Source organism: Poecile atricapillus, chromosome 3 (assembly GCF_030490865.1).
Source record: "Poecile atricapillus isolate bPoeAtr1 chromosome 3, bPoeAtr1.hap1, whole genome shotgun sequence".
NCBI lineage: Eukaryota > Metazoa > Chordata > Aves > Passeriformes > Paridae > Poecile > Poecile atricapillus.
In genome coordinates this window covers 47,962,341-48,023,787 of record NC_081251.1, presented here as the reverse complement: position 1 = coordinate 48,023,787, position 61,447 = coordinate 47,962,341, and the positions used below count along the sequence as shown (strand labels likewise).

The window sequence follows — 61,447 nt, the reverse complement described above, 5'->3', positions numbered from 1 at the left end:
AGAATCCAGGATGCCCTAGTTATCTTTAGGGTGTTTGTGCATACATGTGCTTAACAAACTAATTTTACAGTTGTCTGTCTTTATAAAATTACATTTTTATCAGCTACAAGGACCCAGACGCCTGTGAGGTGCCTCTAGGAGTGAAAGCAACCTAATCCTGGGAACAAAGATCAAAGCTGTGTTCAGGCATGTATGGGTTTTGTTGTGTGACATAGGTTATACAAATGCCTTGCTATCAAATAGAGAAGTACATGTGGCAATAACCGACGGTTTTAGGTACTTTTAGAGACTCCAGCAAATCAACAAAGCTTGGTCAAGACTTGGGTGAGTGGAAGCCTATAAATATAGTCCTTTTGTGTCAGCTGAAGAAACAGTAAACTTTAGTGTAACTGATGAGTATCCCCACACTCAGCTTATCAGGCCTTACAAGTGTGAACACCTGTATAAATGCAAATACAAGCAAGCTGGCTAAGTATAAATGCTATCATGTTTCTCCTTATTAAGTTTGTACCTAGACTGAGGCAAGGAGAGAAAACGGCTGATAGATCTCGAAGAGAAATTACTCAGATTTTAAATCCTTCATGCGCGGCATGCCTTGATTTTTAGGGGAGAACTGCTATGTGTTACTGTGAAGCATACTTTGAACTTCCTCTAGGACACGGATACTGAGGTGCAACACTTTTGCCACTAGGGCAGAGTACTAACAGACAGGAGTACTCAAAACAATACAGAAAGCGGTTTTGTTGTGGAAGAGTAGACTCTTTCACTTGGGGAGGGGACAAGACGCGACGCCCCAGCCGGCCCAGCATCCGCAGCCGCCCCGTAGAGGAAAGAGGTTCGGGCCCGAGCGCGGTTAGGGAGGAGGCACCGCGCGGCCCCGGCCGGTGCTGAGGGGCTTGGCCGCGGTCCTGGCGCCGAGCAGGGCCCGGGCCCGCTGCGGTCCCGAGCGCGGGGATCCTCATTCCCACTCCCGCCGCAGCCGCTGTGGGAGACGGGGCATCCACTCCGCGCATGCGCTAAACGGCTCCACTGAGGGGCGGGGATACAGCCCAGATGCCCGCGGCGGATCCTACCACTGAGCGCCATGGGGGTGGAACAGAAAAGAGCTTTCTCCAAGAATTCGCTTATGGAGAATCCCTGTTGGCTGTTTCCGTGACTTGTGTGTGTAACCGAGGAAAGATAGCACGGAGAAGCAGACGGAAGCCCATGTCCGCTCGCGTGCGTCCTCTCCTTTTCCTTCTTTCCCTGTTCTCCCTCCGTCGGCGGCGAATTGGGCGCGTCCCGTTAGCTGCCCCTCCCGCTGCCGAGGGTCCGGCCCGCTCCCGCTGCTGGCGGTCCCGGCGTCGCGAGTTCCCGCTCTCCCGCCCCCTCCTTCCCAACCTCCGAGCCGGCTCCGCGCTCTCCTCGGCCTCCCGCTCCCTGCCCACGGCCCCGGCGCAGCAGCCCTATGGCGTACAGTCAGGGCGGCGGCAAGAAGAAAGTCTGCTACTATTACGACGGTGAGCAGGGCCGGCGCGGGAGCGCGCGTGCAAGAGCGGGGGGGCGCCCCTCTAATGGCCGCCCGCGGCGGGCTGTGTCCCCGGCCCCCGCCGGCACGGCCGCCCCTGCCCCACGGGACGAGCCTCCCCCGGCCCGGCCCGGCCCCATGGCGGGCGGGGGTCCCCGCTGCCTCCACCTGCGCCGCCGCGCCCCCCTCCCGCCGTCGGCTCCGCTGAGCCCCGCGGGCCGGCGGGCTTGGGGCGGCGGGGCCGGGGGGCGGGGGTGGTGGAGTCGGGCGAGGTGCGGGTCGAGGAGCTGCCTGGTCTGCCGGGCCCGGTGGTAGGTGCTGTGTCTATTGTTTCCCCCCTAAATACTCACCACCCGAACCCACCACCACCACCCCCACCAAAAAAAAAAAAAAAAAAAAAAAAAAAGAAAAAAAAAATGAAGAAAAGTTGAGACACTCCCCTCCATCCGCTGAGCGGGGAGGCGTTGGAGTCGCTGCCGTGTCTGGCTCCTCCCCTGCAAAGAAAGTCCAGGCCATGTGTAGCTCCGGCACCTGGTGATTGTTGAGCTGAGGCCTTTCCCTACCTCGGGCTTTCGTACCGAGGTCTGGGCTACGGAGGGACAGGGGGACTCTGCCCCCTCCTCTCCCATTCCCCAAACCGAGCACGGATCAGAGCAGAGATCTGGCTCCCACGAGCCTCCCTTCCTGCAAAACGCGGAAAGTTGTGTGCGTGGGTGTTTAATAATAGTGAAATTTGAGTTGCATGTAGGCCCTCTGAGTTTGCACACTTGTGTAGTGGGGACACAGGGGCTTGAGATCTGCGTTGTCAGTCATGGAGAAAAAGTACTTGGTGTGAGGTATTTTCAGCAACTTGTTTGCAGTTTCCTCTGGCCACATCAGCAAGAACTTTTAGTTTTCTTCTTGAGCTTATTTAGCCCTTTTTGTACTGGGAGGTGAGCTCGATGGACAGATTAAGAGATTTGATTAAATTGCCTCCTACTGTAACAATCTTATACAGTTGCATCTGAGGCTGGTCTTGGTAGTAGCCAGGAAACAGAGGTTGAGGATGTTCAGCCGTAGTGCTTTGGTGTTTTCACCAATTTGGAAGTGAAGATGAGTGGCTGAGCCCACTCAAGATATCAAAAGGTGTGTTGTTGTAACAAGCCTGCCATTCTTTGGAAATGGCAGATCTTGTGGGGACTGTCTTGGCTTTTCTTTTTAACCACACTAAAGGAGACAAAGTGATGGTTGCCGCCCCCTTCTCTTTGTTGCTAGCACTGGTTCTTTGTTCAGCCTAAAGGGGAAAGGAGGCCCCTGTTAGGGATACTTTTGGTGAGGCTAGGATCTTACTTTTCCTAGGGAAGAGGAATCACTTTTTGCCTTGTTGAAAGAAAGGCAGCAGTGATAGTTTAGAAGCTTTCTCTGAAAATATTTACCTTTTTTTTTTTTTTTTAATCAGTTTGTTTTTTTTCTTTTGCTGTTTTTTCCTTTGATAAAGTCAGGTAGCTGTAGTTTACTAGATGTTGATATATTGGTTTTTTGTGATTACTGGATTTTGGTACTTGATGCTAGTATTAGATTTCTTTAACTATAGCCAAAAAAAGCTATACTTGTGAAGAGAGGGGAGAAACTGGAAGAGGAACAAGTTTGGAGGTGGCAGGATAATGGCGACTGAGAGCAGTTGTAGCTTGCATGTAGACTAGGATAAATGTAGTTAATAATGTAGAGAAAATAGTATCTGTTGTGCCTTAAAATAAATGTTTTATATGTAACAGAAGCAGTTTTGGAATATTTTTGACGTCTCATTTATTTGTATTGCCAAATCCAACAGTTATTTTATGTTTCTTTTGGAAATAAGGTTATTAGAAATTTTAGAGTTAATCCCTAAAATAAATATCCTGATGCTACTGTGTGGTTCATCTGGCAATTATGAATATTCTGAATACTGTTGCACCAGCAAAACCATTGAGTCACAGTGGAGGAAGTGTTTGAAGCCTTAGATAACCCCAAACAAAAAAATACTGAGGTAGTGGTATATTTCTTAAAGGAATGTCACATCTAAAGTAAATTACCTCTTTTTTGGGTCATAATTAGCTCTCCACACATACTCTCACTCTGTTTCTTGAAAGTTACAGGCTAAAAAGTCTTGAAAAGTTCTAGAAGCATATACACTTACCGTCTGATATGCAATAAACTTCTCATGCAATAAACTTCCCCATGTTTTTTGTGAAACTTGGTGTGATTGTCATTTAAGGCTGTTTTTTTAAATTAGACTGTCACTTTCTCAGAAAGTATTGCTGTTAAGGTTTGGTTTGTTGGTTGTTTTTTTTTAAATCAATAGTTTTAATAGCCTTCATTACTGTACTTGGAACCAATAACCTTTGAGTAGACAAAGCTTGATTTCATTACCTTGAGTTTGCTTGTAACAGAAAGTCAATCACATTCAGTTTGCAGAATCTTCACTGCTTGTGATCATGCTCAGGTCAGGAATTTTGCTTAAATTTAAACCAATATACTGTGGGAAAAACTAACTAGAATACGAATTAAATTACTTTAATGGTCTTACTTAAAATATTTTTTATAAATGCTTCTAGCCTTGATACATGTGTGGTTAGCTTAGCAAACTGTGCTTCTCACACTGCTTAGAACCATGCTAGATGTGGAAGGCTATCATAGCTTTTGTTTTATTCTCTTACCTTGTATCTTCAGGTTGTTGTCATGGTTTTGCAACAATCTGGCTGAGGTAGTTTAGCTCTTCCAAGGTGTTGTACAGTTGCCCACAGCAGTGAGAACAGGCCCCAGATGGTCTTTCCAGCTCTATGCTCCTGCGCAGACAAGCACAGTTCTAGAGAATCGTGCAGCAACCAGTGTGGTTACAGTGAGTTTGTGTGTTTATTCCATGCCAGTGCACTGGTAGTATCATTTAGGTTGGTTCTTGTGCATAGTGTAGTGTGGGTGTTCAAAAGGCTCTACCTTCATGAAAAATTTGAGAGATCTGCATCAGTGTGGTTGGTTCCACCCATAAAGGCGAGACTAAACCTGTTTTAGTAGGGCAGTGTGTAACTACAGTTAGGCATTGTTTGAGTAGTATGTCTAGTTAAAGCTTACATCTGCAGATAAAATGAACTTAATCTGAAGTGTTTTCTGGAAATTCATCAGTACTTTGTGCAGTCCCTTCCAAACGTGGTGATGGTGTCCAGCGTCTTCTCAGGGCTCAAAAGTCAGATCTTTGCTACTCTTCTGCTATCTGCTTAATTTTAAAATCAGAACAAAATGCCCAATCCTTCAGAAACTAGTGCAGTAATTTTAGGCCTGTTTGAGTAGCTGTTTATTGGACTCATCTCAGGCACTGATGATCTTTTCTTTTACATTCAGCTTTACATGAGTTCACCCCTTGGTACTGCTGAAGTGAATTCAATGTAACTGCTGCTCTTAAAATATGTTTTTTTCTATGTGGTTTCCATTGTAGCAATTAGGTTTCTTCGAGTAGTGCACTTCTGAAATACCTCATAATTTCATAGTAACTATACCTAAAATAAGCATAGCAGTTTATCTGTTAAACAGATACCAGTTATCAGTTTATCTATGAAAAGTTATAATGTAATGTGACATACAAGTTACAAAGTATTAAAAATCAAGTGTAGATGTTGTCTCATGTCTCTGCTCAGTCGCTTAAGACTGCTTTGTAGTGAGTAAATTTAATGTTGTTATTTTTCTATATGTCATAGTAACTGGAGAAACTAATACATTTTTGGAGATACAGCTTTTGTTAGTTGTGTGGTTTTGGACAGAATTAAAATTCCTTTAGGGCATGTAGCCTCTTGTATTTTTCTGTGTGTCAGAATATTTTCTGTAGGCCTTGCTAAAGACTTAGATAGAGAAGTGGGTGTCAAAAACTTATGCTCATCAAAGGAATCATGGGTTTATTTTTATTTGATAGTTCTCATCATTTTGGCATGTAACTTGCATGAATTGAGAAGAAAATTTATCTATATAGGTATTTGAGCCCAGAACATTACAGTGTATGTAACATTTGTCAGGTAGGTCTTCTGTATCACATCTCTATCACACAGTGAACAGTGTGGGGCAGTAAACTCTTATAGTGTTAAATGGGCACTTGGTTTGTCTCTTTTTAATTAAGGACTCCACTTTTCAGAGATTATATATTGCTACTTCTCAATGGGAGCCATTTAGCTGGCATTTTTACTGGTATAAAACAGTTAATTTCAGTTTTTGAAGCCTTGCTGTGAAAGATTAATAGATTTGCAAACTTCTTACACATACTACTTTGCATTTTTTCCCTCCTCTTCCTCATTCAGTTACATTCTTTCTTTTTTGTGCTTTCCATGTGTTCCCACACTGGTAAGTGATATACTGTACTCATAACTCTTCTGTATGATTTTTACTGCTATATTATATATTAGTAAGAACTTACCATTGTATTAGTAAGCATAAAGCTAAGCACTCATACTATCTGCAATAATAATCTTATGAGCTTGGCCTCACCATACCCATTCCTCATATATACACGTGTTTTAGTCAGAGTTAGTCTGGCAGAGGTGTTTGTGCAGAGTTTTTTAGCACCGTCAGTGAGTGAGGTGTCCCATCCTCACACATACTTGCTCTTGGTACATCTTGCTTTTCTTCCCAAAGTGCTCTAGTAAGGCTGTGACATATGAAAAAGAGATAGATACATTTCAGGATCAGTGCATGAAGTGTTTGTACCAGGAGGTACACCACCTTCTTCACTAGGTAAAGGAGGAGGGACTTGACAACTGTACCTTTATCACAATGTGATGTCTCTGTGATGGGTCCCCCTCATGATGTTGACTGAAAATCAAGGTGCTAATGAAGAAAGAGGATCTTTCTTTATTTCCTTCATTGCCCCTGCCTTCATAGGCATCACTAATCTCTTGAAACTTGCTGGGCTTTTTTGTCCATATGCTTCAAGAATTTTTTTTATGAGGCTAATGCCTCATACTTTTTTTTTTTGTTATGATACTAAGATCTGAAAAGTATAAATGGTATTGTATTGCCTGTTGCTCAAGTGTATTATATTAATATTTATTGTTAGTCACTACTAGTGGCCTCTAATACAGAAGGATCAGTATTCTGCCAGATACTTACCTGCAGATCTTCTAGTTGACAAACTCCCATTAAATCTACCAATGTGCCAATTATTTTAAAATTCTTTTTTGTGGTAAAAAAAATAAAAATAAAAGCTAAAAAGTGTTTGATTTATTTATATAACTGTATGTTGCAGTGTATCGTATATAAAATATTCATAAGTTAAAATTTTCTTGGTTGATTCGTTATGGTATATTGAAGAATGTGTTGCAAGTGTATTTAGGAAATTTATTAATTTCATTTTTTCTCTATTTCATATGGGAAAAATAATAGATCTTACATCATACATAAGATATAAAATTATTCTTAATTGTGTGCTTCCCCATCCATCAGCATTCTGAATAAAATGTCAACAATGACTGTAGAAGCTGAAGTGCTTAGAATTGAAATGACCTCTTAAAAACCCCCATTTTTTTAAGCCACAAATGCATTTGTAAGGAAGTTTTCTCAATAATATTACGTTTTTTATGATCATTATTTTCTTAAAAATCTCAAAATTTAAAGCTCCTACTAGCTTGAAGATTTTTTTTTAAATCTGGGACTTAACAGTAACTTCAAAACATAAAATAGAGCTAGTAAATGGTTGGTTTTCGTCTTCTAGGCATTAGTTTCAAAGAGCTGTGATAAATTTCTCCTACACATCAAATATACAAGGTATTCTTTTGAAAAGTGCTTGAAAATGTTTTTGCTGGAAGGAAGGAGTTTATTTATACTCTTAATACTTCTGCTCTTGACCTACATGTGACCAAACCTGTAGGCTTTCAATAAGTAACTGACAAAAAGTGCTATTCTTCCGCTTTAAGTATCCGAGTTAGAAGGTCCCAACTCTTCAAATTTCTTAACTTAATGTTAAAATTTGGTATTTCTGTTGTTATGGTGGCTAAGAGCTAGGTATTGAAGGGTAGTTTTTCTTAACATCTTGTTATGTTACATTAGATTGTATCAGTTTTCCTAAGTGTACTTACTCTCCTTGTCTCTTTGAAAACTGAAAGCTTGAAGGATTTTAGAATGCTTTGAAACTTTTAATCTTACTGTAATACTTGTTTTTCTTGGTGGTTGGTGATGCTACTGCAAGCTGACATTTACCCTTCCTCCTCCATGAAGCTCAAGTTGAAGAGGTGAAACTAAAGCTGTTTTGTAGTGGTGCTGCATCTTACCTCTGACTGATAAAATTTACAAAATAGTATGACATTGTGAAAATAGTGTTTCTTTTGTTCCCAGTGGACAAGGCAGAGCATGTTGAAGGATGTGAAAGAAAAGTAAAAAGTTCAAGAAGGTAAAGTTCAGTAATCCTGTCGGGAAATTGGGTCAAAAAGAAAAGAGGTGCTGTTGTGAAGAGGTGTTTTAGAAATCTCCAGCTGAAAGCCATTGGTGACTGGACATAACGTCTAGGCCTGTTTATGTTTCCAGAGACAATTCTGTTTAAAGTGATTCATGTGTTGAGAATGTCAGTGCTCAAAGCAGGGTTGTTCTAACAATACCTGAGCTCAGAGGAAAACTACTAGCCCATGATAGCAGCTATTCCTTACTTGGTAATGAGTGTCAAATTTGTTATCTTAATTGTGTGCCTAGTTGGTCTCCAATGTAACAGAGGCTAATCTGGATTATAAGGTTCTTGTTAAACTACTGTGGATCTCCAGCAGCAGGTGTCTGGGGAACGTTTGTGCAGTGTGGTTGCCACAGTGGATCTGGACCTAACTTCTGGGTGTAACAGGGCTAGTAGTTAAGGATAGGCTGAGGATGGTATCATAAAATCAGCTTATGCAAAATAGTAGGTTTTATTACAGCCTCTGTTGTGATACTATGTGGTAATGTCATCAGTGTCTCCTCTTCTACTTCCCATTTCAGAACACTCTTGTTTCCCATTTTATTGTTTGGTTCTGGCCCACTGTTGGGCCAGAACTTTACTCTTGATTTGAAACCATATCTTATCTTTGCTCTCCCACTACTGCCTGCTTGTAGTCAAAGTGCTAGATTTGGCTTCTTTGGTTTTTTTTTTCACTCTGTTTCTGACATACAACAGTTTGTTTCCCTCGTGTTCTTTTTGAAGTAGACAGTATTCCCATTGTGGGGTTTGTTTGTTTTCTGGAATCATACCTGTTTACTTATCTTCTCAGAATAATTAAGTGGCAATGAAACTTGTTTTGTAATATGAATAGCTATTCTTTTGTGTATTATTTGCAGGTGATATTGGAAACTATTACTATGGACAAGGACATCCAATGAAACCTCACAGGATCCGAATGACTCACAACTTGCTGCTAAACTATGGCTTATACAGAAAAATGGAAATTTATGTAAGTATAGGCAATATGCTGTCCACTGAAGCATTTTAAGTTATTTTTAAAGGGCTTCAAGTACCATCACACAAATAGATGTGGAAGTGAAAATAGAAAATACTTAGTGTATTCAGAACTCTTCTACTTAGGAGTTAAGCAGTTATATATCACAACAGAGTAGCCCTTGGTTTATGTAAAACATCGCTACTATCATTTTCCTTTCACTATTTTCCCTTCAAAGTTGGTGTGATTTCTTTCAGGTTGTCTGTTTTAGCACACTGTTAGCTGATTTTGCAGAGCGCTCTGATTTATTTCTTTAACTGTTCTTGTTATCAGCGACCCCACAAAGCAACTGCTGAGGAAATGACCAAGTACCATAGTGACGAATACATCAAATTTCTCCGATCAATAAGGCCTGACAATATGTCTGAGTACAGCAAGCAAATGCAGAGATGTAAGTGCCAACGTCAGGCTAAGTCTATGTGTACATGCTTTTATGGTTAGCATTGTTTGAAGCTCAGTATTCACCAGTAGAGAGGTTAGAGAAACACTGTAACAAGAGTAGCCTGTGCCTGCTACTCTTTTTTTTTTTTACTGCTTTTTTTTCCCTGAAAAGCAGTCATCTTGACAAAAATGTTTTTAAGCATATGTAAGGATTTTTGCCTCTCCTTTCACATGGTGTATTCTAGATGTGAAATACTGCTGCTAATACTAAGGCTTGATGCACAGATTGTGAACTGTTTGTGAAAGAGCCTTGGAATGTTGCTTAAAAAAATGGCTTTTAGAATAATATAGAAGTAAAAATCAATGTGTGAAAATGTGTAAGTCAAGAAAAGAACTTGCTCATTCCTCTTGGAGGGAGATAGTAATAATTGTACATAATTCACTGTTCACCCTTTCTATTATTAATTTATTCCTTTAATTATAAGAATAAGCTTAAATTACTGTAAGGAATAGAGTTTGACAGCTATTATATCAATTTTAAAGGCAGTATTGTAACCACTTTATGATGCCTTATTGTCAGCAAATTATTTTTCTAAGTAATTGTACATTTTTTACATGATCTGTGTTAATCCTCATTTCTTCAAAAATCTAAAAATCTAAAATCTCTAAGTTTGATCAAACTTCTTCAAATGAGGAGTCAAATCTTCCAATAGAAACCAAAAAGAATTAAAAAAGAAAAGAAGATTAGTTTAGAGTTATACTATTAGGACTCTGCATTGTTTTCAGTGTTTAAATTAGCCTGACAAATGAGATGGGGGATAAGTAATTAAAATGGTGAATGAACTGTGCATCTGTGTTATCTATGTGTATATTGATGCTGTTGGAATGGTATTTTTAAAAAATACTGCATTTCTTCTACAGTTAATGTTGGAGAAGATTGTCCTGTATTTGATGGCCTGTTTGAGTTTTGTCAGCTGTCAACTGGAGGCTCTGTTGGTAAGTATACGTTGTTTGCCAACTATTTACTAAGTTGATGTCAGCAGCTTAAAATTTTGACTGTGCATTTGAAAATGAAATAAATATAAGGGGATTTTTATATATTTAAAACATAATCATATCAGTTACAGACTGTAAAATATGAGGTGTATCAAGTATCTCAGTATTGATAACAGATCTGTTCTAAATGAACTTATTTTAAAAATAAAATACGATTTCATGTAGCAAATTTAAAGGCAATCCAAAATTTCTAACTCCATTTGCTTTCATTTTTTGTGTCTTTTTACAGCTGGGGCAGTAAAATTGAACAGACAACAAACAGACATGGCTGTCAATTGGGCTGGGGGACTTCACCATGCCAAGAAATCGGAGGCATCTGGTTTCTGTTATGTCAATGATATTGTGCTTGCCATCCTTGAGTTACTGAAGTAAGTTTGTGATATGCACAAGTTAAAATTATAGAAAGTGTTAAATTCAGCTATTTAAATGTTTGAAGATATGGATTGTAGTTATTATATGAGTAAGTTTTCATAGCCCATGTTGAACTTACAGAATTTCAGTTAAGAAAGCTCCAAGCTCTGCCTGGTTTGGCTTCAGCAAGATATTCAAAACAGAATACAGATAAACTGAAAAGATAACTAACAGGAGATAAATCCAAGCAACAATACACCCTGTAAAACACCATATGGTGTCATTGCAGATGGTGGGGAAGGACTAGAGTAGCAGTTCAGAAAGTCACAAGCTTACTTGCTTTCTGTAAGTATTTCTGTAAAGTCTCCCTTTGCTACACGTGGGGATGGAATAGTGGGCTAGATGCATCACTGCCCTGACCCCTTAGGGCAGTCATTGTACTCAATCTTACACCCATTTGGTTTCACAGTATGTCTTCTTGTTTCCTGTCATTTGATTTGTTACTGAATCAAACAGGAATATTCAGGGAAGATCATGCACTGAGCTTCCTTGGATTATTATGTGAATATGTCTGGTTTTAATAAATAATGAAATAACAGCTATGCTCCTGTGACTGCAAAATAAGAAATGAGGAGTAATGAAAAGTGATCATATCCTTGACTTCAAACAGTAATGCTTCACTAAATTTTCAAGTTCTGAGTGTTGCTTTTGCTGCTTCAGAGGACTGTATCCCTACTAATAACACATAAATCCCATTTATTAGAAAAAATATTTTAGATATTTGACTCTTGTGAGTGGGACAGCTGATTTTGCTGGTGAGGAATGATGGAAGTAGTGGTAATCTGGAAATCCAGAGATGGAAGATGTTTCTAAGGACACTAAGTATAGTTAATATTAACACATTAAGACATTCATTTTAATATGCAGCATATATTCAAGAGCTGTCTCTACTGTCTACAAGATAGGATTATCTGTGGTCCAGTCTTGAATTTCTTAGTTTAATGTGTATGTGAAGGAAGTAATCATGTTAATAATTATGGGTTATGTAACCATGGGAAGCTGTCCCTGAAATTATGGGTGCTCACACTCTCAGTACTGTGCAATGCATGATGAAAGCGCATCTTCTGATGACAGACTTTGCTCTTTACTGGAAAACATAAAATTTAAGGGATACTTACTGTTTCTAGTGCTCTAAGGCTTCAAATAAATCACTGGTTTCTTTAGCCATCTCAAACTGTCCTAAAATTTGCAGAAATTAAGAAAATAATAAACAGTAGTGTAATAAATTTATGCGAATATAAAGTACAATACACTTGAATGTAAGAATGTGCCTTTACAAGCTGGAGAGGTGAAGAAGAAAAGTCAAGAAAAATAAGTATTTATTTTTGTGAGCTTATGGAATACAGATTGTGTTGGTAATTACTGAGAAGGCAGAAAGTAAGGCCTTGGGGTTAATGAAAGGGTTGGATTCAGCAGATGTGAACAAGAAAGTGATGTCAGCAGGAGCCTGAGGTATAGCTTCTACAGAGACAGTTTGGGCTAAATTCTAAATAAATTCCTTATTTTGATGAAGACAAACTTACTAATGTTATTCAAACTGTACTGAGAATTCTAAAACAATATGGTCACATCAAGCAAAAACATCACAGTGATCATAATCTTGGATTTTTGTGTCTGGTTGGGGTTTTTTTGTTAGTGTTTTTCTTGTTTGCTCTCAGTATATTATGATATAACAGATTATGATGATTTCTTATATGTTCTTTCTAGATATCACCAAAGAGTGTTGTATATTGATATCGATATCCATCATGGTGACGGTGTTGAAGAAGCATTTTATACCACAGATCGTGTCATGACAGTATCATTCCATAAGTATGGTGAATATTTTCCAGGCACAGGGGACCTTAGGGTAAGGTTGAACATCAAATTTCATTAGGTGATAAATTCCCTCCTCCTTGTAGATACATTTTTACACTTGGCTACAATGACTATGTCCAATAACCATATACAACAGTAAGTTTTCAGAAAAAATATTAGCTTAGAGTGATAGATTAGTTGAGGAATCTTAGGAAAAATAATACAGGATAGTAGGGAACTAAAATATTCTACTACTCTAAAATTAACTTTTATTACTAATGAAATTAACACCTTCGCTGCCATGGCCTGTGTCACTTCACTTCTGGATAAATAAGCTGAAATCTTTTTTCAAATATAATTAGTTTAATTCATACATATTTTGGAGATGTCTCTAAGAAGACAGTATGGTATATTTATGATTATCCGTATATTTCAATTCTGCAGTTACAGTGAAAAGTAGCTGGTTGTAGATCACCCTTTAACAGTCACAAAGCTTAAGTTACAGTTTGAATTTACTATGTTCTATTTGCCTAGTGATACACTGGACTCATTTTTGGAATATTTCTTATGCCATGAAGTGTGTTTCGAGTTCTCATGATGCTCACTGCCTAAGAACTTTAGCATGCCTCATACGGAATTATGTACTGAGCGTTACAGCTAGCCTGAGGGAGGGATCATTTGCCCTTGAAGAATTATCATCAAAGCTGTTGTAGAATCTCTGAAAAAGCTGAGAATGAAAACTCATTTTCCTGGCCCTTCATATTAATTTTAAGTTAGTCATTCTTCATGCCAGACTCTTGTCTGTTAGGAGAGGAACTTGTTCCACTTCACAGCCTGAAAGAGTATTACAAGTATTAAGATTAATGTAGTCCTAGCTTCAAATTCATAAATTAAACCTCTCTTATCAGAGATACTTCTGGGATTCCTCTGGTGCTAACAACTTTGCACATCAGTTTGTGCATACAGTTAAAAATTTTTTAAAAAATTGTAAACACTTCTAACAACTTGGCCTACAAAAATGGTGTGCTGGGAAAGAAATCACTGTTTTCCCAATGTATTTAAACTGATTAATGAGATACAAATATGAAAATGTGTTTCCCAGCCTGTTGGTGATACCCAGAAGGCACAGGAGTGAATGAAAGTTGAGTAGTGGGATGCAAAGCATTCAGTTCGCTGTGGTTGTTGGAGCTGAATATTATTATGGTTGTTAGATTCTGTTAAACTGTGTTCTAAATTGATTTAGGAAGAAATCAGATTACTTTTAACTGTGTCGTTTAACTTGACTGGCCACAAGGTGGTAGTGGTGCTTCAAACATTGAGCTCAGACCAGTATGTTTATCTTGACAAGCTGTTGCTGCTGAATTTGGCTAGAATTTTTTTTTTTTTTTTTTTTTTTTTTAAGGGTTAGCTATCTTGGCTTTTTAGAAGCAGCACTTCCCATTGACAGAGAAGTTTGTGGACTCTTCACCACACCCAGAACAAAGAATTAAAAGATAGCATAGTTGAAATAAACAGAAGAATATTTTATGTGTTTTGGGATTTATTTTTTTATCAGTGTCAGTGAAAAACAGTATCTCAGGCATGGCAACTTTTTTTCTGAGCTGCTAGTTAGAATTTTGAAATGAGCATTGTCTGCCTGCAGGCTTTAGCAGGTTTTATTGCAATTACTGCATCCCCTTAGGGACTTGTCCTATCTCCAGAGATTGCAAAGCTAATTGAACTGAAGGCAGAACTAATTCTCTGAAAAGTCAGTGTTCCTTTTGGATGCCACTATTGTGTTGCTTCCTTCTACCTAACTTGATCTGCCATTGATGGGTATTTTTATCAACTTTACCAGCCAAATCTCTTTGGTTTTTCTGATGGGCTGTATTACAACTTGTTTCTGTAATTCTTTAGTTAGTAGATCTAGTTTGCTGATCGGGTTACATTTATTTGATGTAGGAACAAATCATGTGTCAAATGATGTGATTGCAGCTCCATCAGTGTGGATGAATATGAGGTTTTTCTAGTTCAGTCTAAACTTACAGTGTCCTCAGTAAGTTATATGACCTTCTGCATATCTTAGATGATAGCACAAATTTTGCCATTTATACACAAAAGTAGATCATTTGAGACCATAATTCTCCATAGTGGCCCGGGTTCTGTGGGGCTGTGTGTTCTGTTGGAGAATAGGAGGCTACCAGAATGCTATATTGTTTCGTTAGGTTTTTAAACTAATGCAAGTATCAGTTACAGCAAAGGTCCATTGAGCAGCTCAAACAATTACTCTGGTTAGATGGAAATTGTGTGAGCATTTGACTTTACTGTGTTTTAGGATATAATCAATTTAATCTTTTTTTTTTTTCTTTTTTTTTTTTTTTTTATCTGTAAAGCAAGACAAGGAGAGACATGACCTCATGAAGCAATATAGATTAGGTGTTGACCTGCTGTAAAGGAGCTTTGTGAGAAGGACATAGGGCTCCTGGTGGACAAGTTAACCATGAGCCATCTGTGTCTTTGTGGCCAAGAAGGCCAATAGTATCCTGGGGTGCATTAGGAATAGCATTGCCAGCAGGTTTAGGGAAGTGATCCTGCCCCTCTGCTCAGCCCTGGTAAAGCCAAATCTGGTGTGCTGTGTCTAGTTCTGGGCTCCTCAGTATAAGAGAGACATGGAGTTCCTGGAGTGAGTCCCGTGGATATGATGAGGGAACTAGAGCATCTCTCTGAGGAGGAAAGGTTAAAGAAGTTGTCCCTGTTTATTCTGAAGAAAATACATTGAGAATGGACCCCGTTAATACTTACAAATATCTCAAGAGTGGGTGTCGAAGGAATGGGATCTGATGAATAAGGGGCTATGGACACAAACTGAAACACAAGAAGTTCCATTTGTATGTGAGGAAAAACTACTTTGAGGGTGACAAGAGCACTTGAGTAGTCCAGCAAGGTTGTCAAGTCTCCTCTTCATATACTGAATGCCCACCTGAATGTGATCCTGTGCAATCTGCTTTATCAGGGTGTTGGACTGGATGATCTCCAGAGATTGCTTTTTCCAGTACTGACCATTCCATGATTCTCTGATCCCCTCAGGAAATTCAGCATGTGAAAGTCTAGATGATTCACTCTGGGAAATTCTGGGTAACTTGTACTTCAAATCGGCCAGATTTGAAGTACAAGTTCAAATACGAGTTCAGCAGGAGTCTTCAATATCACTTGTTTTGCAATAGTATGAAATGTTAATAATGTGTTGTGGGCAAAAAAAGTAAACCGTTAACATTGTGTCTGTGCTTCACTGGGCCACTTGTCCCCCTCCTCATCTCTGTCCATTCCCCTCACACCCCTAGTGTGCATTCCCTGCTAAGGAGGCTTTGTTCAGGAATAGGAAAAAGTCAATAACTTTGAATAGGTAGCATTGAGAAGTTTAGTATTTGTGTTGCTGCGTTATGCTATACATGACTTGTGTTTTTTCTATGATATTTCTGCAGAGCTGCTGTTTGGTAATAGTTTACAGCCAGACTGAACAGGCTAATTCTCACTATCTGCTCCACTTAACTGTTCTGCATTGCTTTCTGTCTGTGTTGGTGATGAAATAAATGGAAGAAATGGGAATGTGTGTCAAGCAGAGATCTTTAGCTTTTAAGGTGTTCTTCAAAATAGGAATGGTTGGATTCAGGGTGTATTCACTTTTTTTTTTTGGCAGCAAACCTTTTCTCTTAATAGATAGGTTGTCAAGGAGGGCTGATAAGACAGACTACTACATGGAACTGAGAATAATTTGCAAGTTTGTTCTTTTTTTTGTTGTTGTTCATTTAAGAAGTTTCGGTTTCTTCAAGAGCACCTATAAGTGGCCCCTGCTGGACTTTTCTTCTTTCCCTTTTGCTACTTCCTCATCCTATGTTTAGGGCAATAATGTGGTTTTAAAAACCTCTTCAAGTCTAAATCTTCTCTGAAACACTGAAAACATGCATATCATCTTGCTCTTCTTGGTTTTCATACTTTTGTTTGCTTAGCTATTATTGCCAGACTAAATTGATTGGCTGTGATTTGTCCTTTTGTCTTAAATCTTTGAATTAAAAAATTGAGTGTACTGATTGCTATTTTAATCTTGATGTCTAACTCCTACACTCCAAAATGATCTTATGGGAGAACCGGAGTCAGCTAAACTCTGCCTCTTATCCCTCACAGATATTTATAATGATACAGAATAGCTCAGCAAACTTGTGTAGATTTTTTTCTTTTTCATTATACCATTCTATGTGTTTTTGTGTTTGTATTAAAGCATTTGTCACTTTGGCTTGTAGGACATTGGTGCTGGAAAAGGCAAATACTATGCTGTCAACTTTCCAATGAGGGATGGTATAGATGATGAATCATATGGACAGATATTCAAACCAGTGAGTGCTTTATTTTTTGTTTTTAAGCTCTCTGAAAACTACTACACTTGTATTTTCATTATGTCAATTAATGACTCACTGTTTTATATTGATTATAGATTATATCTAAAGTAATGGAGATGTACCAGCCCAGTGCTGTGGTATTGCAGTGTGGAGCAGATTCACTGTCTGGGGACAGACTGGGATGCTTTAATCTTACTGTTAAAGGTAAACAGAAAAGTATCTCTTCGTTGTCTGTAGCATTTTACTTATTAGAAACCTCTGTCCTTCATACTGTTTTTCAAGACCACTTGCATGATGAGGACTGGAGTCACAAAGATTTTGTTCATTACTATGATTAATCAATCACCTCTTTCTTTGCTATACAGGGATGGCCAAAAGAAACCCAGAAGTTGCCTCTTTCTTTCTGTCCATCTAAAAAAGTTAAGCTTGGTTTTCCATGTGCTTCCTAGCCACTCAAGTGATTCCCTCTCTTCTATGCATAGGCTTTCTGTGGCTTTAAAACAGTGTCCTGAAATGACAGGACAACAGGCATCTGCAGCACCTACACTGATGGGCAAATAAGCCTAGTTAGTAGTCAGCTTAGTAGGACTACAGATGCTAAACATCAAGCACCTTGTTGAGTGTAAAATAGGTATTACTGAAATGAGAATACTCACTGCATTGTTAAATTTATAGTGGTGTTTGTTATACTGAGCCATATGTTAACAATCATTTTAATTAACTATCATAGAATTAATTTATTTTAGTATTACTTAAGTTGCTACCTGCAATTGTGATTCTCTAAATTGGGATGTTAATTTATCAAGTAGCATAACTGTTACTGTTATTTTATTATATATTTTTAAATTATATTAAATGTATAGCAGACTTTTCCTAAGCCTTCAGTCCAGCCTGTTTAAATCATGGGTTTTCTTGGTTTTGTGGGTTATTTTTTTATGCGACAATTAGAGTTTTATAGGCAACAAAACGCAGAATAGTATCTGTTGGGTCTGCAGTGTTTCAGGGTTCTTTTCTTGATTTGCACCAGGTGGCAAAGCTACTTCAGTTGCCCATACAGCTCAGATTTTTTTCCATCTTACATATCTTGGAAACCAAGAGAGCTGCTGCCTCCTACAGATGCCTTTCAGTATGCTGTATCTCCCTGGAGTGTGTACTGTCTTGGCACCAGTTCACTCTGTAAGCAAGAATTAGCAACCTCTAATACAGGTTCAAATTTAGAAGTAGAAAGGACCGAGTACTGATTTTGTTTTCCCTTCTTCCCCCATTGCATTTGACTGAAAAATTGTCCCTAAATTTGTCACTGTGTATGACGTCAGTTATGAAAAGGCAAAACACTTATTGTAAAATCAATTCAGAACAACAGCCATAGACCATCATGCAAAGTCTCTGAAGACTGGGGTGGATGATGTTCATTGTGTTTTGTACATTTCTAATCTGTAGGTCTTGACTTCTTGTGACATCGTGCTTAGCTCTAGGGGGAGACAGTTCTGTTTGAATCAATTCAGTTCTTACTTGTTGAATGTGACTGCATAGGTCTGATTAAATAGTTTGCTATACACTTTTCTGTTTAATAGGTATTTTGCATATATTGTCAACTCTCTTTTTTGTTTTACAGGTCATGCTAAATGTGTGGAAGTTGTAAAGACTTTTAACTTGCCATTGCTGATGTTAGGAGGAGGAGGCTACACAATTCGTAATGTGGCTCGGTGCTGGACATATGAAACTGCTGTTGCCTTAGATTGTGAAATTCCTAATGGTAAGTATTAATATTCAAATTAATATTTTGTTAAAAAATAATCATAGGAGATTTTAAGTAAATAGCAGATATTTGTATAGCTAGCTGTAATGCCTAAGTTCAGAATAAACTAGGTAGAAAATTATTGGTAGGCTTTAGCCAATAATTTTTCAGTATCTTATGCACTAAATAAACCTAAGTTTTTAGGGCTTTTTTTTTATGCCTCAGCAAAAGGTTTAAATGACTGAATTACTTTTTGAAACTTCAGTTGAAAATGTTGAAAATTCAACATGTAAAAAATAATTATTTCTAATATGGATATCACCATTATGGAAGAATATATACTGTATTCTGATTGTACTGGTATCAACCTCTAAGTTGTACAACACAGACATAGTGTACATAAGAAATTATTGATTGTGCAAGTATCCACTTCACATAGCAAAAATACTGTGTCTTCATTTTATCTGACAAAAATAGCTGTGAAAGTATATTGACTTCCACTCTTCCATTTCAACCAATTTTGGGTATACAAGCTATCTTAAAGTTTAAAACCACAGAAAACAATAGTAGACTGCTTTAGAATAGTTGAATACTGAAGTAATTTCTCTGAGGAAGATCCCTAAAGATCCTGGACTCCTTTTACTTCTGACCAAATGTGCTCCTGGACAGGCTTTTGGAATGCCATTTATATAAAATTGCTGTTTGAACTGATTTGTTGCAAATGAGACAGTGGCAGTGTTTGAATGTTGAACTGCAGCTTTTGCTGATAAGCTTTTGCTATTCATGTGTCTCTTTGTGGATTCAGTGTTTCCATCTGACTTCAGCAGAATGCTGCTGTAAGTGAGAAAAGACTATTTGGAATGAGCCTTTCAAGATATTTTTATGTCAAAATAAATTCTTTGTCAGCCAAAGCTTTTGAAGACACAGTAGCAGTTCCTTATCTTGGGACTTTTTTTATCTACTAGCATCCCCCTTTCAATGGGTTATATATACACATGCATATATATATGCACATGTATATATATATATATATATATTTAATTTTTTGGATTTTTTTAACATTCCTCTCTACTTTTTGGGTCCCTGTCATCTTTAATCTGTTCTGAGAAATAACAGTGCATTTCTAAATGTTGCAGTACAACTTAGTAGCAACTTAATCTTCCTGTCTGCTTTCTATCCATCTAACAAAGGTCACTCATCCTGAAATAATCATGAATGAAGAACAAAGGGCACAGTTAAAAATGGATTTAAGTGTCTTATTTCTTAAAGGTTCTATGGATTTTTTTTTAAATATTTCTCTTTTTAGAAAGATACAGTCATATTCAATATAAAATCTGCAAAATACAACAATGTAAAATAGCTGTTGTCCTGGCTATGTAATCTTCATCAACTTCATTTTGGTGGTTCAGTGTTCAAGTCAGAGGACCATTTCCTGTGAAAATGCAAGAAGTGGGGTAAGGAGGGAAACAGGCTGACTGAACCTAGTGTCCAGCACTGAGCAAGGATCTTGAACTAGCTGTGATCTTCAGCCTAGTAACAAGTATTAAAACTTGTCCTGAAGGAATATTTTGAATGGCTCACTTAAACCTTTCAAACTGGACTAACTTTGAAAACTCCTACAAGAAACTGACAGTTGATCTTCTCTTTCCTGCAGAAGTACAAATTGTTCAAATTTGTTACTGAGTTCTTCAGTGTGTAATTTCAGTAGATCTTTATCTTTGTATTTTGTCAGTGAATTTACGTTCATTTATTGAATAATTAAGAGGAAAATCACTGAGGAATCCAGATAAGTATTGCTTGTTTGAATGCTTAGGGTTTGATGGTTCTCTAAGCAAAATCCTGTCAAATCTACTGTTGTATTTGAAATGTTTAAAATATTTTTTGGGTAACAAGGTTGTCATGGTGTTTGGTTATAGAGTTGCCATACAATGACTACTTTGAGTATTTTGGACCAGACTTCAAGCTTCACATTAGTCCTTCAAATATGACTAATCAGAATACACCAGAATATATGGAGAAGATCAAGTAAGTAGTGATTACCTTATCTATCAAATAGGTCTTGTGGATCATGTTTCTCCAGAGCTTTAATTGTGAGGCAGTTTTGAAAATTCAATACCTTTCTCTGTTCTCTAAAAATAAGTACTAGAATAGATTTGATGTTTTTTGTTTCTGTCAGGGGTGTTTTGGAAGTCTCTTCCTCCAACAGAATGCATGCTTATGAAATCTTATGAACTATAAATACGAAGTTTTATGACCCAGCTTGGATTTTTTCCTTTTTCCAGCTTCTGAAAAGATAACTGTTTTACTTGGATTCCCATTCTAATTTTGTAGAAAGTTTTTCCTGCCAGGAAAGAAGCTGGTGTGCCATGATGACTAGGATTTTTAATTCTCAACTCCATGTCTAAACATGGACTGAGATTATTATTCTTCGTAGCTGTTGGCTGCAAAAATGAAAAGTCATATGTGAGCTCGAGCATCCAAAACTCTGGAAAGACAGTGATACGTGTGCAGGCAATTGAGTGGCTGTGATTTGACAAATCCACAACGTTTGAGCAGTGCTCATTGACCAGCTATGGTGGTTGTGTGGTTTTAGGCTATGCCACTTTTGATACTTAGTTTATTCCTCCTCACATCTTGACATTTTCATTGGAAACAAGTATTTTACTTCAGGTGTGAAGTAATGCATACCTACAATCATTTCTGTGCTGAACTGGAAGGAGGCAATTGGTTAGCCTGAAGTACTCTTGGTTTGTCCTTGTTCTGGGTTTAAAAGAGTAAATTGCCACCCCTGCCCTGAGTTCTAACAGGCTGCTAATGGTACAAATTATTTTGGTTACTAAAAATACCTGAATAAAGGGGTGAAATTGCATGTATAAGTTTACCAATACTGCTGTAACCTTTAAAACTGTCAAATCGCAAAGTTCTCCAAAGCTGTTAAAATACTAATTTTTAAGTGATTGGTATATAAACTCTGATGGGAGTTCATAGCACAACTATATCAATCACAGTCAAGTTGAAAGGTGCTTATAATGTGTGATGGGAGAAAAAGCCCACTTACTTTTTGTTAATCTAATTGTACAAAAATTCTCAGCAGTAATGTAGTTCTCCAGCTGATGATCTGCCAGGCTGCTTGCTGTATGTGTTACAGAGTTTATAAGCTGCAAAACTTACTGCTGCAACCCCAGGCAGAGATTGCTGTCTTGTCAATAGAAACATGCAATCTCACATGCTTATACTAGCACCCACAAGATCAATGACCCATCATTTTGGAGATTCCTCCCTCAGTTTCATTGTGTGCTTTCACAGACACCTGGCTTTAGGGAGTTCCCATGCATGGCAAAACTACTTTGCTCCAGGTCATGTGATTTAAAGATTTAAACTCTAAAGATTCGAAAAAAAGCACCAGTTGCCCTGTAGCCCTTCAAATTGTGCAGAAGGATGCTAAGATAATGGTTGCAAATGCTGATATTTGATGCTTTGCAAGCCTTCCTTTCTACTTGCAATTTGGAAAGATAGTTTTGAGTCCCAAAAGAAGACCAGTATCCTTTTCCTGGATATGGTGCTTTAGAGTATATCATCTATCACATCAGATTGCTTAGACAGGACAGAACTTGTCTCTGTTCTTCTTGAAGCAGCCAATAAGGAAACATATCCAGATGAATTAATTTTGTCATTGCTGATCACAGTTGGGAACTCTTCATGCTTTTAAGTGTCTGACTCTCTTTCTAAGAAACTAGAGAATAGTGTATTATCCAACTTAATACTCTAGCTTATTATAAATAGAGTAGTACTGACATCAGTTTAACCCACGCGGGCAGTACTTGTGCTGACCCTGTGGGGAATTAACAATTAAAGTTGATTGAAATAAGTATTTATAAAGTACAAAGAAAATGATTTTCAAGTACACTGTGGATACTAATGATCTCATAAGGATGGAAAACTTCCTGAACTTGGCATGCTAATTTTTTAATTGAAAAATGAAACTGACTCTAAAGCAAAGCCAGATTAACTTTCAATGCAGAAATTCTGAATTTTATAGAAATCCAAGGAAATGCTGCTTCTGTGTAGTAAAAATTTTTTTGTCTGTTACTTGCAGGCAACGCTTATTTGAGAACTTGCGCATGTTACCTCACGCACCTGGTGTACAGATGCAGGCCATTCCTGAAGATGCTGTTCATGAAGACAGTGGAGATGAGGATGGAGAAGATCCAGACAAACGCATTTCTAGTAAGAAATATCTTTTCATGATAGAACATGTCCAATTCTTTTGTATTGATTTTCTCAGAACCTAACTTGTAGTAATGTGCAGTATTGGAAGACTGGCACTTTTGTTTCCTGAATAGAAGATTTTTCCTCTGGTCTGCTACTTTCAATGTTTTTAAGGTGGCATCCATGTGCTTTTTGAACCTCTTAAAGGATCTAATGAAGTGCTGGAAGAGCCCTGTGTTTTTGCATCTTATGGAACAGCCTGGCTGTTTCTAATCTATAATAGATACTTCAGAAGACTCAATGAATTTTAACTAAAGAAACAGTACTTTACTTTTTTATGTTTAACAAAGAACAGAAGCTATGTTTCCCTTTGAGGTAATGTGAGATACAGTGTTTAAGGGGAAAAAAATGCCTTTTATTTGCTTTGTTGTGAGACAGAGATTTTCCATATTTGCGACACTATCCTTGACTTTATTACCACAACCTGTCCATGAACTTTGAGTTGTTCTTGAGCTATAGGCAAGAGTTTTCTGCTACCTTTAGTCTTATTTGATGGTGATTAGAATAATTCTGTAACGTCTTATTAGTGCACTGTACATTTTCTGAACTGTTGAAATAATTTTTTTTTTCCTCCTGTGATTTAGTTTTCAGTATTTGAAGTTTTATTTGATACATGGGTGTTTCTGCAAAGCTATTTTTCGGAAGCTATTGTGTAAGTCCCAGAGTATCTTAAAAACATAAGTGGCTTTGACTGTAATTAAGTTTATCAGCATTAAATGATTGTAGTATATTACTACTCATTCTTATTTTGATAGTTCTTTTTTATTTGGACTGCTGTAGTTGGACTTTTTGATTAATTAATATCATAAATCTGAACCCTAGTTCGAGCCTCTGATAAGCGCATAGCCTGTGATGAAGAATTTTCAGATTCTGAAGATGAAGGGGAAGGTGGACGACGAAATGTTGCAGATCATAAGAAAGGAGCAAAGAAAGCCAGAATAGAAGAAGACAAAAAGGAGACTGAGGACAAAAAAGCAGGTAGGACTGCATTGTGATTTCATCCTGTGTTTCAGAACTGGCAGTGTCAGTCTGGCAGGAGACAGGTATTTTATCCGTTAACAGTTAATTAACTGTTGTGATGATCATTTTAAAATCATCTCTTTTAAATTAATCAATTTCAAAATACAGCTATTCAGACTAGTACAATATTTTGAGGCAAGGGTTATTGTTTCTTCTTCTTCAAGCTTGAAGTCTTAGAGCCAGGGATTTGTATGACATAATGAAAATAGAGATGAAAAAATATACGTTGGGCAAAACATTTGTTCCTGTTTGCTTTTCTGGGGTAAGCCAACTAGTTTTCTCTGAAATAGAAACCAGATAGGGTTCTGGGGACAGTGTAATTCCAAGGTCTTTTGATTTTTCTAAGAACTGGATACATCTTGAGCTCAGGGGAGAACTCCAGGTCTCATTACTGCATGTCATCATTATGGCCAGTCAAGAGGGACCTTGCCTTGAGACATTCTGAATCACTTGGCATTGTGCCCAGACCTCTCCTTTGGATGGATGCATTTAACACTGTACTTTAATATGTAACTGGTGACTTCTTTTAAAAGTCAGTTTCCTCTGGCTAGAAGTATATATAAAAATATAAACTTGGTCATGCTCTTTACTTCTTAAGTATTTTAAGGCTTTCTTGCATCTTTTGGTATATTTAAAATTTGGTCATTTTTCAGATGTTAAGGAAGAGGATAAAGCCAAGGACAGCAGTGGTGAAAAGACAGACGCCAAAGGGTAAACACTAATTAATTAATAATGCAATTTTTTGGAGGGTGTTTGTTAAGTCAGTACTGTATAATATTTTTCAGTTCTGTGTAGATCACTTTCAGTTCCTCATAATACTGAATATTTTAGAATCATGACTAGTAATTCAGAATTGCATTTCTAGATCAGTTAATAAAAAAACAAAGCAACTTAACACCTTTTTTTGCTTTTGTACAGAGCAAAATCAGAACAGCTCAGCAACCCTTGAACAAAAAGATAGCCTCTCATCAGTTGCAGAACATAATACTAGTCTGAGAATACCTAAAAGGAGAAAAGTTTTCGTATGGAGAGAGACTGCTGATTTCATTTTGTACTATTTGGCATGGACTGTATTTATTTTCAAAAGGCTTTGTTCTGTTTTTTGGCAAGTTGTATTGTGAGTTTTCTAATTATGAGGCAGAAATTCCTTTCTTCACCATGCTTTATGTAATAGTATTTAAAAATGGATGTGAGTTATTATGTTAAATGTCTAAACTGATCTATTAAAGTAATTTGCCTTTCCTGAGCTGATTTTACCTTTTTTGTAATTTTATCTTTATTAAAAAAAAAAAAAAAATTGCACTTGGTTGTCTTTTGTCTATCATTGAACTACAAAGGAAAAAGTATATAAATTAGGTAGACTTAGTGAGTTGAAATGGACAATTGGCAAACAGGCAAGTTGAACTGTGCTGCTTTCATTGACTCCACACATTCCAGCGGTTCCTACCTGAGGTGCAAACACATATATGTGTATACAAGTGAGATTTGAACAGGCTGAATAAACAGATGAAGGGATGCTGGAATAATGGCTTTGTATGAACTCACATTTTAATGTGGATATTTAAAACTGCAGTTGCATGCCTTGTACTGTCCAAGAACCTTTCCCACCATCAGAATCTACCTAAAAAAGTTACTTATTTGCTGTTCATTAAATCAGTATATGATAAGCTTGCAAGAGAGCAAGTGAATATTTGGATTTAACTTAAAACCCATTCCAGTGGTTTGTTTTTTTTACAACTATGAGCAACATAAAACTTTCTCACCCTTACAGAGGACGGATTTTACTGCCTCCATTGATTCATGAGTTAGTTCTGGTGCCTGAATTGGAGAGACCTCAGTGCCCCCATTCTCCTTTCCTTTTTTTCTCAACCTACAATTGTCTTACAGGTTGATATTTAATGAAATATATAAGCTTTGAAATCAAGATTTAGGAGCAGTGAACACAGAAGTTACCAGAACTCCACTGCTGCTCAGTCTTCTTTCTTTTTTTTCAAATACAAATTTTTCTTGCTACCTTTTTAACCTATTTTCTCTCTGTGGTTGTGGTATATGTCAATATTTTGCCTGATGCACCCCAGGACACAGCTCACCTTCCTGGCTGCCAGAGCACTGCTGACTCATGTTCCACTTGCTGACAACCAGGACCCCCAGGTCCCTTTCCACAGCGCTGCTTTCCAGCCTCTCATTCCTCAGTCTGTCTGTGCATCCAGGGTTGCCCCATCCCAGATGCAGAATCCAGCACTTTCCCTCATTGACCTTCATATGGTTGGTGACTGCTCAGTCCTCTGATTTGTCGAGGTCTCTGCTGGGCCTCCCTGCCCTCGAGGGAGTCAATAGCTCCTCCCAGTTCTGTATTATCTGTGACCTTGCTCAGTATCCCAGTCCTGCATCCAAGTCATTCATGGAGATGTTGAAGAGCACAGGGCTGAAGATGGAGCCCTGTGGAACTCCACTGGTGACAGGTCACCAGTCCGATGTCACCCATTCCCTACAGCCCTTTGTGCCTGAGTGGTGAGCCAGTGGCTCACCCATGGCATGATGTGTTTATCCAGCTGTGTGTCTGACCTTTTGTCCAGAAGGATACGGTGAGAGACAGTGCTGAAAGATTTACTGAAATCCAGAAGGATTACACCAATTGGATTCCCTTGGTCAGCCAGATGGGTTACCTTGTTATGAAAAGGAATCAGGTTTGATAAGCAAACACTTTGCGGCCATGAAGCCGTACTGGCTGTGACCAATGTGAGTTGGCTGTGAGTTGTCTTTCAGATGTTTTTCAATATTATGTGAGGAGAAAGGTTTTATTTTCTTAATGCCTTTTTAGTATATGCTTTGGTTTCTGGGTTTTTTTTAGGCTTTAATCTTTCTGAACATTTAATTTGAATGCTTGGGTGAACTTAATAAGGGTTAGATTCTTAAACGTAGAGAGATATAAAAGGTTTTTTCAACACCCATGTACTTGTGCTGTGTTCTTTCTTCCAGGAAAGTACCTATCAGACTCCCATTAGGGTTTGTCTGACTCTGCATTGGAAAATCACATTTAAATTTTTACTGCAGCTTGGTGTAGCTGACAGGTGATTCCCTGCTATTTGCATGATATTTTAAAAGTACATTTTCCCAGTGATTTAAGTATTATGCTAGCTTGTTCCTATATAGGACTACAGAGAATAGAGAGTACAGAGAAGAATTCAGTTCTACAAAAATAGTGTGAACTCTTAATTGCCTGCTTCAAGTGTTTGTTACCTTTTTGTCTGAAATTTAGAAAGGATGGCAATTCTCTGTCATTTAAGATGCTGTTAGTTTTAAATTAATTTTAATTTGTGGATTAATTGCTGGTTATGTTGGAAATTAAGACTGAGGGTAGAATTAGTGGACTGAAATACAGTACGTAAGAGGAAAAAATAGTGGGGGGTTTTATATGAATTTTATTAAATACATTAATTAAATAAATTAGACTGCTGCTGGCAGTGGATTATGACATGTTTCTGCTAGACTGAGAACCTCTTCAGTGATACCCATGAGATGAAGCATTGCTTTTTTCTTCCACTTGAATGGAGATAGGTAAGGTACAAATGCTGTAGGACCATGCTCTGACCAAATGATCTGTTTGCCTTCCTCTTGTCTTATGTTACTCCTCAGCTCACTTTTTCCAAAAAAGAACCCAAAGAAACAGACCAAAAAACCCAAAACATATACACAAACCAAACAAAACCAAACATGCTTCTCCCCCTCAAAAAAAACCCCAAATGCAACCAACCAGAAAAATCCAACCCACTCCAAGAAGAAAGGTGCTTTACTTAATATTTTTGAACATTTGCAGCTTTCCATTCTTTCAATGAGTAGCATTTTGGGACCATGAGTTTGTGTGTGGGGAGGAAAAAAATCTGGAAGGGAACTCAGAATTTCTTTTGCTCAGAGCATAGATTTGCTTACTTCTGAGATATATAAGGTAGTGGTTGAAGATGGCTGATGTGGCTGCGCTTGGCCAGGTTTTCAGTGTGATTTAGAAATCTGTAAATAGAACCATATTAGAAAGGATTATTATTTATGGTTAATAGATGTTGCAAACATGCAGCCTGTAAGATAATATCTAAAACAGAGCAGCAGAAATAGTACCTATTATCAATATAGTTACCAACTATGGGAAGTTTTTTGGGGTTTTTTTGGGGTTTGTTTTTTTGGTTTGGGTTTTTTTGTTTTGTTTTTGCTTTTTTTTTTTTCTTGTTTGTTTTTTTTTAAGAGTAATTTGTAATTATTATCTATTTGTGAGGTGAAGGCATAGAACATGGAGACTAATGTGTGACCATATTTGGTCACATTATAATTCACTCCAAATGTTCGAAAGTTGACTTCAACAAGTAGAATTGTAAATGCAAATGTAAACATCTGTTCTTGGGTATGGTTGAAGCACTGGCATGAATGATGTGTTTGCAGAGGGGGGGAATTTGGTGAACTGCAGCCATCACCCTCGTTTCCTCAGCACCCTCAAATATGTTCTTTGTTCTCCATCCCATGGCAAGAGGGTAGCTGCACTCTCTTCCCCCTCTATGGCTGTGTCTTGATTTAACCAATTCCCTGTTAATAATTTTTTCAGTGAGATAATATTGAACTTTTGAAAATGTTTCTTCAGCTAACTAAAAATATGAATGGATGCAGCCATTTGAAAATGTTGTCTTCTAAGTGATAGGTTTGCTACTTTTTCCAAGAAGAAAAACCCTTAAAAATCTTTATCTCTTTTTCTGCCTCACTTGTGTCATTTTGTTTAGTCATATCATCTTTGTGAGAGTACACACAACAGGGAATTATATGAGCTTATTTTAAAAAAAGGTTATATACCACGCTCAACAGTAAATTTAGTGAAGTGTTCAATTCTTTCCATCTTACCCTAGAAATTGCCATATCTTTGAAATGGCATTCATTTTAGACAGATGACCTGACAAAACAAGCTATTTAAGCTGGACACCAGAGGGCAGAAATAAAGAACAATTTTCTAGATTACAAACTTGTATTAATAACAGTCTAGGCCTAATGATTTCTATGGTCATGTTGCCATAAGTAGAAATAACCAAAAAACCTAACCAATCAACCAACCAAAAAAAGAAACAAAAAACCAAAAGAACCCAAAAAGCAAAATAAAACCCCACCAAAAAAACCTCCAAAAATGAAGAAAAAAAAAAACACCAAGAAAGGAAAGAAAAGAAAAAAGCTGTAGGCAAGCTTTAAGTAATTCCATGTTGCATTTGCCAAACCAGCTCCACATGGGTAATGCATATGCTGAATTGCTCTTTGCATTTTAAATCTAATTTTAAAACTTTCTTTATGTGATGCTCTTTTAGCAATATTTGATTCCATAAAATGCCTCAGAGACTTAGCTGGTGAAGGAAAAAAATCTATATCATTGCAGATTGGATCATGCTGCTGTATTAAGCCTAGAACAAAATTGACTCAGTATTTTAAAAGAAGTCTTTTTCAGGCTAGTGTGCAATTGAAGAAAGACAAAATGGCATTTGGGCTTGAAGTGGAGGGAAGATCAGAGTTAGTTATGATCAGAGAAGGGTTATGAGTCAGAAAGCCATGCTGTTGTGTGGCTGACTGAGACCTCATTTGGTCGGGAAGGTTTTCAAACACAATAGCAACATACTTCTAAAGTTTCTACTTAGTACCTTTCTGTGGAGAATGAAATTATGAGGGAGATTTCTGACAGATCTGATTGGAAGAAAAACACTTAAACACCATGGATTTTTAAATGGAACCTTTCTGTGCTAACAGTCTTCGTGTCAACCTTTTCATTATGTGAGTGAAAGGGCCATGCCTCTCTACTTGCTGTGCACGGTTTTTATGTTGTTTCCCTTTCTGTCCCCTTCCCCTGCTATTTTTGGCAGTGTTTTTTCATTCGCTGTTCAGTGAGTGATAACACGAAAGGAATCCATGAATAGCCAGTAATTGGCTATTCTGTAACTGCAGATACATGTTACCAGTCCAAAAAATCATGCTATGTACCTGAACATCAAGAAGCTAGACACTCTCCTTTTTTTCTTTTTTTTTCTTTATTTTTTTCCTAGAGAATAAAGCAGACTGTTTCTAGAATTGCCTTGCAGGATTTTACATGCTTCTTCCACCTCGAGAGAAACATTAAAGCCAGTAAAGATGGTACATTTTCCTCAAACCAGGTGTTGGTCTAAACCATTAGCAACATGGGTATGTATAATACATAAATGCTCAGTCTCTCTATGCACAACCAGCAGGAGTCCGTGACACCGTGCAAACACAAAGGAAAAACAGAGCAGTCAGAGCTGGGTGTTCTGCAGAAGTAAAGGCTTGTGCTTGACTTTTGGGTTGAAGAAGCAGCACTCCAGCAAGGCCGTGCTGCTCTGCAGCCCCAAGGGAAGTGTGTGTGGTACCTTTAAAAGCACTTGCTCCGCTCTCAGCAACAGTCCAAGGGGGGTAATCCAGGTCTCTGTCCAGCCTAATTTAGACTTTCTTTTGTTTACTTTTCAAAGGCAGGTGTTGCTTAGCCTGGACTGCATTTGAGAGACATTTCTAAGGCTCACATAACCTCTGAAACTTATTTAGTTTGGAAACCATTCTACATGCCTCTGCCTGAAGCTATGTTTGTTGTATTAGAGGGAAATAGGCTTGCAGAAAGGAAAAAATCCAATCTCTGATATCTGTAAAGTCTGACAAAAGTGTTTTCTGTTCTGTTTACCTTACAAGTATTTCCTGTTCTCAGATGGGTAATGCCTTAAGGCTTAAAACATGAGGTAAATTCAAATTATGAGTTATTTTGAGTTCCTAAAGGGAAAGAGCTGTTTGGGATTTGATGTTGAGAGGCAAATGAACAGGATTTCTGCAAATCAATACCTCCAAATGAAAGTTACTATGGAGAGCCTGACATCTTGCAGTCTCTAAATTGATGAACTGAAATTTTGGAGCATGAGTTAAGCCTTTATGTGACAGCAGCAATGATTACTTAGTACATACATGCCTATCAAGGTTCCTCTGCAGAATGACATGAAAAATCCCTCTACAAATTTCCATTTCTAATGTTGAAAGTATTTCCAGTACTGCTACAAATCCACTTCGGTGTGAGTTTGTTATTTGTTTTTTTTCCCTCAGACTGCCAAGCTGTCTCCAGAAGGCAGGCGAGGAGAATTGCAACGCAGGCCTTGGCATGTCCCCACCGGGCTCATTGTCAGAGTGTGCTGAGCATGCCTGGGCACGCTACAGAGGAGCAGCAGGGCATGATAGCATGGCTGGCTTGGCTCTTTGAAGCCCAGAGTGATACAAACCTTGATGAATGGTTGGGGTAGCTCCTGCAGGGACAAGCGCTGAGGCAGACCGCAAATAAAGGCGCGTCTCTTCTAACACGCTGGCTCGAAACGACCTCGCTCAGCTTTCAGCAAGTCTTGCCAGGACAGAGTTCAGCTCAGGTTTAATTTAAAATCAGGTAGGCTGAGCTTGTGTATAAGTTAAACAATGCTGGCAGAATGCATTCCACAGCAGGGCATTGAACTCCAATGTTAAGACTGAAACAGTTAATTCAGTTAAGGCTGAGTTATACATGATAGAAAGGAAATAGGAAATCTTGTTGCTGCTGGTCTTATCAGAAGGCTCAATGACGGGACTTTCACTTTTAGTTGTGGAGACCTCGCTTCACCAGGGTTGACTCCTTCTCCCCTGCAGCAATCTCATCTCTACTTGCTTAAAAACAAGCAGGTCCTGCCTGTGCAGGCCCAAGCATGGGATTTCCTGGCTACCAGGAGTATGGAACCCTTCAAGAAGGGCCTTTGGGTAAAGATATTTACGGAGTTTCAGATGTTGCAGGTCTGCGAGGGTGCATTCCATTCCCTTTCTTTTGGCAGATCACTTCTCTTTATGGGGCAGAGAGCAGCTTAGTTCTGTGCTGGTCCTTGTGCTGGTCAAGCTTGTGGACATAAGCGGGTTTTGTGCCCGACCAGAACCTGGAGTCATTTGCGAGAAGCATGAACCACTGCCTCTGAGTGGGTGGGAGCCAGCAAAAGAGGAATCAGGGGCTCCACCTCTTCCCTCCTCCCTGTGCAGGAAGTTTTATGGGAGGCTCTCACCCTGGTGGGGATGCTGCCCTCCAGGACAAACAGAGGAGGTATGACCTCAGTCAGCTCCACTCCTTTGCAATGAAATGCCGTAAACAAGGGCTGCTTCCATGTGATAGTTCTTTGTTAATCTAAACACAGCTAATACAAAAGATGTGCAAGGCCCTAGAGAAACTGTTCAGCAAAACAGAGCCGAAAGCCTCATTACCAAGCACTTAACTAACATGCTTCTGATTTCTTTGAAAAGAAGCTCAGAAAACATGTGGTGAAATCCTGCAGCCCTTTTTCTGAACCTCTGAATGGTTATTAAAATCACTGTTGCCCTGTTTAAGGAATTTGAAGTGTGTTTCTCAAGGCTAAAAGGGGTTCAGAGTATCCCCATCTCACCCTGCTGGCATAGGACTCCAGTCCCAGGGACTGAGAGCACTGGATGAGCATTTTCCTCCGTAGTGTCAGCTCAAGCACTGTTTTCTTTATTTCTGTTCTTTTTCTTGTCCTTACACTTCCTCTGTCTGTGCCAGTAACACAGTCAAAGGTGACATAATCAGCAGCTTTGGAGAATTGTTCTGAGACTTGGAATGATCCAGCAAAAAGGTTCTGTGCACTCATTCTCTTAAAGGCTGCCACCACTGTAGTGTGGATGGTAAATGGGGAGAGGCAGAGGTTGCCTAATGTGGAACAATTACTGAAAGAAAAGTTTAACAGTTTTTCTTTGGTGTTCTTTCTCCTTGTTACACATAGGGCTCACTTCCCAGGGTACAAATTACATCAGTTTAAAAGCAGTGTTACGGAAGTATTCCATACTGAAGATGGCCAGTATTTCAGCATTAATGTTCAAATAGGGAGTAAATGAGTCCTTCTCAATAATACTGCTGGAAAATACTACCTGATTTTTAAAAGGATTTCTCCTTTCCAATTTAATGCTTCCATTTAAAGCAGACTTGAACATTTATTGTTTAACTCCCATTGAGTTCCTAGGCTTCTGCTCTAGCAAGGACATCTTGTCAAATCTGTGATGAAAACATGACTCCTTTATCAGGATAAAACCTTACCTACTTCATCAGAAAACAAGAGGTTTAACTGCAAAATAATTTGTCTTGTTCAATCTTTTCACTATTTCAGCTCTTTTTCTTTTTGTCAGTTCTCCAGCCTCAGGTGGTAAGTCAGGGAAATGCTGCTGCATGTTACCTGTGAAGAAATTGAAGATCTATAACAAACACAAACTGTTGAGGTCCTGGTACTATATCTAGTCCTATTTATTGTTTCACTTCTGCCTGAAATTTTGTTGTGGATGGAGGGTTTGTTTGTAAATTCTTTCAGAGTTTCTCAGCTTGGTGAGTTCTGTAAAGGGTGGGGTGCTCAGTGTGTGATTGCCAAAGATACTTGGACACATCCTTCAAATGTTTATTATCTTAGGCTTCTTGCAGCTGCTTTTATGGCTTTTTTTTTTTTTTTTTCTATCCCTACTTTTACTGTTCAGTTTTCCTTGATTCATCATAAAATCCAAATTTAATAGTCATGGAGACTATGTCAAATTATTTACTTGCCAATGTAAAGTCCCTTCTTAAATTGTTGCTTTACAGAACTTTTTGGGATGAGCTGTCACTTTGTGTATGTCTGAATGAATCCCTCTGAGCTGACCTCTATTGCTTCCTCTTCTTGATAAAACCAGAGGCAACAGCTAGCAAGTACTAAGCTGATGCAAACTGAAGACATCCTTTTACTGTTTTATTTTCCCTTCCATCACAGCTCCTAAGTTTTCATTACACCACTGAATGTCCTTTTTCTGATCTGAAGCAGAAAATAGATAAAAATCCAGTGAAAATAGCCACAGACATGACATGAAAGACATTGAAAGAGCATGTGGTACAGGGTAAAAAATACTAGCAACACATACATTCATGTTGACCTTTTCCTTTAATACCAGCATGCTCAGAAGCTGAGAAAACATACTGAGAAATAAATCAATTCTTGTTAACCCCATCATTATCAAAAACCAAGCAAACAAACAAACCAAAAAAAAACCCAACCAAACAAAAAAAAACAAACAACCAAACAAAAAAGCACTTCTAGCCCTAGCCCACTCTCCCCCTGTCATTGTCTTGAAATGGAAACACACATTATACACATGAGAAGGAATGCATTTTGGAGATTTTAAAAGGCCTGGTACAGGCAAACCGAACCCTTCTCTCCGAGACCTAAAGTCTTCTGGAAAACTCATAATGAAATAGCAGACCAAATAAGCTAAAGTGGAATGACAATCTATTTCTGTGGTTTGGATCCATCCTTTGGAATGCTCTAGTGAAATAATTCCCTATGACAATCTCCAAAAAAAAAAAACCAAAAAAAAAAAACAAACACTTTTCTTCTTTTCTTTTTTAACTATGTATATTTCTTTCAGAAGAAATATAAGGTAACTTTTCCTTTCTGCTCAGCAGCCAAGAAACTGTGCTCTGCATGAGGTAGCTGAGGGTTACATGGCTAAACTGGATGTAAGTATTGTGAATTTTAGCATGCCTGTACCTCAGTTTTGATTGCCCAGAGGAATGCAGATTCTGAAGTCTTGTTCCCAACTTCTCTGTGATACAAATGAGTTAATTCCACTGGAAGCCTCCTGAACACATAGCTTCTTAAAGGATGCATTAATAAAAGCTGATGTTTGTTTTTGAAATATCTCTCAAGCTCCCCTCGGGAGACGCAAAGAGATGCTTTATTTCCCTTCAGTTTCTTTACTTTGGACCTTCTGAAAGTAGGTACTCAAGTTTTGAATTTTAAAACTGTGAAAAAAAATAGATGTTGAAAAGGGATAGGACTGGAAACCTGGAATTCTTGAAGAGTCAAGTTCAAGATAAAAATTTAGGGTATGTCAGCATCTCATCCTAGAGTGAGGATAAGACATTCCTGAGCTGTCTTTGGAGCTAGGTGCAGTATAATCATATTGGATAATGTTCCCATGAATTAAGTTCTGCTGAAGGACAGGACTTGTTTGATGCAGAACTGTGTGGGCATGGCTGACCTGTATGTAGCTGAAAAAACACTGTGCCTGTGCAGTGCTGTAGCTGCATGTCTCTGTTGGCTCTCCATTGCACAGCTGGTACCATCTTTCTGCTCATCTTTGAAAACAGAAAGTTTTAACAAGCTTAAACAGACTCTTTTAAAAATAATTTTCTGAAAATCATTATAGAAGCTCTGTTGATAAACTCCATAATCCCCCTTTCATCCCAGGAATGGCCATGCTGAAGAAAACACCTTTTTGGAAAAAAATAATAGAATTATAAACCTCATGTAGGATTAAGACAGAGAAACAATTTAATTAAATCATCTGCTAAAAAACAATTTAAATAAATCATCTGCCAATCATACAAATCTGGTGCTCAGGACGAATTCACCCTAAGGGCATATGTATTATTTTAACATACAGGATGTTCTGCATTAACTGATCACACTATTTCTAAGTAACTATCCATAAAAAAGGGACAAATAATTCAAAACTAAGTGTCTATGTAATACAGAAGCAACAGAGAAACATCTTTTAAAAGGTCAGAGAGGATGAGGAAATACCTCATTTAGGAAGTTGTATTAAAAGTGCACTGAATAAGAGTCATTGTGGAAAATTCTCAGCTGATGCCTATAAACCCAGCCATACTGACATCAGGCCTGTTGAAACCTTGCTATTGCTATAGAGTGTTCAGTAAACAAGAAGATATATTGATACATTTGTTCACTAAGTAGCTATTTACTACCCTCAAATAGACAGGTCTTTGGTAGCAGAGCATGGGTGTGTTGTTTTCCACAGGAGACAGTGAAGCTGCGCTGTTCTGAACTGTCAAGGGGCAAAGAATACCCTGCCACATACACGGGTTGAATGTCTTCGGCTCCCTCCTCCCAGGCATTGGCACTAACTCAGGTCTATCAGTCAGCAGCTGCATTTCGTTCTAGGTGTCAGTTCTGGTCCTGTGTATTAGCTCAGGATTATCTTATAATGACTTTTTCTTCCACGTGAAAACTGTGTGGGTGTCTGAGACTGCTTGATATTTGATTCAGTGAGAATCTTTGTGCTCACTGTTTCTTTGTAGGCTACAGTAGGTCAGGGTTTTAAAGGACTGGATAAAGGCTATAATTATCAATCCACCATCAATGGTCCTGTTTAGCTGAATGTGCAATAAACTGGATTTTTTCCTAGTTTGAAAGATTTTTCTTAACACAAGAGTGCATTTGGATGCAAACATCTTTTGAGATGCTCTCGTGGGACTGTTTTTTTCCAAGAAACACTCAGTGCCTGCAACAGCTTGTATGTACAGACAATATCTTCTTGTTGTACTGAAACAAGGCTGCAAGGGTACAAATGCATGTTGGTTGTGAAGAACACCTCGTGCCCATCTTTTGTCTGTTTTACACACAAGCTTGATCTAGGTAGGTACTGAAGAAATACTCCTCAGCCTAGGGAATAGACATACTCTCTGCTTTAAGAAAGAATGATCCATGTATGATTTTATGCTAGTGTTTCACGTGGAAATCACCATAGCTATGGACAACATAATTCTTTCCATTACTGGTGACTTCCCTTCTCATTCCAGGCTTTGCAAATAACTGAGGGCTTTGAAAATACCGAAGTCCTACGTCTAACTTTTCCCTTTATTTGGAAAATGTGCTTCTCCTTCTTCAAAACCAATTTACGTTAGCAAATTCTAAGGTCCTGGCACAATCTTGAAAAACACCCCTTTCCTTCTTCATTTTTTTTCTCTTTTGGCTGGAGGTTGTGATTTTCTAAACCTTTGGCACTCAATGCTTTACCAATCTACCTGAGGCCCTCTGTTGTTCTGTGCCAAAAGCCCACAATATGCTTTTTTTATAGCCTGACAACTTAGCACATGGTGTATATTACCTTCTACAGCCTTGCAGGAGAAATGAGGATTTGTACATTTTTGGAAGACACCAAGTTTTCTGTAGCTTCATATAGTTCTGTATATCTACACACACAAATTCTGAAAATCATGCTGTGGCACTACTGAAGCAGTACATCCTTGATCAAGTTCATTTACTGAGCTTGGAATAAGAGACTTAGTGGAGAAGTTACACTGTTCTCTACTAATTAATCTGTATTAGTTGGAGGAGGTTTTCTTTTTTGAAATAAAATGTGAACCATAAAATGTGAGCCTTACTTTTTAAGCCAACTGATGATCTTCACAATTTTATATATTTTTGTCATTGCAGTGTTTGTTCTTCAGGGGAAAAGTATTACTGCTGTGAAATTGTTTAACCTATGAATGCATGTGTTCTTTATGTGATTTCTGCCTGATAATAATTTGCAGTTACCACATGTTGCAAATGCAGCTTTCCAGTAATTCTCAGTTAAAGAACAGAGCCCAGAATTCTGTGTTTTGAAAAGTTTTCTGTTCTCTTTCATTTTTCTTTGTAAAATTAAAAATGCTTTGTAGTTTCTTCCTGCTTTGAAGCGAATTATTCTCAGGCTTTCTGCTATCTCAGCAACCTTTCACTTGCTTTTTCAAGTGGACTGTTTAGACATGCAACAAGTTACAGATTTCAGTCCTCTGCACACAGCAAAGCTGCTCCCCATTTCTCATTGCTGATACCATGACATGCTCAACATATCCACTCTCATAGTCCTCGCTTAAGCTCTTAAACTTGTCAACTGTTTCCAGATTCTTAACTTTTTTTTTTTTTTTTAAATCCTGGTTCCAGCTGTAAAATAGGTCATTCAGAGTTAGAAAAAGATTAAGTTTTTCAGATCTTATTCCCAAAATATGTCACTTAGTATCAACTGAAACCATTTTGAGCACTTCCAAAAGCTAAAACTATGCAGAATAATCAAATGTATAATTTGAAAAATCTTTTCTTTTCAAAAAAATATTTCTGACAACATAACTACCTTTAAGTAAATGTTGAATCTAGAAGTGAACTTGAATTAGTGGTGAGTATTGCCTTTATAATTTCCTATTATCATGGAAAAAATATGGATTGGTTTTTTTAAAAAGGCCAAAACACAAAACCCAAAGAGAAGCTATGAACCATCTAGTTCTGGTGCTGGAGACTTTACACTTGTCTCCCATTTCCCTGCAGTGCCAGGATCACTCCTTAATCTGTCCTCCCAGTCAAGAATTGGATGCATTTTTCATATGAGGATCTATACGAGGGTGAATATAATGCAGTGCTACATGCAAGATGTGGGTATATGGGTAGCAGCTATATGGGAATATCTGTGCAGCTGCACCTCATTTCCAGGTTGCTGTCTTGCTGCCTTTATTAACTGCACACAAATCCACCAGCCCTCCAGATGCTGTCGACCTGGCCTGCCTCTCGAGTGGAAGGGAGGTATATGCATAAATATGATTTCTAGATGTTATGTAATGTTGTGGTTTGAAAGCTGAAAATCTGTGCCAGTATAGGATCTTTCCTTGAAGGGGAAATGGAATGTTTTTATGGATAGGTACATACTTTTACAGTTACACTTGAAATCGGGCACTTTGTAGAAATAGATATGAATATCAGTGGAAGGGCAGAACTCCTTTGAAATTAGCTCACTGGGAGAATCCTGAATAGTCTTCCAACATCTGCTTAAAGTGTGTTCACTTATCCTAATGATAATTTATTGGATAGATTTAATATTTCTTAGTGCAATGGGACTTTGGGGCTTATAACACTGAAATAGATCATGCTGGTTTTCTAGCCAAAGAAAGGGGAAGAGGTCAAACATAAATCTCATCTTCCTCTTAGAGGCTGGAAAACAGTAACTGCAAAAGAAGTATTTGGTTCATTATCATGCTTTTCATAGGAGTGTAATAGTAGGGTGCTACCTCTGGCCTTCCTTTTTGGGATGGGAGGGTAAATGGTATGCTCAATAAGGGATGCTTCAATAATACAAGTATCCAAAAGAGTACTGGCAGCAACCTGAACATCCATTCTTACTAAATGTACTAACACAACATCACCATACCAAGAAATGAAAATACTTTAACTTCTTCCAGGAAGTAGCAAAAATGATGGATTTGAGTAGACGCCAGGAGATGTGTAAATAATAACTATGATTACATTGACCTTCCTGCATAATTGAGGCCAAATGAAAAACATGCTTTAGCAATCTGTTATGAGGATTTAACCCCTGAATGTGTAGGGTTGCAGGTCTGCTAACTCAGGCACCCATGATGGGTGAATGTCCTGAAACCCAGCATATTAAAGAAGATGAAAAGTTTGGCACCATGGTCATTTCTAGCTCCATCGCATTATGCCGTCTCCTTCCCTCAGGACAGTCTGGCACAGTGACTCTGAATGCCTGACTGTGTTCTGCAGGAATACAGCTAATTGCTTAGACATGAGTAGCCTCAATTTTAGGCTGAGCAGCGAACACTTCTTAGTCCACGTGAATTAAACTGCTGCACATATTTCTGCAAGACGGGAAGCTGATATGAGCTTTTGCAAAAACTACCATTCTGTTTCTTTGAATATAAATAGTTGGTTTAAGTCTCAATTTCTAAATTTATTCCAGAAAAGAAAAAAAAATAAAATCCTAACTACCCCATTTCTGCTAAGGCAGAATTGCCCAGCATTCAGCACTGCTGAGTAGCTTAATGATAACCATAAACCTACACCTTGGAAAAGTCATTATCCTATCTGGCTTCCAGTTTCTTGGGATGCTCAGAGCAAAATTATTCCCAAAAAAAGGAGTGAGAAACAAGTAGCAACTTGCATGCATCGTGCCAATACTTAGATGTTTCAAACTTTTAAATTGGTCATGGTGGATGTCGCTCTCTCATTAGAGCTGGAATATAATTATTTCCTCATTTTTATGCTAGTTTAGTAAACACAGTAGGGTTTTTTGGGGGGTAAGGTTGAAATCCAAGTTGTTCTGGCAAGTTCAAAAGCCACCAGGCTCTCAATGACCTCTTGAAGTTTACCTGTGCCTGTGGCCACATGGACTGTGACTGTCTCATCTGCTGAACAGGGACTGTAATGGTGAGGACCCATGTGCATGCACAAGGCTGAACATTTAAGATTTACATGTGTTGAAATCAAAAGTAGGCTTTCACACCTCATAAAGGCACTGATCAAATTATGTATAGAGATCTTTAGGCATAAACCAAGGCTGTACATATGTACATTGGATGGGGAGCTACTGATTTATTGGTATTAAATTTAATAAACTAAATCTACTTCTTATACAGACTAAAATCTAGAAGAACAGCTTTGAAGTCCAGTGCCTATTATTTGACATTATAATGTGCTAGGGCACATAACTGCAAGGAAACAACAATTACCACTGACCAGCTTTCAAACTGATCCAAAGATATAACAGGATTGATGCACTATTTTCCTTTCAAAATCAGAAAATATAATAGATTATCACAGGTTCTCCCCTCAGGGACAAAAATGCTATCCTTAGTCTTTATGGAATAATACTGAGCTTGGAGAAAAGCTTACAACTTCAATAGGTCTTTACAGCCTCCCAGGAGTGTACAATATTCATGCTTTAAAGAGCTTGTCACAGCTCTCCTTTCACTCATGTAAACAATAAAAAAAAGTTTAAACTGTAGTCACAAACTGTTGTTTGCAGATCCCAACAGAGGATTATTTTTACTGTTTCTTTAACTTTTTTCCGCTACATAAAAGCTGTCTACATGTAGGTGACAGGAAACGTTCCCTATCCCTGCAAAGATATGAGAAGAGAATTTTAAAGATAGCAGTAACTATGAAGTTTTACTTACTTTGGCATTTCAAACTGTGTGCCTCTGATTTAGCTGAAAATGAAGAAGTCTGAGGCAGACTAAAGTTCCCTCCATTAAAGAGCCCTCATTCTGTTTTTCATGGGGAGATAGATACAAGCTTCTGGATCAAAGCCCAGATACTTTTGAGCCCCAGGACCTGTATACTGCAGCTGACCAACCTCTGAAATGCCTACACTTTTTCCTTAATCCCAGCGATATTCACGCAGCCAAAGCCCACCCTGTAAATTGAAGACACTCATTCATGATTCTTCATTAGCATAACAGGCTTGGAAGTGCCTGTTTGCTATGAAAAACTGCAGTTAATACATTGCACTCCATTTTTTACCTCTGTCTGCTTTTAATTTCATGAGGAAGGGAATATTACCCACGGCAGTAATGTGTGCAGAAGCACAAAGAGTGTCCACCATTTTCCCTCAGGTTTCCCCCAACACACCCTGGTGGACATCAATCCCTTCTGCAAAGCAACGTGCTTGTTCCCAGCAGAGTGCCAGGAGCTCAAAGGGAGAACTCGGGGTGACTAAATCAGTGTCATCTTTCCAAAGTGCTCTCTAACTAAAACAAAACAAAACAAAAAAGAGATTTTTTTCTTTCACCCCAGGGATTCTGCCCGGGTAAGCCTGGTCCCATGCACAGCTGAAGGCATCCCCTGGCACTGGTGGGACTCCATGTGTCAAAGCCCCCTTTGCACCCTGCCAGGTGCCTCCAGGTGCTCTCACACACACACAGGCAGCCCATTTGTGGGCAGCTTTTGGGCTGTCAACCAGGCAGCCAGGGTGCCTCAGAGCACACTGGGCTCAGTCCTGCTCCTTGCTCTCTCCCTTACTGCAGCGATGCCGTAATCTGAGTGCAGGGACAGGGAGGTTAGTTTTTAACTCAGAGTTTTTGACTTTTACAGGAGTGTTTTGAGATGGTTTGGCCACACTGGAAACTTCTGGTTCAGCTTAGCAGAGCAGCTCAGAGAAGCAAACCATAAATGGGTTGAAAGCAAACAACCTGCCTCTTTATAACTTTTGTGCTCTCCCAATTTCCTCTAGTGCTGTAACCGCAGGAGAAAGAATCCCCACAAGCATTGCCACCAGCCTCATGAGCTTGCAGCATTCTCATGATAGGACCCAAGTGTTCCCAAAGCTGTTCCAGGACTATCACGGTGTCCTGCATCAGAGCACCTTCTGCAGTTGCCTAAAGCTGCTGCTTGTGCATTACCACACACGTGCACAGCAGCCCCAGGAGCTGCTCTGTGCTGCAGGCCAGTTTTGGTGTGAGATAATCAGGCTCACCAGGTGGGCAGCACCAGGGCATGGATACTTAAGTGAAGAAAATATACAGAAACACAGTCACTATATCCTTTTCCAAAGTGGTTCAGTTAAGAAAATCCTCTTGTCTGCCCAGATCTATAAGAGTGAATGGCTGTTCCTATACTGTGTAATGACCAGACCTTGAGCTAACAAACGCTGGCCCTATGAAATACAATTTTGCTTAATTCAGTTTTGCTAAGGGAGCATCTTGTGGTCTGGTGGATTTATAAACCCCAGTTCTTTTAGTCTGAGGAAATACTGTTTCTTTGCAATGCATAATTTGAAAGCCCCATAGTGAGAGACCAAAATTATGAGCATGAAAAAATGCTAGAGAGAATCACAAATTAATGTGTATACAAACTAAAGAGCAGTGATCATTCAATCACAAGAGCCTGGGTTTCAGGGTAAAAATATCCACATCAGTGCTGGAGAAAGGACATAAACCCTAGCAGCTAAGTCTGAAAGAAGAAGGAGAAATTAACTTAGCCAAACCTAGTTATAGGGGAAGGTAAGGTACTTCCCTCAGATATTCATCCTCCTGAAAGTAAACAATCCTGAAGCTTCCAGAGCTTTAAACTTCTTCCACCTGGACAGAAAGTGGTGTTTCACTGCTGAGGACAAATCACATTTGCAGGCAAGGGTGGAGAGACTGAAGGAAAACACCACATTGTTGCATTAGCCTCCTTTAATGGTCCAGAGGGACCATTGGATTTTTTTGTTATTCCCATCACAGCAATAGTAAAACCAGTATTATGGATGAGATTTTAGTCATCCATATAGGTGCATATGTGTGTGTATATGTGTGTGTGTGTGTGTGTGTGTGTGTGTGTGTACACATATGCTTCTCCCCCAGCACAATCAGATTGCAAATGTTTATTTCAGCCAGAACTGCATTGTTATAATAAGCCTTTAGATGGACAAGTTTACAGTTTAACTTCCTATAAACCCAGTAAAATCTGAGAAAGTACAAACAGACAAAAGAAAATTGAAATGGAATAAACCTGTTGATCTGGCTCTTTTCAGCAGCACTAGGATTAATGAGAAAGTCACTTACTGATTGACAGCTTAACAGATCTGAACCTCCCCAACAGTGTCAGCACTGGCATTCTATGCAGGTATATAGAGTACTGATTATAGTAGTGGAACTGGAACTCAGGGGATCCACTATTACTTGCAAATGTAAGAAACTGTATTTGTACATGGTGTGATGTCGCTCTATTGGGAATGGCGAGAAGAACGACACAGACTCTTGGGAGTCGATCAGGAGAATTTTTCTCTGGTTTATTACCTCAGATCTTTTTTATAGACTGATACGTGAAAGTACAGAAAAGTACAACTCTTATTGGTTAGTGAACTAACACATCACCATCATTGGTCAGTGGGGTACACCACCCCTTGACCTTCTCTTGCAAGAAAACAAGGAACAGACAAACAGCACCTGCAAGGCTGTTCTCTGTCTCTGACAATTGTCTTAATTCCTCCCCATGATTTCCCAGGCCACTTTCTCAGGTGAGACTGAGAAAGTTATGTGGCCTGCTATTCTACAGGCACTGCGCTCCCTGCTTCATAGTTAGCATCCATAGTGTAAAGCTAATAAGTCTGTGCCACTAGGATTGATATTTGTGCCTGCATTTACCTATTTGAATAAACAATGTGGTTTTAATGTTTGTGAAGCCACAATTTCTGTTCTCCATTGGGGAGGTATCTGAAAGAAAACAGATAGAAGTCCATATTGTGCATCAGTATACCTGAGCTCTGCTTCCAGCAGGCTGTGCTCAACACCAGTTACCTTGAGATGCTTCAGTTTATTTCATAAAGGTGCTGCTCCTCTGTGTAGGTTTGCATGTGAGCAACCAGCCCCCTGGCAGCCCAAGAGCAAGATGACCCCCACCCCCCCGACATCTGATTCCCAAGCAGAAATCACAGCTGGAAGTAAAATCTTACACCGCCCCATCCCAGAGAGCTACCCATCTGTCTTGAGTGAGGGAGTGAGAAGGAGCATGTGTTTCTCAGAGAAACATATTTCCCCTGAGAATTAGGCTGAGCACATCCTACGTATTTCACATAAGGTACTGAAGAGACCTCATTAAGATAAGATCTCTGGCTGACTTGCTGGAGGGTTTGGATTTTACTAGCCTGAGTAATGAGTGTAGGAAGGCATCACACCCCATTGCAACCTCCCTGGTCTTCCCCAGTCATCCAGACATTCATTTTTTAACGTGTCTAAAGCAGCATGCTAAACTGGATTCAGAGGTGTATCTTCAGAGTATAATGTGTCAAGACTAAAAGCCAAAAGAAGAGAAAGGGAAGTTTTCTAAATCTCCCTTCTAATGTGAAGAACCTCCTTCAGGCCCACCAACAGCAGCCTTCACAAAAACACAAACCCAGAACTAAACAATGATTATGATTATGTTTCATGCTTGAAAAAACAATTAGATAAGTGATACTTCTAAGAAAGTAAACTTCTTCTGTAAATGCTTTCTACAGACCTAAACACTTTCTGAAATACAGAGGCGTGCAGCTGGAGAAAGAGAATGGCACAGCATTTATGTGTAATCATTTAGGAATTACATTAAACAATTTGATGAGGAGAAAATGCAGTTTTCCTGAAGAAAAATTTCCAGAAAACTCACTGACAGATTTTGGAAACAAGACTTCGTGTACCAGATGGCTCTGATAAGACTAAGAAATTTCAAAAGATTCTTACTATTACTACAACTTGTTCAGCTTCATGGGGTTTAGCAAAAGTCGATACTTTTGTTCAGACAACATTCATGCAGTTTTTCTTATCTCAATTATAAGCTTTATCACAAATCCACTGAAATAAAAAAACCACAGACCTCTCCTTGTTTTCCAGTGGAATTGAGTTGGAACAATTTATGTAACTGGAATAAACAGCAGAGAAAGAAACAAAAGATTATTAAGGATTTCTTAGCAACAAACTGCAAGATACCATATAGGATTGATTCTTCACCATTGAGGAGTCAGCATAGCTTAGAAATCCAGGGTGCATTTTTTTTTTAACCTGCTGTAACATTAGCTACTCCAAGTTCTTGTATCACTCTGATGTTATTACCCAGCCCAGTCCTCAGAGTGATGCTATCAGATTCTCTTTTAGTTTTGTTTCCCTTGCAAGGGACAGAGGAAGGAGGACAGAGATAGCAACTGAGAGTAAATAACATTAAATGATAATATTAGTAAATATATTTCTTTCCTGTCAATCTCAATACAAACTGGAGCAAGGTGATAAGAAGAACTACAACTCCTGACTCCTACCAGGGTCCTTGCTTCCAGTTGTGGCAGGCAGAGGGAAAGAGCAGATGCCTACTTGAGAACAGCAGAGGAGGGACAATTGACAGCTGCTGCTTCTTATGATGCACTTAATTGAAAACAGAGGTTTTATTATGCAAAGCACATTGACCTACATTTCTCTTCTGACATAGGAGCTTCCTGCTCAGCCTTGAGGTTTGTCACACTTCACTTTTCCCAGCTTGGTAACTGCAGCCAAAGACCCTAGTCAGCAGAGGTTTAAGGCAGACTGATATCAGATCCTGCAGATCCTGTTAGTGAATCCTATAACTCTTCCTTTGACCAAGCTCGCTTGTTGATAGAATGAGCACGCCACACTCTGTGTAGGAACTGACACACTGCTTTCTGCATAAAAACAGGGGACAGGCAGACAGACATTTGGACAGATGATCTGTCCATATGCCTTTAAGATAGTTTAAGTTTAGTCTTTGGATTGCTCAGCCACAACTGCCTTTTGGGGGAGAGGGAAGGGGAAAAGGGAAACGAAAAGGGAAACAAAAAGAAAACAAAAAGAAAACCTTGGGAAAAAAGGTTTCTTGAAAAGAAAACTTATTCAAGAAAGGATTTTATTTTTAGTACAGAGCAGAATCTGATATGTAGAACATCAGCTAAACAGTCAAAGTAAAATTTGGTCAAGACAAAAATAAAGATGAGTTACGTACATATTTCAAATACATAGTCATATTATATGGCATATCCATTCAAAAGAAAATAAAGCCAGGCTGTGGTGGATACATCAGCTACATGAAACTTTCTGCTACAAAAATGTAGCACTGAAAGAGTTAACAGGTCTGGCTTTTACATTGTCATAAGGAGACTTCATTGCTAGCATCCCACTGAGATGAATGAAAGCAGCTTATGTCTGGTGTTATTGTTTCCATGTGTTTGGCTCCAGACTCAAGCCAGCATTCCTCTCAGTTTAGACTTGAAAGGTTATCTTCACAACCAGAAGAGACAGAAACTTTCTGTAAATATATATATGTGTAAAGAGGAGGGCAAATACAGGTTAACTCCACTTATTCTGTTCCAGCTTTCCTGAATTAATGTTTTGATAGTTATAGCAAAAAGAATTTTGTTTACAGAAGCTTCTGATTATCAGAGTGGCAGAGATGTTCCTTACAGCACATTTGGTCTGTTTTAAATACACAGGGTGATCTGATCAATATTAACACAATTTTATCTTGTGGTTGATAATTTTTAGGCTTAGCAGTAAAGTACCAGCTAAAAAAGAACACATCAGAATATGCAACTAGGAATTGCAAATGGAAGAAACAAAGTCTTAGCATATTTTTAAAAGGGAAAGGCAAACAATCTGCATTTTGGTAAACTAAAATATACTGCTTGTAACAATAGTGCTCCAGAAGGAAAATGTCTGTAAAGACTGGAAGTATTTCAGTTGACTTGAGTTTCACCATGTGAGTCTTGCTAAAGCCTGTTGGGTTTTTGTACACCACATTCTCCACCAGTAATCTAACACTGAAGTTACAGCATGGAAGAGTACATGTAATTGTGCATTACCTGTTCTTCCCTGGAGACAAGAAACAGCTCATGTAGATCAGTATTTTTTACCTTACCTTGAAAATTACCCTTCTCTGACTGACAGGATTTACATAAAGCATAATAATTAAAATATTTCTCTTTGGGAACATGGAAAATGTTTACAGCAATATCTATTTTTGGGTTTTCTTGCTGAATCTAGAATTCTTCTGATACAGACTCATATATGTGCCCTAGCTATAATACTCTGTGGTTCTTATTTCTACAGTACTAGGTAAGAGATCAGTATTTTTCTTCTTTAGACCATGAGATTTTCATTTTATTTTAAAACTGACTGATGAGGATATCATTCCACAGACTATTTTATTAGACATCTGGCAACAAAAGGAGGTAAAAGATTGACAAGGGTGACGTAGTGCCTAACTTCTCTTAAGGTAGTAGGAGCCACTTACAAAGAGCCATCAGAGACTTTTTCAGGGACCTCAATTCCAGCCTTGACCTGAGGCTTGCAGTTTCTTGCCAGCAAGAGGCCTCTGATGGGTTAGCACTGCCATAAGAAAATATGGCTTTAGGTGGAATTGCAGATATCTGAATATGGTCCTTGGGAGCTCAGAGAATCAGATACACAAAAGCCAGTCTGAGACTGGGATGCAGACCTGTAAAACAATTGGAACTGGGAAACAGGCCTTAAACTTGGTCATCTTTAGCAGCAGCTCCAGAACAGGACTTCTGGAGACTTTCTTAGTACTTCTGTTCTGTGGGAAGTCCTTCTTTAGGCACGTTAGTCCAAAGCTGAAGACAAGATATCATTTGTGTGCCTAATAGCAAAAGCATAAGCTCCCTGAGGGGCTCTATAGCCCCCAATATTAATGGCCCAGATAAATTAGACTGCGGTAGATAATCTGAGAAACACAACTTGCTGTAGGCACCAAATGTTCCCAGAAGAAGTAATAAATCTCTTAAATGTATAAAATAAAAAGACCTGACTAATATGTGGGGGCTTTCCTGTAAAATTCTCTTTTTCATGGGCTTCTAGTTTCCACCACAGAATTTGCTGAACAGCCAGAGGCAATGTAAATTTTTAAATGTACAAGTGTTCTATAAAGCTGTTGCTGAAGGAGGTGTTTGGCCACCTCAGTATTGAAAGGAATGAACCCATTTCTCTTTCAGCCTGAAGCAGCCAGAGTGCTACACTGATCTACACCCCAGAGCACAAATATGTTGTACAAGTTGTTCCTCCATCCATCTTAATCCCATGGGATTTTCCTGGCACTAACCAGCACGGCCACTCAGGTCCACTAGCAATGGCAGTCCTCTGTTGCCAGCAGAACAGGCTTTAGCAAGAGCTGGTCAGTGAAACTCAAAGCTATTCCTATCCACAACTTCCCCAGTTTGTCATTACAGACAATGACATTTGCTGAAGTTCAAAAGGTCTTGCAGAAAGGTCCGAGCAGTGGATGCAGATGCGGTGCACCAGAGAAAACAAGCCAACACCTATGGGGACAGGGTGACCTGGAAAGGTCCCTCCTTTCAGTTGTTATGGTGGCATACTGCTTGAGCAACCTTAATTGCCTCTTAATGAAGGTTTATTTCGATGGGTGAAGAAGGAGTGACCATGATTGTTGAATTTTTTAAGAGAGACTGGAAAAACAGGCTACAATCAAAATCCTGTCATTAGTTAATGAGAACAGGACAAGTAAAGAGGTTAAAGCAACAACAGAGAAAAAAATTAGCCTACCAGGAGAGCTCATTTGCAGAGTTACAGAGAGGTGGATTTGTGTAAGCTGTGCAATCGTTTTAGTCAAAGAAATAGAGGCTTAGGCTAGATACATTTGCAATGAAGATGGTTCCCAGGACTGCAAGTTTGAGATGCAGGTTGGACTAAATTTCCTCTTTCTTTAATCTAGGTCTCTATCCATTTTACTTTATGCACATCATCCTCCTGTCCTTGAATGACCCAAGAAAAACTACAGAAGTTTTTTGGGCTATTTTATGACCCAGCTTTACTCTTTTATTTCCATGATCATCCCTTCTCAATCCTCTGGGACCGCAAACTGTCTTGCCTGCAGAAAGAATTTAATAAGAACCAAATTTTGATATTAGTTGCATCTATTCAGCCCTGTCTAATAAACAGCATTATGTGAGTGAAATGGTAATTAGATAACACAGCTGAGGTTAAGTGTGAAGGGAATAGTTCAGTCCCTCTTATGGCTCCTAAGGCTCAGGTTCTCCTTTATGGCTACATACCAAACAATATTATACTCCCAATGGAATGGAGAGGGTGGTAATCTTCCCTGGGATGCAGGGTTGGAGTTTTTTTGGCTGCTGGGTAGGGAATGCAGTGGCTTGGCAGCATGGAGCCAACGCAGCACCAGTTTCAGCCTCACAACTTCTGCGAATATCAGCAAACTTATCCCTTAAGCTCCCAAGTTTGAGAGGATCTATTTCAACAGAAAGAAACTCACAGCAAAAGTACATGCAAGGATGAAAATAATATCTGGAGGGAGAAGAGGTTATGAGCAGGTAAAGGTGCTTGAATATGTGAGAGTCTCTATGATGCTTTTCCTTGTATTAGTTTGATCCTGTGCAGGGCTCACCTGAGCGGTGAGGCACAGTCACCGACACCAAAGGAATTAAGACGTTCCTTAGCATTGCCCCTGAGAGACATCCACAGCAATGAAATGTAACAAAAGGCAGAAAATCGGGTTGCTCTGTCGGGTGAATCAAGGAAAGGTGGACTACTCATAGGGTTTTAAGGAGATGCAGGCTTTACTTATGCACAGAATAACTGCAAAGACAGGATCCATTCCCTCTTGAGGTGCTAGGCAGGAGAAACCAGAGAACCTAATTTCCATCACAGTAGTATTGCGCAACAAACACCGCGGAGGCCTCTCCTCCCCTTTGTTCGGCACTGTGTTAAAGCCATCAGTTTAACAGCTGCAGGGGACACACACGAAGGACAACCTCAAGCCATCTTTGCAGACAGACGCTCATGCCAGCCAACATGCTGCATTCATAAAGCTACCAGCAGGAAACCAGCCCAGCAAACGCTCCACCATGGGGAAAGGAGATCACTTCCAACTTCCAGGGAGGGAACAAGCAACAGAGAGGTTCTGTCATACCTGCATGCAACAGTAGGTTCTGTGATGGTAGGCTCTGAAATGCCAAAAAAACAATTCCAGGTCCCCTTGATACTGGAAAATCTCTACAGGCCAGCTACATCTGTGTTTTCTTCTTTAACCATACAAATTCTAGGGTATTACACTTCATCTTTCAAGCCTTTCTCAGACACATCTCCGTGTAAGAAGGCTTGCCCAGGGACCACACACACACACTTTATCCCCACAGTACTACAGACTTACTAGTTCTTGTATTATAGATGAACACCCAGATGGTACATTATTTCTTAAGTTTTCTTATGAAGACTGCAAGCAGTTGTCATGAAAGTCTAGTCTTCTTCCTCTGGAAAGGCAGATTTAATTTGTGGCTGTTTCCTCTTAGTTTAAATGACAAAGACAGGATCTTGGTAGCAGCTGGGAATAAATACTTAAAGATTTAATTACTTTCCCCTTCTCTGACCAAATGACTACCTAAAGCCAGCTGCAATAGAGGTAGTCCTGTGATGGCGTGCTGCTGGGTGTAGTTTTCAGGTCAAGCAAAGTTATCTAAATTAATTTTAAAAAAAAAGCTAACAAGATGGGAAATCAGAAAATAGTAATATATGGTCCTTTTTCTTTTTTTTGATTGAGCTCCTGATAAGGAATCTGTAGTAGAACTAGAGTATTTCCAAAAAAAAAAAAAAAAACCAAAATAAAAAAGGAAAGTTTGTTTAGGTACAATTTAAGATGCCTTGTTTACTGTTTGGTATTTATGAATATTTCTATCCAATTTTCCTGGACAAATCACAGTTATGAGGAACAGTGGTCCTGACATGCAGGATTTGTGCAAGAAGTATGTTTGGGGTGTCTCTGTGTACTCTGTGGATGTGCTGTTTGGAGGAAGCACATGTGGTTTTGTGTGCAAAATTCTGGCTATCAATACAGCAGCGCCTACCTGACAGGGACTAAGTGGCTGGGTTACTGCATTTTCCTTCCTGGCTGTGGGCAGTCATGGGGGATGGTGATGCTACTGGAATCCTTTGTATTTTAGGTGCTTTGAGGAAGGAGCAGGACAGAGCCAAGCAATTGGAAGGAGCAAGCAATTGGAAGGAGCTGTCCTTTCTCACTGTCCATTCTCTCCATGCAAGAGATTTTTTTCTTCTTCTCTGGGCAGAAGGGGAAGACAAATCTTCCGGGACCAAAGATGAGCTTAACCTCATCACTTGAAGGGATAGTGGAGCAGGGCAAGGAGCAATGCTTACTTTGTATGCTACGCATAGAGTGAGGCAGGAAGAACTTCCCTACAGGCATCTTTTTGTTAGGAAAATCGAGATATAACACTCTTGCCTGGTCGTTAAGAAAAGGCCAAGCTTGAAATCTGTCGTGTCATTAATTTAAAAGGTAAGTTAAACACTGAAAGAAATGAGCTTTGGGGGGCCCTCACACTGCACATATACAGTAATAATGAGATGCCAGTTTCAGGCAGAATGTTTCCAGTTGTTACATTTCAGCTCTCCTTTTTTAAAAGCTTTTCTCCCTTACAAGGAAAACAGACTGAGAGAAGATTTTGTGACTGCCTGATGAATTTTCAACACTGTCTTGGAAGTTTCTTGGAAGGAAAAAAATTAAATCTGCAATTCCATTATTTGTATGAAGAAAAACTGTACGGAGTGTTGAAAACTGTCGGAGTCGTCTTCTCTTAAAACTTTGGAGATATTTTTCTTCCTGTGGGCTGAACTCAAAGATACCCGTTTAGTGTGACTGGAGCAGTTAAGGAAGAAAGGTAAAATGGATGTCTTTGGGCTCCTCCTTGTTTTGGGCCACCGGAGGCAAGTTCTGAGTGAGGCTGGCAGCTTTGAAGTGGCTGGCTGCAGCTCCCGCCTGCCTTTGCCACACTGGCTCTGTTGAGGGTGTGGTGAGGAAGGAGAAAGAGGAATCCTCCCTGACCAGAGGATGGATCTGCTGAAGGCCAAGACAGCTTGATGCTGGGAAGTGACAGAAATCTTCTATAATGAATGGTAACATCTGGCCCATGTCATCTTTTTCTGGTTCAGCTGATGCTTTTTTTTTTTTTCATGTGAAAATACTAAAAACAGACCCAAAGCCTCCATAACTGAGGCTCTAGCAATTGTTTCTTTTTAACATTATTATTATTTGAGAAAACCTTTGTAAGTCCCTTTAGATTTTGCAGCTCATGGATTATAAATCTGCTCTTCAAAGTAGATGAATGCAGCTTTCTGGCACTGGGAGCTGTCACATCTCCTGCAGGAAGGTAGACAGCCTGACTGCTTCAAGCTGTAGAATTGCAACAGCCAAAGAAAGGATTTACTTCTCTTTTCTTTCTAGGTCACACAATATGAAGAAAAGGACAAGCTGTCTTTATATTGTCCCTCAAAAACATATTTCTGTGCTATCCTTTCTACCTATTCCCATTTAGTTGAATGAGCAGAGCAATGGTAGGAGCGGCTCAGACCTTGCCTTGTTCTCTTTCTTTTACACTGAGCACTTAACATGCTGCCTGCAGAGCTCTTGTAGGTGTTACAGGTGTCTACAGTCACTTTCTCCAGACCACTTGTAAGGCTGGATTAAGTGGGAAAATTATCCCTAGATACTTGGTATCTAGGGAGGAAGGACAGGGGTGGAAAGAGGGGTATTTTGAGGGCAGAGCACCATAGCTTTGCTACGAGGAGAGCTCACCCTGTCAGAGATTCCCAACATACTCCCTTTGCAGCCAGCAAGTGGTGGGAGTGCCTGTAGTGCTGCAGGCACTGGTGGGAGAGGCTGCAGCTTCCTGAATGCTGGCAGTGTGTGCCTCTACTTTGAAGCAGATGAACCAGTAGCCCTAAGGAGCAAAGGAACTCATGGGTATGGAGGTCACATGAAGGGTGCTTAGAGGACCACTGTAGGATGTAAAGCTCTTCTCTTCCTGGGTTCTGCCTGCTTTCATCTCCAGGAGCAGAGTGCCCTGTCTGTGTTTTTATAGCCTGTAATAACAGATGCTTTTTAATGAGTGCATGGACAGACAGCCTATTGTCTGGGTTTGTTCCTCAGAACTCCATGGTGGGAAGGGCTATTGGCACTTGCCTTTGTTTACTCTGTTTCTAAGGATGTGTGGTCCTTAGAAGGATGGGGGCCTTGCTGTCTTCCAGGTGTTCCAATGGGCCAAGCCAGAACATGGCCTATTTGTGTTATGTTTGCTTTTCTCAGAGTAACCCAGCTATGCCATGGCCTGGGAAGGACCTCCACATGCATTTAACCGGAATGGACTCCAAGGGTATTCAAATGGCCCCAATAAACAAGGGTAGCCTATCTGAAAATATTTCCTGGTTGTGAACATTGGAATGTAGGCTGAGACTAGTTAGAAAGCCTGGCTTGTGCATACATATTTTCTCTTCTTTTAGTGTCCCAGTGGGGAAGACAGTCCCTGAAAGGCTATGAAGCATGGACTAGCTTTCAGAGCTTACTCCTTGCCAGCAGCCTCTCTGTGTGAGGCCAATAAAATTTGTTTGCACTTGACAACAATAGAGTATTTTTGCATTTCACAGTGTGTCTCCTCGGGACTAACTGCTGTTTGGGAAGGCCCTTAAGTCTATCCCTCCCTTTTATCCCATGCAGATTGAAGAGACCACCCCTTCATGCCCTGCCTCTAGAACATGGTCACTTGCTGTAAACATTGGCTTACGAACTGGGTGGAGTTGCTTCCGAGCACTGACCTAGGAGGGGTCAAAGGAGGGATAAGAGCTGGGAATATGGAGCTTATCTCTGAAGTCAAATAACTCATGGGTGAAGGAGGCATTGAGCTGTGGTAGGAATGGGAGACAACTAGCTGTTCTTCCTGTGGGGCTAGGAACAGATCATCCAGTATAATCCCCTCATGCTCACCCCTTTTTCCCCACATCAACAATCCATGGGCCAAAGGAAGAAGGTTGAGCACTTAGGAAGGAGGAAGGACAAAGAGGCATTTGAGCCACATGCAGCCCTGCTGGGTCAGAAAGCAGTGCTCTGTTCTTCAGGCTGAGAGCTCACCTTGACACTGGGACATGCAGAGGCCTCTTGCTTTTTGAAAATGCTCAGCCCCAGGTTGGTCACCTCACATCTGGAGGGCACTGTGGTCCCAGGAGCACTGCTAACCCCAAGTGCCCAGGAGACTGGGTCTGCCCTGTTCTTTAGTACAGCAAAGGCTTTTCCACCAGGCCAGTGACCCTACTGAGTGGGGTCAGGCACTAAACATTGCAAAAGATTTTTTCTCTCCTTCTCTATGGATAACAGGGAAACTCTGGGATCCTTCTTTTTTTCTCTTCAGCCTTATGAGATGTACAGGGTGTTAAAAAAACAGGATAGTAGGCCAGGGATTGTGCATGGGACTGCTAGCCTACTGCAGATAGAAAGGGGCAGAGACTTTCTAAAGAATGATGAGCTGTGGGCAGCTGTTTTTCCTAGGGCAACCCAAATCCTGTGCAGGGGAATGTCTTGTGTGTGGCAGTCTAAAATGCTCTATGAATTTGTGAGAAAAGCTCATTGGTGGGGATGTAACACCCTTGCTGGCACAGCAATCCAGTGAGCAGCTGGGCACATCCCGCTGTGAGAGGGAGACAAGCCCTGCAGCAGCCAGGGCTTCCTCACCTGATGGGTTGCTGACAATGGCTCTTCTTTTGCCCACAGGATCTTTCAAACCTCTCACCAACTCCTTTTGTTGTGCAGAGCACATCTGCTACCAGGCCCTTATGGAATAAAATACTGGTTCTGAGAGAGATAATTATTACAAGTGTTATGATCCAGAAAAATTTTTCTATTAACTCAGATCTACATTGCTTAAATTATTTTGAAAGAAAATGACAGTGACTCTATTTCAAAAATGGTCAGAGAGTGTTATATTTAATACAGTTGTCTAAAATATTACACAGAATACTGCTGTGCAATAAAAAATAAATAATGTGAATAGTTATATCTTCCTCAACCGTAGCAGCTGTATCTTTTTTTTTAAATCCTAGGAGTTTGATTTGCCCAGTTCTTGTAAGGGACAATTAAATTTAATGATCTACACTTCAAAAAATGACCTGTGATTTTGAGAATTTTAATTTAATGGTTTCTCTGCTTGAAATATGTCTGAAGTGCTTTATTGTTTAAAATAATTGTGTTTAGTGGTTTTTGAAAGTCAAAATGGAAACATCTCCAGCAGACAGAGCCAGCTTTTCCCATATAAAAGTCCATACCACACTAGGGTAATACTATTCTAATAGGCATTTTCCTTTTGGTTAGAACACATATAACTAATTGCAAAAGGTGTTTTAGTGAATTTTTAAACAGAAGACCACAAATTTTGGAGGAGAAATTATCATTTTAGTTGAAAAAGGACTAAAATCTGTTTCTGATGATGCTTGCTAATTTGTACAATAGCATGACATGACATTTCCAATGCAGCTGTTTCACTTCCATGCTAGACAATTTGTATGGTCAGTTTTGTGAAAAATAGAAGTTTAGTGAGGTTTTCTGGATAATTTATAATCTGATGGAGGTTTTTTATGATTTAAAATTGCTGACAACATAGAAAACCTGAAGGGGTAAACGAAAAAAATCAGCAGAAACTATCTTATGTCTTGTGGTTTTCTTTGTACAGACATATTCCATAGCAGTTCATATACTTATTTAATTTTGTAAAGGAATATTAGTTTGAAAGGGCTTTGGCTGCCTTTTACTGATAAATCAACTTTTCTGAATGCTCATTGACTCCTTTAGAGCTTAGAAATAGTTTGTTATCCAAGCAAGTTAATGAAGAGCAACTAGTCTGTCCATTAATTATATCATTAGTTGCATTTAAGTCAGCATTTACCAGCACAGTGAAGTAGAGGAGAGCTAGCTCTTGCTCCTGTCACATGAAGTAGCTCTGTGTACTGGTACTGAAGTCACTTAGACGGGCCCCATGAAACAAACATGTAGAATCTGGGTTTGCCAGTGGGCAAATTTGAAGCCTTGCTGTTTATTTCAGGCCATCATTGCAAAATCTGAGTAAAGCACAGCTAGATAAAATCAATTAGTGCACAAAATATTTTTATGCTAGGGATTTAGTATAATGCTTTCTGTATAAAAATTGTGATTTATTCCATTATTTAATGCACTTAATGGGTGTTCCTTAACAAGGGACATCCTTATACATTCTATTTTATGGAATTTGGTAAGTATAGGCAACATTCACTCTTGACAGCTGTAGGTCAAATTACAAGCAAGCCACAGAGAATGTTGCTGCAGAGGGAACCCTTACTCCCCTACTGGGCTCCCATGAAAGACTTGGCCAAAATCCAGCTGACTTTGCTCCCCAACTGCAAGGAGCCAGAGTGCATTACACTGCTGGCAGCACTCAGCATCCCTGAGGAGGTTTTTCTGAGCAGAGTCCAAGAGCAGTCACCACCCAGGGCTGCACAGTTTGGTCTACAGCTGGGGGAGCCTTGTGCTGTAACTCATGGATGGGGTGGGGCAGAAGAAGACCCATCCAAGGCAGCTGGAGCCTCACATCCTCCAGCCACCAGTGCAGCTCCTGCAGTACGTGTTGGTGCTGGTGTGGCTGTGGGTCTCTTCACATCCTTGCCTGTCTGCTCGTGACTGTCCCCATGGGCTGGGGGAACATTTGCCACAGGTGCTGCCTACAGCACCGTCCTCATGGTTACACAACATCAGAGGCACTGGCTTGCTCAGTGTGCAGGACCCTGGGCACTTGCATCCCCCCTCAACCCTTCCTGAAAGCATCGAGACTGACGCAAGGGTACATCCCCACCTCACATTCCTCAGTAGAGAGGAAAAGTTTGCTTCACACAGGTAAAGCTCTCCTCTCTCCATGGACTCTATAACTCAAGTGGTAAAACCAGCAACCCAGCAATACAGCACACAGGGCACATTTATAAATAAAACCTTTATTGGGTAAAAATGATAAGACTCTAGTCATGATTCTAATGGACTTTTATGCACCAGTGGTGTGGCAAATGCTTTTACCAATTTCTGTTCTGACATTTTTCTGACATATATTGCCACATACAATTACCATCCTTCACCAAAATGTTCGCAGCCATGCTTAATCCTGGTTTTCAAGTTATGGCTGATGTTAGTTTGTACCACATGCCAATAGTCATTTCCTGCAAAACAAATGGGGTTTTATATCTATATCTGTGAGAGACAGTTAATGGTTAATAACTTAAACAATAGACCAACAAGGAGGTACCTGGGCATTCCCACCTGAACCTGAACAAACCACTAAACCGAGTGGACCCTGTGTTTTGTGGGCTTCTTTCACTGGATCTAGATTGTAACCATCACTTTGATAAAGCTGGGACCCCCACAGCAAAGAAGACCAGAACAAGAAGACCAAATGGACGCTGCCAGGATACACGGAGTGGTGATATTTTTCTCTACTTAATCTGTCCCTCTGTCACTCTCTTTCCTTCCCCCCTTGGACCCCTTTTCCTATTTCTAGACCCCTTTTCATATTTCTTTCTCTCTCTCTCCCTCTCTACATCTCATTTACTGTTAAATAAAAATCCATACTATTGAATTCACCATATGGTCTTGTTTGCACCTTAATTTGGACAGAGAAATCTCTCTAGTAATTTTAATAACTGGGTCTTAACTATATAGTAGAAGTGGTATTTCTTTAAAGGCCAGGTGGAACATCTCAGATTCAAGTAGCAAGCTTGCTGATACTGCCCTTTAAAATATCCATTGGTTTCAGTGTTTTACTCTTCCTTAACAAAGTGCCCAAGATGGCTGCTATTAAAAATCCCTCCTCACGACTGTTTAGGTAAAGTTCAGCGCCAACTTTCATTTTAATTTCAGCTTAGCAGCTCTCATTAATTTCTCACATTCTTCTGGGACTTGGGATTTCCATATTTGGTTTTACTCTTGGATTATATCAGACAAGTTTGAACAAAATTCTTTCAGCTAAATTAATGGGAAAAAAATATATTCCATATGTTGTTATCGAAATCTTCTGTAGCTGTTTAAGTCAAAAATGGCAAGCCAGAAATCTTTATGTTGGCTTGCAATATAGTCTTTTCAAGGAAACACTCTTAGGTTGAAGAAAATTGGTTAAGCAATTTTAAATCAACTTATCATTTTTTTCTGTGTATTCTGTAGACTTCTTTCATTTTCTCCTCTCCCTTTTTCTTAATTTAGTTTTTAAACCCTTGTTTAAAATTAGTTTGCCAGAGATTCATTTACTAAGTATATCTTTAATGACATCTCAGTTATGGATACATTTGTCAAGAACCCCAACTGCTAAGACCAATGGAGTTGAAAAAGACAAAATACTTCAGTATATCTGTATATAGCTGGGTGTCAGCTTTCTTTCCAAGTTTGTACCAGTTTAAGCATCAGACCTTATGATCTTACTTAGGTCGGTACAATGACACTGTTTACATGTGTATGGTCAGACTGTTTCTTGCTCTTTTTTTTATCCTAAGAAGAAGAAGAAAAATAATATACGTGTCTACTGTTAATTGGGTAAAAATAGGTATAAAGATAAAAGAAGTGCATATTTCGGGGCCATTTTGTGCATCAAACATACAAAACCTAGACTAAAAAGAGTAGCTGACAAGTACACACTTAAAAACCAGAAAATCACAGAGACTGAGGTTCCTACAACAGTACTAAGACTTCACACCCTCTTTATGTTCTTATAAAGCTTAAAACACACTTTGACAAAAGCCCGTGTTTAGAGAAAGATTAAGCCTTTAAACTCAACTACTTAAATCTAGAAAAATGTATGTCTCGAGGTAGTTCATTCTCTGGTCTACTAAGTATCTAATAATTTGGAGTGCACTGGGATGTCCACAGTGAGAGAAATACTAAACTGTCCCTTTCCTACTCCTTCCCTCCTGCAAGAACAAATATACTGGAGAGCAGAGGAAGGACTTTTCTGTGAGATGGGTATTCAAATCTCTTCAGCCAGGCATGGAAGCTTGCCAGCAGTTCCCAAGAGTATGCTAGCTCTCAGCTATTGTAAAAATAAGTACATAAAAACATATGTCAAAAATCCCTCACATCCTTCCTTCCCCCTCCTTTGCTGTGTTTGCCCCTGGCTAAACAGGGCAGCTAGGAGCAGGGCACTGGAATGTCTTTCCCAGGTACTTAACTTTCTACAGACATTATAAAGGGACTCTAGACATCAAATCCACGTGTGAAGTCAAGGAATCCTGTCATTCCCCCTGTTACGGGGAGAACTACAATGCAGAGAGATTAAACTCCAAATTTCTAAATGGCTTGCTGCTGTATTCCTCATTCTTGTGTAAAAATCTTAAATACCTAAGGACTGACTGTTCCTATTTGGTTTGGTTAGAGTGGTAAATATTCAAACAATCTGAAAAACACCCCTCACAGAACACTTCTAAATCATTGGAGTAATCATTTACCCAAGGTTGTATGGCAAACGAGCATCAGTGACAGCAGAAGAACACATTTCCCTGGGACTCCAGTTCAGTGCTTTGAGCACACAAGAGTCCTGTCTCTTACTCATTCCTACTTTGTTACCTGAATTATAGGGATGTAAGAGACATCAACCTCATTCTGCTTTGCTCTGAGGAACACTGCATTACTCTTATCTTTGCTGATCTACTTCATAAATAACCATGTCTGATGGTTACAAGCACAGGAGGGGTAGGTACTACTGAAACCCATGTGCTGGCTGTGGCACATACCTTTACAGAGACTTTCATGTTTAGGATGAAATTCTTAAAGTTTCTATGAAAATTGTGTTTGTTATAAGAACTTAAGTTTTCATGTGTAACTTTATTTTTGACAGTCTCTCAACCTTAACTTTGTACTTCAAATTTCCTTGTTTTAAGAAGAAACTAGGCTCATAACAAACATCATTAAGTCAATTCCTGCATGTTATTTCAGTGAATAAATCAGAATTTTTGATACTTTAAAAAGGAAAAAAGGGGAAAAACAAGTTTGTTCAGAAATGTTGAGAGTGATAGGAGTCTGAGATCAGGGAATCTCAGTCTCCACCTAGATCAGACCACAGTGATTGCTGGAGTGATGGAAATCTACCACTCTCCCTGCTAGCACTTCAGGGATTAATGAAAATACATACATAGGAGGAGGAGCTTAAATTTCCCTTGAAATAAGCCCAGTCACACTCAGAGAAAACATAAAATGAAGTAGTGTGTGTCCAGGGTAGACAGAATAAAGAAAATAAAACAGTGATGAGACAACAAACAAAATGTAGTGTGAAACCCACAGTCTTCAAATCTGCTTAGTACAGTGGGGTAAGCAAAGTGGTTGCAGGCTCTGTTTATATGTATATGTGTTTTATATACACACACTATATTACATGCTGTATATACAGGAAAGTGGCTATAGACTTTGCAAATGTGGATTTGAATTTAGCACCTGAAGATCAGACCAAAAAGGAGGACTTAGTGAAGACTGATGAGCATTTCTCTTTGTTTAAAAGTAATTTCTTATTCAATCTGTGCTGTGGGGCAGCATACTACAGACATGTTTGCCATTGTGTACAGTAACACTCTACAACAGTATTTAGGTATGTAACATGTTTGCTGCAGGTCCACCATAGATTATAATATATATCTATACTTGCAGACATGTAAACTGCCAAATTTAGCAGACTGTCTTTATAGCTTTGATCACCACAAAAAAATTCATGTGGTTTAATGGTAGATGCTAAAACATAGGGACACTCCACCTGGAAAACTAGTTCCTTCTTATGAAACCACCATGGCAATACTTCAGCGCTGTTTTGCTTTCAGTTTTTCTATATAGTCTATAGATTTTAAGGAAGGCAGTACACAGGATTTACACAGAAAAGAGTTGGGTTTGTGTGCTACACACAAGGAGAAGTTTGGAGGGCTAGGAGTTTAGTTTGCTTTTTCATCACATGAAAGTTTATAATAAAGTGAAATCAGTCCTCTGTGCCAGCTGGAGGCATCACCAAAAATAATTAGTATAGTTTGTGAGAAAGAGGATTTTACTTAGGTGTTAGGAAAGGATTTCTGACTGCAAGTCTAATTCAAAGGGCTAACAGGTTACACAGTAGGAAAGTTGTGGAAAGCCCTGTGGAGGTTTGAGGTTAGAACAGATAATCTGAAAGGTACAATCTGTCTTTATCCTGTCTTAATGCCAGTGGTGATCAAAATGTTTAGCTTAAGCTCCCTTCCCTACCTCTATATCTTTGCTTTATAATTTTAATTCAATGTAGTGATTTTCAAAAGATCTTGAGAGATCAGGGAAAACTTTGTCCTGTGCTTCAGCAAAAGTAGTACAGGAAAGGGAGGGTACAATAACCGTTGTCCAGAATTTATCTCATGAGATACATATGTATAAACATCCAACTAAATAAAAAACCGCATGCACTAAACAGAGCCACATATTGTTCTTAATGAAGTTATCAGTAAGGTCTCTAAGCAAAAACATATTTTGGAAATAAATCAATA

The 61,447-nt window shown here is 39.2% G+C and overlaps 1 protein-coding gene across 1 annotated transcript; it reads left to right on the top strand.

Moving 5' to 3' along the window:
* Positions 1-1,292: 1,292 nt before the first annotated feature.
* On the top strand, positions 1,293-25,241 carry HDAC2 (histone deacetylase 2). Its single transcript, XM_058836065.1, has 14 exons — positions 1,293-1,499; positions 8,798-8,910; positions 9,229-9,346; positions 10,258-10,332; positions 10,622-10,760; positions 12,511-12,652; positions 16,878-16,970; positions 17,069-17,177; positions 18,589-18,729; positions 20,628-20,736; positions 22,808-22,938; positions 23,803-23,958; positions 24,654-24,711; positions 24,919-25,241. Exons 1-14 carry the CDS (start codon positions 1,448-1,450, stop codon positions 24,947-24,949), a joined length of 1,467 nt encoding a protein of 488 aa, XP_058692048.1. The 5' UTR covers positions 1,293-1,447; the 3' UTR covers positions 24,950-25,241.
* Positions 25,242-61,447: the final 36,206 nt, after the last annotated feature.

What these genes read in the sequence shown, in the direction of transcription:
- HDAC2 (XM_058836065.1), top strand. Translation starts at nt 1,448, where the DNA reads ATGGCGTACAGTCAGGGCGGCGGCAAGAAGAAAGTCTGCTACTATTAC. An exon ending in GCCATCCTTGAGTTACTGAA is followed by an intron (nt 10,761 to 12,510) that starts GTAAGTTTGTGA and finishes TGTTCTTTCTAG; the next exon opens with ATATCACCAAAGAGTGTTGT. An exon ending in CAGGCACAGGGGACCTTAGG is followed by an intron (nt 12,653 to 16,877) that starts GTAAGGTTGAAC and finishes TTTGGCTTGTAG; the next exon opens with GACATTGGTGCTGGAAAAGG.